The 71,819-nt window shown below is 42.7% G+C and overlaps 3 protein-coding genes and 1 long non-coding RNA gene across 8 annotated transcripts in view; 3 read left to right on the forward strand and 1 right to left on the reverse strand.

Moving 5' to 3' along the window:
• Positions 1–15,101: 15,101 nt before the first annotated feature.
• Positions 15,102–31,859, reverse strand: LOC118391123 (zinc finger protein 346-like). Of its 3 annotated transcripts, XM_035782167.2 has the most exons (8): positions 31,718–31,859; positions 21,345–21,476; positions 19,314–19,417; positions 19,109–19,204; positions 18,832–18,979; positions 18,382–18,618; positions 17,469–17,568; positions 15,102–17,241 (listed from the first exon to the last, which is right to left on the reverse strand). In XM_035782167.2, exons 2-8 carry the CDS (start codon positions 21,409–21,411, stop codon positions 17,091–17,093), a joined length of 903 nt encoding a protein of 300 aa, XP_035638060.2. In that variant the 5' UTR covers positions 21,412–21,476; positions 31,718–31,859; the 3' UTR covers positions 15,102–17,090. The 3 variants fall into 3 exon arrangements, with proteins under 3 accessions (XP_035638060.2, XP_035638058.1, XP_035638059.1); XM_035782165.2 differs by lacking the exons at positions 21,345–21,476; positions 31,718–31,859 and adding an exon at positions 20,284–20,436; XM_035782166.2 differs by lacking the exons at positions 21,345–21,476; positions 31,718–31,859 and adding an exon at positions 20,016–20,270.
• On the forward strand, positions 31,726–43,147 carry LOC118391124 (BRCA1-A complex subunit RAP80-like). 3 transcript variants are annotated; one of them, XM_035782169.2, is made up of 17 exons: positions 31,726–31,869; positions 32,151–32,220; positions 33,041–33,165; positions 33,318–33,644; positions 34,083–34,863; positions 35,030–35,157; positions 35,269–35,703; positions 37,542–37,904; positions 38,010–38,068; positions 38,191–38,360; positions 40,660–40,715; positions 40,906–41,245; positions 41,422–41,503; positions 41,664–41,787; positions 41,972–42,020; positions 42,142–42,190; positions 42,795–43,147. In XM_035782169.2, the coding sequence occupies exons 1-17, from the start codon at positions 31,759–31,761 to the stop codon at positions 43,021–43,023; spliced, it is 3,498 nt and encodes a 1,165-aa protein (XP_035638062.1). In that variant the 5' UTR covers positions 31,726–31,758; the 3' UTR covers positions 43,024–43,147. The 3 variants fall into 3 exon arrangements, with proteins under 3 accessions (XP_035638062.1, XP_035638063.1, XP_035638064.1); XM_035782170.2 differs by having other exon boundaries at positions 38,191–38,345; XM_035782171.2 differs by lacking the exons at positions 41,972–42,020; positions 42,142–42,190; positions 42,795–43,147 and having other exon boundaries at positions 41,422–41,511.
• A 5,284-nt stretch (positions 43,148–48,431) lies between these two features.
• LOC118391126 (uncharacterized) lies at positions 48,432–49,144 on the forward strand. Its single transcript, XR_008060818.1, has 2 exons — positions 48,432–48,550; positions 48,849–49,144. It is a non-coding gene; the product is annotated as an uncharacterized LOC118391126 (long non-coding RNA).
• Positions 49,145–63,595: 14,451 nt separating this feature from the next.
• Positions 63,596–71,819, forward strand: part of LOC118391125 (hexokinase-2-like) — a 12,678-nt gene continuing 4,454 nt past the window's right edge. Inside the window, exons 1-9 of the mRNA XM_035782172.2 lie at positions 63,596–63,738; positions 64,003–64,113; positions 66,165–66,327; positions 66,623–66,771; positions 69,618–69,737; positions 70,022–70,117; positions 70,423–70,522; positions 71,202–71,385; positions 71,541–71,696. Of these exons, the coding sequence (XP_035638065.1) occupies positions 64,003–64,113; positions 66,165–66,327; positions 66,623–66,771; positions 69,618–69,737; positions 70,022–70,117; positions 70,423–70,522; positions 71,202–71,385; positions 71,541–71,696 (1,079 nt within the window). The 5' untranslated portion in view covers positions 63,596–63,738. The remainder of the gene's footprint in view (positions 63,739–64,002; positions 64,114–66,164; positions 66,328–66,622; positions 66,772–69,617; positions 69,738–70,021; positions 70,118–70,422; positions 70,523–71,201; positions 71,386–71,540; positions 71,697–71,819) is intronic.

The raw sequence follows: 71,819 nt of genomic DNA on the forward strand, positions 1-71,819 counted from the left end.
TGGACACGTAACACACTCACAGTTAAACAACGACAGCCATCTGGAAGCGGGCCACATAGACTTTGGGTGGAAAACTTTAGATTTGGGGAAAACCTTTTGAAAATCATGTTGTAGCTTGAATACAGATCTGTGTTTTGCGGTCTTGATTGTGTTTGAGTTAACTCTACAGGATTGGATTGTTTTATTTCATTGTGTACCACCTCCTCTCTCATTGCAGAGACCTCTGTAGCCTACATAGTGCAGCCAAAATGAGGTGAGATACAATGTAAGTTACAATATAAAGCTCTTTAAGCACTTGCAAAAGTGCCACATGAATCCAACTCATTATGTTTACCCAATACATTTTCCCCCTGTAACCTTTCTAAACCATTTCCTCCTCTGAGAATAGACCTCCTATTCTAACTCAACACCCTCAGCAATCTGTCCGAAAGGCAGGGAGGAAACAGAAAGCGGAAACATTTGGATGAGCCAGTTTTCTCTCTCCAGTCTTAAGCCAGATAGGGTGGCGATACCATGTACATCATGTGACAGGGGGTCCTAACAGGTGGCTGTCCAAGCTGCCTGTTCACAGGTTGTACCACTTATTCACAGCCTGCCCAAGGTAGATTAAGTGTGCCCATCTGTCAGAAGAATTAGGGGTAATCCGCAGGAATTTGCAGATTGTGAAGGGATGGCAAGGGTGGAAGAGGGGAGGGAGGAACGGGAAGGGGGGTTGTCAGAGGGATAGGAGAGCTGGAGAGGAACTTTCACTGGGGTGTGTAACCTGAGCTCCCTAGACAGTTGCACTGGTCTGAGAGCCCAGGAAATGGAGTCCATTGGTCCATTCCCTCAGCAACGCTCTGAGCTAGGAGGAGAGTGACATGCAGAATATGTGCAGCTAGCCCCCATTATGCGACGAGTGTCAAGGGAAAGTTTGACAGGGATTAGTGTGGAATCAAATGGAGCGTCTAATCACAAGCGACTTGCTCAACCCTCTGCTCACTTGTTCACCTGTGGATCAATCAATCCCTTGGCTTATAACACAACAGTGGACCTAACTAGCCTCATAGCATACCACAAGGTTGACCAAACACTCTGGGGCAAATCAAATCCAAATATACTACATACATGTGTACATGGGAAATATTCACAACAGAAAATACATGTAACGCATCCAAATTTCACACAGCCTAGACCACACAATACTGACAAAAGACACAGGTGTTGGACTGGCAGGCTGACCAGTATTGCCCCTAGCTGAGTGACTGACTGACTGGGCACGAGATAGGAGACAGGGGTGGCAGAGGAAAGAGGTGATGACAACTTGTCCCACCCTCCCTCTGTGATCCCTCTGATTGGCTGAAAGCTCAGAGGACCGGTAACAATGTGCCAACGCAGCAGTGGAATGCCAAGCTGTACACCAGGGTAGTGGGTTCGATTCCCGGGACCACCCATACGTAGAATGTATGCACACATGACTGTAAGTCGCTTTGGATAAAAGCGTCTGCTAAATGGCATATATTATTATTATTATTATTAACATTAGTCTCAGTCAGGATGTAAACACGATCCCAACAACTCTATCACTCCACAACAGCCTCTCCACCATCCCTACCTCCGCCTGCCCATGCTACCTTGTCCAAACAACAGTGGTGTTGAAAATCATTCACAAGTGTGCTCTTGTTATTTTCTCCTCCCTTCTCATCAGTCATTCAGCGTTCTCAGGCCACAGACATTTCACGGTAAGGTAAGGTAAGCATTTCCCGGTAAAGTCTACACCTGTTGTATTCGGTGCATGTGACAAATAAAATGTTATTTGATTACCATTCAGCATTGTCACGTTCTGACCTTTATTTCCTTTGTTTTGTCATTATTTAGTATGGTCAGGGCGTGAGTTGGGTGGGCAGTCTGTTTGTTTTTCTAGGTTTTGGGTATTTCTATGTTTCGGCCTAGTATGGTTCTCAATCAGAGGCAGGTGTCATTAGTTGTCTCTGATTGAGAATCATACTTAGGTAGCCTGGGTTTCACAGTGTGTTTGTGGGTGATTGTTCCTGTCTCTGTGTTTGCACCAGATAGGACTGTTTAGGTTTTTCACATTTCTTGTTTTTGTAGTCAGTTGTTCATGTGTACGTTTACGTATTAAAAGAACCATGGACACTTACCACGCCGCATATTGGTCCTCTGATCCTTTTCGCCTCTCCTCTTCGGAGGAAGAGGAGGAAATCCCTTACAAGCATTCCCAGTCCCATTCTCAGTGTTCAATCACAGGAAAGAGAGAGAGAAGGTAAATGGTCATTCAAGTTACAGTGAGCAGAGGATTCCTAAATTAAGTTGTACTAAATTGACATTTTATATCATTAACCATAGCCCAAACAATACCTTCAGCTTCTTGGGCAAAACCTGTAGTGTTCTTAGCAGTGCACCCAAAGGAATATTACCCCAGATTGCATATTAGTGACACACACTAAAGCCCATAGTAATGTTCAATTTTTTGTTTAGACAACACTGTCGAAAGAAAAACAACAGTGTTTTCAAAGAATATGCTGAGGAAATCCAAAATGTTTCTCATATTTTGTTTTCATTGGAAGACAAGACAAAACAGACCGAAATTGCAAAATCCCACAAGCTCTGGTTGCAAGACCCAAATCCGACTCACGTGGGGTGAAAAACATACGGACAACAAAACAACTCACTTTCCCTTATCCTCCTAACCATGGTTTCATTACCTAGTCTAAACTCTCCCTCAGTCAAGTCCTTCTGTGAGCTCCAAGTTCAGCCCTCAATGCCAAACAAGGGGAGCTCATCCGTGAAATACAACCAAATTGTGTTGCACCCCCCAAGCCCAGAGCTAATTTCCATAGAGATTGCCTCCCTGACACCTGTATCTCCCACTCTAACAGCCAACTCCTGGGAGGAGAAAGACCCTTGGTTTTGTTCCTTGCTCAAACACTGCAAATAAAATAAAATAAAATTGTGTAGAAGCTGTTAAGGAGCCTTTTGTTGCCAGACTTGGCGCTCTGGTACTGTTTGCCATGCGGTAGTAGAGAAAACAGTCTATGATTTGGGTGGCTGGATTCTTTGACCCTTTTTAGGGCCTTCCTCTGACTCCACCTGGTATAGAGGTCCTGGATGGCAGGAAGCTTGGCCCCAGTAATGTACTGGACTGTACACACTACCCTCTGTAGCGCCTTGCGGTTGGATGCCGAGCAGTTGCCACACCAAGCGGTGACGCAACCATTCAGGATGCTCTCGATGGTGCAGCTGTAGAACTTTTCGAGGATTTGAGGACCCATGCCAAATCATTTCAGTCTCCTGACGGGGAATCTGTGTTGTCGTGCCCTCTTCACAACACAATGCACAGGGCCTCCGGATGTCTCCATTTTCAGAAAACAACCCCCCACAGACAAAACAGTGTGAATGAGGTCCTCACCAACACCCTCCCTCAGCCAGCCTCAACAAACACATACATGCACGCATGAGAGCATGCACATACACAAGCAAACTTTCTCACTCAGGTCATGTGCATTCAAGGGAGGTTTGAGGTTAAATAAGATTTAAAAGCTCCCCCAACCCATATCCTGGACATGGACACTGCACGCACACCAACTTCTGACAGCAGTACTGGAGTGGTTCTGAGTGATTTGACCTCCTCTTTCCTGTTTTTATTTACTGTCCTGTATGCTGTATACTGAATTCCAATAGACCAGGGGGTGCCAGTTGTTGATTGAAATGTATCCAGTTCATTTTAAGTCCCTAAGCAGAGCCTAACTGAAAATAATTGACCCATTATTGGCTAATGAGTGTCATTTGAACCACAGGTCTATAAGGGTAAAATCGGATTTAATGTTATAATAGTTGAGCAACATGTGGTTTAAGTTCTACAATGAAATGACAAGAGCGTTCTTGATAGTATTCATGTTAAAATAGTAAAGGGAGCAAATTGAAAGTAAATCTGTCACAATTACCTTCATTGGGTATCAAATATACAGACATTCACAAACTAACTCTTGTTTAGGCTAAGTAGGCCAAGGAATTTTGTCACACCCTGATCTGCTTCACCTATCTTTGTGCGTGTCTCCACCCCCCTCCAAGTGTCGCTCATCTTCCCCATTATCCTGTGTGTATTTATACTTGTGTTCTCTGTTTGTCTGTTGCCAGTTCGTCTTGTCTTGTCAGGTCTTACCAGCGTTCTTTCCTGCCTTCCTGTTTCACTAGTTCTGTTTCCTAGTTTTTCCCAGTTCTGACCATTCTGTCTGCCTTGACTCTGAGCTTGCCTGCCACCTGTACCTGCCTGACTGACCTGATTACGAACCTCTGCCTGCCCTGTGTTTATAATAAATCATCTAAGAACTGTACTATCCTCCTCCCGTGTCTGCATCTGGGTCATATCCTGAGTCGTGATAGTACGAACTGGCCATGACTGACCCAGCAGACTCGGACCAGTTACACAATGTCGTCTCCTCCCAGGGAGCCACCATTGGAAGACACAAGGAGTTACTTCAAGGTCTTATGGAAGGATTCAAAACCTTGGCTAAACGCCAGGACCATGCCTTCAACACATTGCTGGAGCAATTCCGCAGACGCCCAGCAGGTTCCGGGACCTCCAGCGTAGCACTCCGGAGAGGGTAAGTGGGGTTCTTGGGAAGCTGGGGTGGATTGGGGAGAAATGCTGCTGGTAGCTGGGTAATTGACAGTCTGGGAGGGTTACTGTAGTGGAGGGCTGCCTCCCAGACTGGCAATTACCCCGCTACCAGCAGCATTTCTCCCCAATCCACCCCAGCTTCCCAAGAACCCGGGCCAGAATTCACCCAACTTATTCTGGGAATTTTGTGGAAGGCTACTCAAAACGTTTGACCCAAATAAACAATTTAAAGGCAATGCTACCAAATACTAATTGAGTGTATGTAAACTTCTGAACCACTGGGAATGTGATGAAATAAATTAAAGCTGAAATAAATCATTCTCTCTACTATTATTCTGACATTTCACATTCTTAAAATAAAGTGGTGATCCTCACTGACCTAAGACAGGGAATTTTTACTAGGATTAAATATCAGGAATTGTGAAGAACTGAGTTTAAATGTATTTGGCTGAGGTGTATGTAAACTTCTGACTTCAACTGTATCTCTGAAATCATAGCAGAGTCAAAAGCTAATGAGAGAAAAGGCTAATGGTGGTTATGTTTAGGGTAGTAGCTACCTATTCTGTAACTCGTCACACCCCACCACCATCAGCCCCAGGCCATGACATCCCAGACGGCCTGGCTCCCAGTCCACAGTTCAAGAGACCCAGCCCAGGTAATGGCCTGGTTTCACAAGGTCACCTGCCTGGAAGTTGTCTGAGGTTTTAGTAGCCTAATTGCACGATTTCATCAGAGCTTGTGTATATCTGATCTGTAATTATATGGTCTCCACGCAATGAGGGTAATACAGGCTGAGAGTATGTAGGCATATGTGTCCTCTCCTCCCCCACACCCCAATCCCGACCCCCAAACAGGTGTACTGGGCCGAGTAAGGCAATCCTCTCCTTACTCAATAAACCTGGACATTTTGGGTCTCTTTTTCATTTACAAACCTTATTATCTCACTAATCTTATTATGGAGAACATTTTAAAGATCTCAAGTTGCTTCTATTAGGATTTTGAGGTTCATCCTGTTATTTTGAGTGTTATTGCTGCATGAGTGATTGCAAGCCATGTTAAGCAGAAACTCTCCCAATGGCCAAAAGGACTAGATTTCAAATCAGAGTCCAGATATCCTTTCTTGCACAACAAAAGCTGGATCAGAAACCAGCAAATCTCTAAATGTTCTCTCTTGAATTATTAAAATGTGATAAGACTAACTTTATTCATCCTAGTGTTATGTTCACTATATAGCCTACCCTGTGAGTTTGTGTGTTCCTTTTGACTCACCGTATATCCTGAAGGGACACTGTACTTTCGCTAAACAGAGCTAGCTCACGAACATGACGACGTAAGAGTTGTAGTTAATAAACCTGCACAGTTTTAAAGAACAAAGTTTGTATTTTCTACACAACATTGGTGACTATGATGGCTGATCCTGCAACTGTCATCCCCACCATCTTTCTGCTTCCTCCAGACCATTTTTCTGCCTCACCCTCAGAATGATCCAGATTCTATAATCGTCTTTTTTGCAATCAAGGATCAGATCAGATTTATTTGGCTGGTTTTAACCCGTTTTTTCAAAAAATAAACAGATAGGATCCTTTTGATCCAGATACCACACTATCAAGATCACAGAATCCAGATTTTCTGAGTTTTTGGGAACAGGCCTCAGGAAAATAGAGAAGAGTAAACTACATTAATAAAAGTACCTAGATTAAAAAATTATAGATATATATTATAGAGCCTGCACATCACTTTCGAAATCCATCCTGAATCCACCCTCCCAGTGGGATTACGATAATGCTGATTTTCAGCATCAAAACTATTCTTATCACCTTTGAAAAAAAACACTAAAACAACATTTGACTCTGATTAAAGGTCAGATTGGATTACCAGATCCGAATCCCTATCTGGAGGATCAGAATATTTTTGTTTTGAAAAACCCAATTCTAACATTTAATCCTATCCAATTGCCAAAATCCAATCAGATAACTTTAGAAAAAGTGGGCCCTGGGAGCAATGGAAAGGCTCGTTTGAAATGTACTGGATACTGTTATTGGCTCCAGGAAATGTGCTATCCTCCTACACTGCCTCGGAGAGGAGGGACGCCGCATTTTGTTCAACAGAGACAGATAGCTGCTGTTCAAACAACGATGCCAGTGAGCTGGTGAGTCAGCTAACAAGTTTGTAGCTGATTTGAAAGCTCTAGCATAGTCACGTAATTTTGGAGCAATACAAGGCAAACTAATAAGAGAACAGCTGATTGGAAAAACATCTAACCCCCGGGTACAAGAAAGACTTACTTGAAGATGCAAATTTAACCCTGGCTAATTCAACCACACTTGCTTTACAAATTGAGTAAGCCACTGAATGTGCAGCTAAAATAGCCAAAACACAAGCTTACCCCCAAACAGCGAAGCTATGACATGTGTGACACTGACTCAACAAATGCAATACAGCTAGCACGGCTCCATCAAGGGTGCCAGCAGAGGCACTGTGAACATTGTGGATCTACCCATCTCGCTACAAGGGCTCCAGATTGCCCTGCTAAGGGCCAGACATTCAGACACTGTAAAAAGTTTAACCATTTTGTAAAGTGGTGCCGCTCCACATCCGCTGACACATCAGCCCAACCAGGTGGCTATGACAGCCGCAACACACAGGCAGTGATCCATACAGTAGGGCCCCACTCAGTGAACTTTACTATGTACCCTCTCTACTTGGAAGAGAGCTGCGTCTCCACTCTCCTTGGTGTCTTTTCTAAATGCAGCAACATGCAACCAGTTCTTCCAGAACTTACCGCTGCAACCTCTTTCCACCACGCTCTGTGGCCACGGCCAAAGCAAGATAGGAGTCGTTGGCCTCCCCCGCCTCCCAATACGTTATGGTTCCAAGGCCTTGCACCTGGACCTTTTTGTCAGTTATGGATTGTCTCTACAGGACAAATGTAGGGCCAAGATACTTCATATGTCCTCCAGTAGGCACCAACAGTATCCAGAGATGTTCAGTGTATTGGGATGCCTGACTGCATTCACACACAAACAGCTCTTGGATCCCAAAGTTCCTCCTGTAATTCAACTGCTGCATTGGATCCTCCTTGCCCTTCGCAAGGACGTCGAGGAGGATCTCAAACGCCTTGTGACCGAGGATCCAATCGAACCTGTTGATCGTTCAGCAGAAATCAGGGGTATCAGAGCCTGCATTGACATGCGATCAGCCAATAAAGCAGTGGTTCCTGGCACGTAGCTCATCTTGTAGCCGGACACACTGAAAAATGTACTGTCATGTTGGGGCATTGTCTGCATTGCACTGTGCCGTGATCCCTTCGACCCTCAGGGTTCGTGTGAGGGTGAAGGCGCATGAAGGTCACCTCGGCATTGTCAAATTGAAACGATGAGTGTCGTGACATGGTGTGATGACCTTGAAGAGCTTGTCAAGTCCTGCACGCCATGCCTCATCAGTGGGAAGACTGGCCAACCTGCCCCTCCCTGTCTACGGCCCCTGGACTGGCCATTTGGGCCTTGGTAGTACCACAGCTCGACACCTGTGGGGAGCTACACAACGTCACAAATCATCAAAGGTTCTTCGTTGTTCTTTATGATCTTCACTCTCAATGGCCCGAAGTTACTCCAATGAGCATAGTCATAGTGGAGGCCATAGTCAACTTTTTGGGCCAGATCTTTGCCCGTGACTACAAACAACGGACCCCAGTTCCTGTCGAACCACTTCACCTCTTACCTCATAGCTAAAGATGTCACACACATCCATCTCGCTGTCTATCACCAGCAGGTGAATCAGTCTCTCAAAATGTTGCTCTCTGGTGACTGCACTATCAAAGACCCTTCTCCTCTACCGCGCAGCTTGTCACTCCACTACAGGAGTCTCCCCCGCCTTACTTATGTTGGAACGTGAGCTTGTGCTGCCCTCAGCCAGACTCCATACACCAAGGGCAATTCCACCTCTCCCACCAGTGGGACCTTTGCACAGAAACACCAACGTGAAATGAAGCAGAGGTTCGACAAAAAGCACAAAGCTCAGACGCCAATCATCAAGGTGTGTGACTGGGTCAGAGCCCGTCGACCCCATTGGGCCAACTAACTCAGCACGTTCTGGTCCTCTCCAAATCAGTTCAGTCATTAACTGGACCGTGATATTTTAGCTGGATCTCGTTGGCACGCCAGTTGTCAACACAGGATTCCTGCTCCCGTGAACACACCGAATGTGGCCACTGTTCCAGTGGTCAGGCAGGACATTCCTGTTGCCATTCCATTTGCTTAGCCTCATCAAATCAAATTTTATTGGTCACATACACATGCTTAGCAGATGTTAATGTGAGTGTAGCGAAATGCTTGTGCTTCTAGTTCTGACAGTTCACGAATATCTAACGAGTAATCTAACAGTTCCAAAAACTACCTAATACACACAAATCTAAAGGGGTGAATGAGAATATTTACATATACATTTGTGGATGAGTGACGGCCGAGTGCCATAGTCAAGGTGCAATAGATGGTATAAATATAGTATATACATATGATATGAGTAATGTAAGATATGTAAACATTATCAAAGTGCCATTGTTTAAAGTGACTAGTGATCAATTTATTAAAGTGGCCAGTGACTGGGTCTCAATGTAGGCAGCAGCCTCTCCGAGTTAATAATTGCTGTTTGCAGTCTGATGGCCTTGAGATAGAAGCTGTTTTTCAGTCTCTTGGCCCAAGCTTTGAGGCACCTGTACTGACCTCACCTTCTGGATGGTAGTAGTGTGAACAGGCAGTGGCTCGGGTGGTTGTTGTCCTTGATGATCTTTTTGGCCTTCCTGTGACATCGGGTGCTGTAGGTGTCATGGAGGACAGGTAGTTTGCCCCCCGGTGATGTGTTGTGCAGACCGCACCCCCCTCTGGAAAGCCTTGCGGTTCAGGGCGGTGCAGTTGCCGTACCAGGCTGTGATACAGCCCGACAGAATGCTCTCGATTGTGCATCTGTAAAAGTTTGTCAGGGTTTTGGGTGACAAGCCAAATTTCTTCAGCCTCCTGAGGTTGAAGAGGCGCTGTTGTGCCTTCTTCACCACACTGTCTGTGTGGGTGGACCGTTTCAGTTGTCTGTGATGTGTACGCCGAGGAACTTAAAAAACTTTCCACCTTCTCAACTGCTGTCCCTTCCATGTGGATAGGGGGGTGTTCCCTCTGCTGTTTCCTGAAGTCCACGATCATCTCCTTTGGTTTGTTGATGTTGAGTAAGAGGTTGCTTTCCTGACACCACAATCCGAGTGCCCTCCCCTCCTCCCTGTAGGCTGTCTCGTCGTTGTTGGTAATCAAGCACAGTACTGTTGTGTCGTCTGCAAACTTGATGATTGAGTTGGAGGCGTGCATGGCCACGCAGTCGTGGGTGAACAGGGAGTACAGAAGGGGGCTGAGCAAGCACCCTTGTGGGTCCCCATTGTTGATGGTCAGCTAAGTGGAGATGTTGTTTCCTACCTTCACCACCTGGGGCGGCCCATCAGAAAGTCTATTATGTCGTCTGTGGACCTGTTGGGGCAGTATGCAAACTGAAGTGGGTCTAGGGTGGCCGGTAAGGTGGAACTTTAGGTGGAATTTACGTTTAAATGTTTTAATCACGTCGGCCACGGAGAATGAGAGGGAGGGGGCGCAGTCCTTGTTAGCGGGCAGCAACGGTGGCACTGTATTATCCTCAAAGTGGGCAAAGAAGGTGTTTAATTTGTCTGGAAGCGTGACGTCGGCATCCGTGACGGGGATGGTTTTCTTTTTGGCGTCCGTGATTTCCTGTAGACCCTACTATATACGTCTCGTGTCTGAGCCGTTGAATTGCGACTCCACTTTGTCCCTGTAACAGCATTTCGCTTGTTGATTGCCTTGCGGAGGGAATAACTACACTGTTTATATTCAGCCATATTCCCAGAACTTTCCATGGTTAAATGCGGTGGTTTGCGCTTTCAGCTTTGCGCGAATGCCGCCATCCATCCACAGTTTCTGGTTAGGGTAGGTTATAATAGTCACAGATGGTACAACATCTCCAATGCACTTCTTTATAAACTCACTCACCGAGTCAGCAAATAGATTAATGTTGTTCTCTGAGGCTGACCGGAACCTGTCCCAGTCCACGTGATCAAAACCATCTTCACCCAATGGTTCTAGTCACTGGTACATCCTGTTTTAGTGTCTGCCTATAAGACGGTAGGAGCAAGATAGTTGGATTTGCCGAAGGGAGGGCTTTGTATGCATCGAAGAAGTTAGAGTAGCAGTGATCAAGTGTATTACCCCTGCTCGTAGTGCAATCAATATGCTGATAGAATTTAGGTAGTGTCACGTTCGTTGAAATGAGCGGACCAAGGCACAGCATGCATAGAGTTCCACATGTTTATTAAAATGAAACTCACCAACAAAAACAATAAACAGCAAACGAGACGTAATGACTGGAGTGCTCACAGGCGCTACACAAAAACAAGATCCCATAAACTAAAGGTGGAAAAAAGGCTGCCTAAGTATGATCCCCAATCAGAGACAACGATAGACAGCTGCCTCTGATTGGGAACCATACCTGGCCAACAAAGAAATAGAAAAACTAGAATGCCCACCCAAATCACACTCTGACCTAACCAAATAGAGGAATAAAAAGGCTCTCTAAGGTCAGGGCGTGACAGGTAGCCTTGTTCTCAAATTTGCTTTGTTAAAATTATAGCCTTAGGATATATGGTTTCCAGTTTACATAGAGTAAAGTTCCTTGAGGGCCGTCTTGGTGTCTGCTTGAGGGGAAATGTACACAGCTGTGACGATAACTGACGAGAATTCTCTTGGGAGGTAATGTGGACGGAATTTTATTGTATTGAATTCTTGGTCGGGTGAGCAGAAGGACATGAGTTCCTGTATGTTGTTATGATTACACCATAAGTCATTAATCATGAAGCATACACCCCTGCCCTTCCTTTTCCCAGAGAGGTGTTTATCTCTGTCGGCACGATGCATGGAGAAGCCCGGTGGCTGAACTGATTCCGACAACATAGCCCGAGAGTCACGTTTCCGTGAAACAGAGAATGTTACAGTCTCTGATGTCACTCTGGAAGGCAACCCTTGCACGAATTTCCTCTACCTTGTTGTCAAGAGACTGGACATTGGCGAGTAGTATACTTGGGAGTAGTGGGTGATGTGCACGTCTACGGAGCCTGACCGGGTAGCAGCTCAGTCTGTCCCTTCTGCGGCGAGTTGTTTTGGGTCGGCTTCTGGGATTAGATCCATTGTCCTGGGTGGTCATCCAAACAGAGGATCCGCTTCGGGAAAGTTGTATTCCTGTTCATTTTCAGGACACTATCTTTCATGCATAGACTTTGGGAGGATGGGGGTAAATGTTATGTCCGCTGTATAGCCTACCCTGTGAGTTTGTTGTGTGTTCCTTTTGACTCACTGTATTGTTATCCTGAAGGGCCTCCATACTTTGGCTAAACCTTGTTATGCTAGCTCACGAATGTGAAGATGTTAGAGTTGTGGCTAATAAACCCAAAAAGTTTATAAAGAACAACGTATTTTTCTTTCAACACAACGCCTAGATCAGTAGTCCTACTCTTATGAATATGGGCCTAGAACGATATAAGGATAGCGGCACAGTTGCTCAGACTACAATATATAGTATGTGACACTGAAAAATACATTTTGGCAACCTCCAAACTTCACAATTCAGTACCTCTAAAGTATATGACAAGGTACCATGGTTTATTTGGATTATTGTTCATTTCAACGGTATATTTTGGGATGCTATCGTGTTAGTGCTGGCTTGAATCTCTCGTTCCAAACAAAGAGCAGCCCATTCATCCTAACCAAGATGAATCCTCCTGTCTGGTTGTGTTATGGCCATTTCCCCTCCTGACAACATCAGGCAGCCTGCACAGTTACACACAATGACAGCACGAGGGTAAACACACTAGGTAGCCTGTGAATGTTTATGGAAAAAGTTTCACGATACAGCATTGCTATCCTATCTTCTGCTCCACAACAGGGGGCTGTGTGCTTGGCCTGCTCCAGACGTGAGCTGGCCTACGTGTGGCTGCAGTGTTTATAAACCTTGGCGCCTCCAACGGATGCCTAGTAGGGCCTGGCTCTATGAATGGAGGACCCAGACACCTCCCCATTCGAGTAAATAGATGCTATCAATGAAAAGACTGAACCCTCTACCTCCTACGCTCTCACACACACACACACACACACTTTATGAATGGAACTTGTACCTTTGCCAAATCAAGCTCATTGACCTCTATGGTGCAGTGGTGCAGGAGCAATGTCCTGAATAGACACAGGGAGAGAAACGTGTTAAAAGCAGCCTTTGTGTGTCAGCTAATAACTTTCCTCCCCGTTTGATCAATGTGTACTTCCCTCAAATAAAATGACCCATTTTAGAATAAGCTCTACACACACACCTCAAAACATTCAATCATAAGAAAACAGATGTTCTCAAATTAAAATGTGAACTAAAAAACGAAAACATCATCCAAATACAGACGTTTGTGGTTCAATCTTAGTTGAGAACCACATAAAATGAACAAACAGATGTGTATAATTATAGTGATTACAAATAAAATACTGATAACAATACAGAACATGTTGAAAAGCTTAACTGTTCTTGAGAAATAATTTGAGTCTGTGTTCGATGGATGTTTGCTTGTCTGTATGGTGCACAACCCTGGCAAGAGGCTTCCGAGGCCGAGCAAGCCTCGGCCCACCATTGTACCTGTATCCAAGTAAGCGAAGGTAACAGAACTAAATGACTATCGCCCTGTAGCACTCACTTCATGAAGTACAACAACGATGAGACAGCCTACAGGGAGGTGAGCTCTGGCGAAGTGGTGACAGGAAAATAACCTCACCATCAACGTCAACTAAAAACGAAGGAGCTGATCGTGGACTATAGGAGAGAGCACGCCCCCATCCACATCGAAGGAGCTGATCGTGGACTATAGGAGAGAGCACGCCCCCATCCACATCGAAGGAGCTGATCGTGGACTATAGGAGAGAGCACGCCCCCATCCACATCGAAGGAGCTGATCGTGGACTATAGGAGAGAGCACGCCCCCATCCACATCGAAGGAGCTGATCGTGGACTATAGGAGAGAGCACGCCCCCATCCACATCGAAGGAGCTGATCGTGGACTATAGGAGAGAGCACGCCCCCATCCACATCGAAGGAGCTGATCGTGGACTATAGGAGAGAGGAGCTGACGCCCCCATCCACATCGAAGGAGCTGATCGTGGACTATAGGAGAGAGAGAGCACGCCCCCATCCACATCGAAGGAGTTGATGGTGGACTATAGGAGAGAGCACGCCCCCATCCATATCGAAGGAGCTGATGGTGGACTATAGGAGAGAGCACGCCCCCATCCACATCGAAGGAGCTGATCGTGGACTATAGGAGAGCACGGCCCCATCCACATCGAAGGAGCTGATCGTGGACTATAGGAGAGAGCACGCCCCCATCCACATCGAAGGAGTTGATGGTGGACTATAGGAGAGAGCACGCCCCCATCCACATCGAAGGAGCTGATGGTGGACTATAGGAGAGAGCACGCCCCCATCCACATCGACGGGGCTGAAGTGGAGTGGGTCTAAAGCTTCAAGTCCCTCTGCGTACATATCATTGACAACCTGAAAGGGTCCCTTCACACAGACAGCGTGGTGAAAGCGCAACAGCACCTCGTCAACCTCAGGAGGCTGAAGAAATGTGTCTTGGCCCACAAGACCCTTACAAACTTATACAGATGCCCCATTGTGAGCATCCTTTCGGGCTGCATCATCGTCTGGTATGGCAATTACACTGTCTACAACCACACGACTCTCCAGAGGGTGGTGCGGTCAGCCCAACGCATCACCGGGGGCACACTGCCTGCTCTCCAGGACATCTACAGCACCCATTGTCACAGGAAGGCCAAGATCATCAACGGACCTCAGCCACCCCGCTACCATCTAGAAGGTGGAGACAGTACAGGTGCATCAAAGCTGGGACCGAGAGACAGCTTCTATCTCCAGGCCATCAGACTGTTAGTCACCACTAGGCGACCTCTGCCCAGAACCCTGCCCTGAACATTAATCACTGTTCTAGCCGGCTACCACCCTGTACTCTACCCTGGACCTTAGAGACTGTTGGCCTATGTACAGCCATTGAAAACGGGTCACTTTAATGTTTACATACTGTTTCACTTTGTGAGTATATACTGTATTCTAGTCATGACTAGAAGGGGGGATGTATTTACTATTCCTAGGTATTACTGTGCTTTTTGAGCTAGAAACAAGCATTTCGAGGCACCTGGGAAAACCTCTGAAAATGTGTGTATGCTACCAATAAACTTTTATTTTGAGCCAGAGTATCTATTGCTCAGGCTAGAAAGGAGTAAGTGCGCCATCCAGTGACAATGTACAGTAATGGGCTTGAAGAGCGGACAAAATGTTTGGGTGTCAGGAATACATTTAGTAAAATGAATAAAAATACAGGAAATCTGACTTTAGTTAAAACATTGTTTTACTACATACACATTTCCCTAGCACTTCTTTAGGCATACATAGTTTGTATTGAAAATAAATCTGATACATTTACAACACAATAAGAATGTCTGAAATAAAAGGCCATATTTTTGCTTGCTTTACAATGTATTTAGAAGCACTCTTCTAATGAATTACATCCAAAATGAATGTAACGTTTCTTCAGCCAAAAGGCAGGGCGACACATTCAGTAATAGATAGTCAACTTGTCATGTCTGATGAAAAAAAAAAAAAACTTTCACAACTTGTCACAAAATGAAATAATGGGAATGGGATCTTAAGATCAATCAAAATCTATTTATGCTTTTAAAGATCAACATAGTATTTCACTTGAAACAATAAAAGTACAAATCTAGGATCCTTTACTGTCGGTCAGTAACGCACCCGGGACTGCTACGACGATTCTGCACATCCAATCCCTTACTAATACAACCGATATCCAAGTAGATATTTTTTTGTCCATTCAATAAATGCAGCAAAAACATAAAAAGTTTTAGCACTTACTACACCAAACATTGAGCTTTTAAAATAGCTTATTTTAGTCTCACCATCACCACTGAAACACTCTCAGATTATCTTTACATTCACAGTCAAATACCATTCCAAAAACCACTCCCTCAGACAGAATGTTGACCAATATTCAGACAATCTTTCATGACCCTACCAGCACAGATGGACAACTATGGAGTAAAACAGTATGATTTCTACAACTATGACATACCACAGCAGATGTCTAGTAAAGGCATATTTCACATTGTAAGTTGCTTCATATCATTTTTCATGTGACTAAAAACAGAAATAAACTGGAATAAAAACAAAATGACATTGCTTTTTAAGCCCTGGTACTGACAGCGCATTCCTAATACAGAGTAAGGTTAGAGTATGACATTGCTTATCTGCTGCAACGTATGGTTAGTTTGTGACAGCCCCGTTTTAAATTGATACGAACGCATGTACATATAATAAAACGATTATAGGACGTACTTATCATCTGGCAGTCTTTTACTTACAATAGACATCAAACTAGAAGGTTCTCACAAACACTGAAGTTGGAGGGTGCAGAAAATTACATGTATATAATATTTGTTTTAGAAAGTCCAAGTTACTCTCCATGTTGCTATCCGCAAGCTGAAAAAACTAGAACGAGTAAAAGTTCAAGAAAAATAACTTTCCGTACAGGATATGTTCTTGAGAGTTTTTCCTCTCAGCCAGTCACAGAGAAACATTATGTAAAGAGATGGATCAAAAGATTTACAGTGGGGCAAACCATCATTTGCAAATAAATTCATTAAAAATCCTACAATGTGATTTTCTGGATTTTTTTCTCCATTTTCTCTGTCATAGATGAAGTGTACCTATGATAAATTACAGGCCTCTCATATTTTTAAGTGGGAGAACTTGCACAATTGGTGGCTGACTAAATACTTTTTTGCCCCACTGTAGGTGTTGGACAAAACTCTAGAAGGGAGGGGGGGTTCTATAAAAATAGAACACTACTGCAAGTCCATCACACCAACGTCATATCATTGTACTGTATTATGTCGGAATTTGAAATTTGACATTTTGAACAGGAATAATAGACAACATATCCAAGTGTCTCTATACCTCTCTGGTCTGACCGACTGAGAACACAACCAACACATGTACTGGGAGACTGACCGTCTCTGAGTACAGATAGAATGAAGTAGAACTGGAGTAGATAGATAGGATTCACCTATGAGGCAGATACGACACCACAGAGAGAAGAAGGGAGGACACACTCTCTTTCCAGGGATTTTACATGACCATGTGACATGAACAGGGAAAACTCTGGGGCGTAGTTGTAGCCTATAACAAAGAATTTTTCCTGGTCAGGTGATGTGGTCAGGAAATCCTCCTGGCCCTAACTGAGGGACACCAGTAGCTGGTGAACTGTGGTAGTTGGAGAGAGGTGGGGGTACTGGGAGTCTCTTCACTCGTAGTCCTGGTTGAAAGCGCCCCAGTCCTCCTGGACAGGTTCGGCTTCAGGCATATAACGGTACTCAGACTGCTGGTTTTCTGCTGTGTACTGGTTTTCAGAGGGGCTGACAAATGTTGGGTTGCTCCCTTTCTTCCCTCTGACACTGGAAATATATAAGATGTGTTACAACAAAGCCATGTTATAAACTAAAATATGAAGGGAAAATAACAGGTATTTTCTGAATACGATAACTTCTGTTTGGAGTCCAAACAGAAGTTATCTGGGCATGCGGTGTGGTATACTCCAGTTGGTGTGTGTGCATGCAGTGGTTGTTGTTTCTACTGGCTCACGGGGCATGGGAGAGTGGGAATGAGCAAGAGGGACACATACTGGTTCTTATGTTTGGAGCCGCTGATGTGAGCTTGATACTGTTCCACAGAGTTGAGTTCAATGTTGCACACAGTGCATGGATAGCCCTTTACTGTAGAAGCTGGAGACACATATATGAGGGACTAGTTAGCAAGGAATGCCATTTTAGACATGACACTAACATGCAATGACCTAATGCTGCATTGGTACACAAGGTCCTGTACTGTCTTGCAGCTACTGTATATGACCCTCCAGAGACAATTATTTACACTTGATAAAATCTTTTTAAAAATGTACATATGCCCATATTCACAAAGTTCTAAATCAAGTGCTTTTCTTTCCACATGGGTGTCAGTGGCTGTTGGGTGTCAGTGGCTGTCTGGTCTTAGTTTTGCGGGGCCTCCTTCCAAATCTCGTCTTGTCTATTATAAGTCTGGAGAACTTCAGTATTGGATTTATTTTGCTTTTCAATGAGAGTGCTGGCTGATAATGCTCACATTTGATTGGCTCTTATAAATTAGGTTTCCTTTAGGGTAGCATTTCCCAAACTCGGTCCTCGGGCCCCCTACGGGTGCATGTTTTGTTTTTGCCCAAACATTACACAGCGGATTCAAATGATCAAAGCATGTTGATTATTTGGATCAACAGTGTGGTACTAGGGCAACAAACCAAACGTGTACAGAGTTTGGGAAACCCTGCCCAAGGGAGTGTGTTTCCTTGTTTTATGTGTGCCTATTATCTTACTGTGTCGGACAAAGTTTTAGTAGCTTGTTGCAAGTCAGAAATATTTTCTCAAATACCACCTCTATTTGGAGCTCTATACCCATGTGAAATATATACAAATATTTCCATCTAGACTCCAACCCGTCTTCCTGAGGAGAACTTCCCATGGCTTTTGAACAGAACGTGAGAAGTTTTAAAGGCCAGGTCCTACCTGGTGCTGTGGACGGCCCATAGGTCTCCATCAGCTTCTGCTGGGTCAGCTGTTTTTTATGCTTCTTGCCTTCGTAGTGCTGCTTGGCCATGAGGGGATTGTTGAATGAGGCGTGGCAGATGGAACAGAAGTGGTCCTGGTCGTCCTCGGCCGGGCCTGACGATGCCACGCTGCTCGCCTCTTCTAACTGAGTCTTCTTCTTCTTCACTACTGGGGCCAAGGCCTGAGGTAGTGCTACTGGAGAGGTAGAAGGCAGATATAGAAGGCAGGATATGACACATTAATCAGACAGGAAGGAGTTTACGTAATATTTTTGCACATTTGGAAAATACAGGCATGTGAGATGAAGGAATAACACAGTAGGAGAAAAAGAACGTGTGCAGATGGGGTGGAAAATTCAAAACAGGCTTATGCCATATGTCTACACAATCCATGTAGGCAACCTCTTACCTGGGGGCTGGTGGCCAAAAGTCTTCAGTCTCAGGTTCTTGGTATGCACCTTGCCCTGGTAGTGGGACTCAGCCACCACCGGAGAGGAAAATGTCATATTACATATAAGACAGGCTTTGGAGCGGTCCGTCTCTTCATTACTGTTGGCCTGAATATGGGGGGGGTGGCAAGCAACCGTGAAGAAGACAAAAGGTTAAGGGAGCTCTATCCACGAACACTGTCTCTAGTGGGAAGAGAAGTGCTGGATGAAACATTTTCTAGCTGAGAAGTAACTTACGCTGTCTCCCGAAGGCAACTTGAACCTTTTGATGGTGGGCTCCTCTTCTTTGTGGATGCTCATGTAGCGCCTGACTTTGTTGGCATGCTTTTTGCTCTGAAAAGAATGCGAAAACAGAACGAAATAATGAAAACATCAGCTGCTGCTCTGTATACTGGTTGAGAAAACAACCATACAAGAGTCAAAATCAAGTGGGATCACTGACCTGATAATGTGCAAGTTTCTGTGAGTCAGAATTCAGGACAGCACTGCAGACTTTGCACAGGGCATCAGAAAACAGGTCACCATTCTCCTTTATCATCCTGTTTACTGAAAAATAATGGATGTTAGTGTTAATTTAACAGAAAACACAGAATCACCAAATACTCATATAGATCTATCCATCTATGGTATATCATTATCTATGATGCTCTATGGACTATTATGAGCTCACATCTAAGGTATAGTATTGCTTTATGCATAGGTGTAGCTAGCTAGTACACTTAGCTTTTAACACTTATGCCCGAGATTCTTTTAACTTGTAAATTCGGATAGCTTGCATCAATCAACCTGATGTTGGTGCGAGCAAACAGACTTAGGAAGTGGAAGGTATCAACAGCCAATCCAATGGGGTCTGGAAACTATAGTGAGCTTCGATTGGTCAATAACGCGACGTCGCGGAGTATTTGCATTAAGTTCAGCTTTCCCCAACTTTGGTCCGCCCTGTTCACGTTCCTTGCCCATGCTCACATCGCCCAAAGGCCCTCCCGCCCACTTCACTGAAAATGAATGGACTTCATATGTTTCATCGCTCCCAACGTGCTATGTGGATCTCGTGTCTGCTAGCTGCACGAGAACAACTCGGCTACTAGCTAGCTACTGATTTAGCAAATGTACTTAAAAGACACAGAAGACGAAAGGTACACACATATAAAAGGCAGTCTTCAGAAGGCCAAGGTGGCTTTGAAAATAGCAAGCCATCTACTAACAAACATTACTCCTTCACTAATGCCTTGCATCGACCTTGGAGCTTGAATCTCAAATGGCTAAATAGCTACCGTTAGCAAGCATAGTGGTATTGTATTACTTGAAAGCTAGCTTTGATTGTTTATGCTCTGCTCACAGCAATAATAAATAAACCATACTAGACCAAAGTGGATGTCAATGATATTGAGCATAGGATAACGCGAGTTTACCCTCCACCGCCCCTGAAGGTAAATATGGAAAATCTCCATTAGGTTCCTCGAGCGCCATGTTTTCTTTCGGCAGCAGCGAGTACATGAGTAATTGTTCTTCTTCTTTGGTGAAGTTTAACGGCAGTTGGCATCCAATATGTTGCATTACCGCCCCCAACTGAACTATGGTATAAATCCATTTCGCTTTGTGATACAAAAGGGGAAACGTAAAAAATGCAAACAGTGTCGATTTTTGCATTTTAAATATTTGTGGGGCAAAGAAACAAAAATATTTGGGATGCATGCCAGCAAAGCCACTACACAACACTAAACAATACATTAATTGCACTATAACAGTGACAAACGGTGCCCACAATCTGTTAGGGCCTACATAAAGCTGTCCCAATACCAGTCCCAACACCTTACCACTGCTACATCTGTCCCAGTACCAGTCCCAACACCTTACCACTGCTACATCTTTCTATCAGAGGAGTCTTGTCTGGCAGCGAAACAGTTAATTCCGCCTCATTTACTGCCTTAAAAAAAACATAGCTGATATGGCTGACTTGCTTAAACAAATGTAGTTTCTACTGACAATTGATATGTACAAACTATGGCATAAGGGGACGACAAGCGGATAAAAGGCAATCCGTAATTTCGATTAAGACATTAATCAGCGAGCTTGGACAAACGTAGTCAATATAACAATTTGTTCAGCACTTTTGAAATGTACAGCGACAGAATTCCAAACATGGGCTGTTCTTACAGTGCTCGCCCTGTTACACCAAGTCAGAACCGTATGATAAATAAAGGGGGCAAATAAGCAGACAATGAAAGCTCTTACAATATTCAATGATTACATTTCTCTAAAACAGGTTATAGGCTACATGTGCACCACCAAATCAGAACAGTAGGCACAATTAAGAAGGGAAAATAGACCAACTTATTAGGGTGGAGCACATGGGCTACAAACAGCTTACTACACAACATACACCTAGTACACTTTATTAGCTACAGTATCCATATCCCCCTGACATATTACATAATTTATGCAGCAGCATACAATACATTTTTGGACTCACCTTCTTGTGCTGTGCTCACTTGAACAGGAAGGTGGCGTGACGGTCCTTCGTAGGCAAATTTTGTCATCAAACTTTGTCAACAAAGTCTGGCATTCTCTGTATTTATGGTGCTTTCAAGACAACTGGGAAACCCTGAAAAAAACAAAGTCGAATCATGATGACGTCAGTGATCTTCAGGTTGTAGCTCTAGAAAGAGGCCGGAGTTCCTGACCTACAATTTTGAGTTGGATCACCATTCAAAATTTATTTTCCCAGTCGGAGCTCGTTTTTTCCCCCCCGAGTTCCTAGTTCAAATCAAATCAAATTGTATTGGTCACATATTGGAACGATGAATGGAACGAATTGCAAAAAAATCACTGAAGCTGGAGACTCATATCTCCCTCACTAACTTTAAGCATCAGCTATCAGAGCAGCTTACTGATCATTGCACCTGTACATAGCCCATCTGTAAATAGCCCATCCAACTACCTCCTCCCCATATTGTTTATTTTATTTCAATTTTTTTGCTACTTTGCACCCCAGTATCTTTACTTGCACATTCATCTTCTGCACATCTATCACTCCAGTGTTTATTTGCTGAATTGTAATTATTTTGCCACTATGGCCTATTTATTGCCTTACCTCTCTAATCTTACTTCATTTGCACACACTGTATATATACTTTTCTATTGTGTTATTGACTGTACGTTTGTTTATTCCATGTGTAACTCTGTGTTGTTGTTTGTGTCGCACTGCTTTGCTTTATCTTGGCCAGGTCGCAGTTGTAAATGAGAACTTTTTATCAACTGGCTTACCTGGTTAAATAAAGGTGAAATATATTTGAAAAAATACACGTGATTAGCAGATGTTATTGTGGGTGTAGCGAAATGCTTGTCTAGAACTAACTGAAATCAGATTTCCAAGTTAACAGTTGTTTTGAGCGTGGAAGAAATCATGCTGGATTGACAGCATGGCCAATGTTGAATGTTTATCCTTTTAAGCTTGGAAAAGAGACCCTTACAACCAGACTTTGGACCACACAGCCACTCCACTGAATTGCAGGCAAGTGATTGCTTTGCAATGCTTGCAGTTGGCCACTGATTCCTTCCAAACCACTCATTGTTGAATTTACTGTTTCCAACTTGTTGTGTAATGTTTATGTCCAATGGCCAATGAGCACCGATACGTTTTATCTATAATTTCTCTTCATTATTTCTCTTCATATGACAAGGATTTAAAAGGATTTGCCAGTATATTGTTGACTTGATTCATGATGATGACTGCTTGCTAAGATTTTGAAAATATGATCAGTCCAATCAAAGCTACTGTTGATATAACGTGATTTGACGTAATTTTATCTGTGGCCAATGACCTTGAGTCTTATTGGATGGGCACTTCTAATGTCAATCTATAGCAGCACCCAAGTGGCTTGAATTTTCGAGCTCTACCCTTAGACTTGCTAGTGACATAGTGTCCCCATGAGTGACAGAACACTGAGCCAATCATTGTGCAACTAGAGAACATTCCCAACCCCATACACTCCTTATTTTCCACTGGCTGCCCCACCACAACCACCACAGAAAAAGAGACCATGTTTGTACGTGACTTTATTAACTCAATGATTTATTTTAGTTATTACATTGTTTGCAAACTGATATGTGACACGTATTAATGCCAAAATAACATGCAAAACAGGCATGTTATTTTTTCTTTGGTAAAAATGTGAGGCTCAAAACAGGTGGCTCTGCCCCACCTGCCCTGAATGACGGATCGCCACTGAAAACAAATATATATTTAATTACCCTACCAACTAACCTTACAATCATTAAAAACCCACTACCCCATTCCACTACTTTGACCCTATCTGCTCCTGCACCATGCCAACAGCCTGGGAGGAAAGGACACCACCACTCATTACACCCTGTAACTCTTCTGAAGTCAAATCTCGTACACACAAATACTTCCCTGCAACTACCACTACATCTATTTTCTGTGATTTAATTTCCATTTCTGCAGTACAGTTGATAACCATTGCTTAGAAGCCAGCTAACCTTACTGAAGCATATATCACTCATTGGCCTATCCCTCTGTGCTGGCACAGATCTACTACTCACAGGGATCCTCTCACCCTTGACCTTTCCTCCTTTACTTTCTTCACTGCTTTAGCATATGACAGCTTCTGCAATACTCTGAGTCTACCCACCTCAAGCTTTCTCTCTAGCACTGGACACTTCTGAGCCCCAGCAACATGGGCACCACAGTTAACACATACAACTTTATCCACTGGAACTACACAATCCTCTATCCCATGCCTTCTTGCACATTTCCCACATCTTGTAATCTCCCTCCTACAAACTTCTGTGACTGGCACATGAAACAGCGCAGTAGATTTGGCACAAAAGCTCTAAAAGGATAACTGATATATCCTAGCATGGCTCGGGTTCCAAGCTCTTCACCACACCTTCCACCTCATTCCTCTTCTCTTGACTTTGCATGAGGCCCGGTGGCATCCCGACATAACTCCATCTCATAATCCTCCTGCTGACCTCAGAAACATGTCTTCTCCGGGCACCAACATCTTAACAGCATGAGCAGTGGCCACACACAGAAAAAACGTGTGCATATTCTATCTCAGCTTTCAGACCAGTGCCATGTGTAATTGTGACGACAGAGATACTTTTTAATTATGAGATTGACTTCAGAAAATTTCAATTGCATACTCCTTGAATCCCCTCTCCTAGCCACCTTCTCAAAACCAATTGGATGAGAAAGCCAGAGGTCCTTCTCCTCTGATGGGTTTTGAGGAGGTGAGACAACCCGAGGAGAATGCAAGATTCTCCCCTTGTCTCCGCCCTAACAATGGCAGTCAATTGCCGCGTTCAAGTGCTTGTCGGAACTAGGAAACACACTTGCTAACTGATTGAACGCGGCATGTGTATAACTACAACCTATTAGCAAGTCGGACAAGTTTACAGTCCCGACTAGCATGTGAACGCAGCAAATGGAAGAATCTCAATGGGATCATCTCAATTGCATACTCCTAGTGTCCTCTCTTCCTCAAAACCCATGAAGGAGGTCAGAGGGGAGGAACCTCTGACCTGTCATGCAATGGGTTTTGAGAAGGACGCAATATCTGGTGGGACAATTCTAGCCAATGAGAGGGCAGATACACATGTGAACAAGCACAACAGTTTACACTAATTACCACAGCCTATACTCCCCCCCCCCCCCTAAAACATAAATGTGCTTTTTGGTCTTAATTTAAGGTTAGGAATAGGGTTAGTAGTGTGGTTAAGATCACAGCTTGGTTTAAAATCTAATTTTAAAAAGAGAAATTGCTGAAATAGGCAGGGTTGCTTCCCAACCGAAACATTTGGTACATATATTATGCGGCAGACCAGGGGGGTTGGTCAAAACGTATACACAGAGAGCAGGACGAGCTCAGTTTCAAGGGTGTTTATTTGAATAACAAACCAAAAGAAAATAATAGGTCTCCCCCATGAAGCCCTCTCTGGGGATACCTTCTTCTGGGCTCCGGGTCTTGCTGTATCCTGTGGTGAACAAAAACGGCACTCCCTCCCTTTACCTCCAGAACCATCCCCAGCTATACATATACGTGTGCTGCCCTTCTGGCAGCTTTATGGGACCCGTCCAGCTGGTGAGCAATCAGCCCTTGATTACTCACTAACCACAATCAGCCCCAATTAGTCTTGGCCGGAGAGCCCGTCGAGACCTGGCAAGTCCAGTAGAGGGAGCCATCGCCTCATGATGTATACTCGGTCTGTCACCAGGGCTCGACCAGTCTCCCCCTGATGGCTGACCTGCTATACGCCACAATTATGACGACATTTTGTGAAGTTTTTGTTCGTTATGGTGTTTCTGCGAGGGTTTTGACGGCTGTTCGTGCACACTACATTTTGTTCTGGAGGCCAGCCGAAGTTCGGGAGCCGAAGTATATGCCCCTTCGTCCTTGATTGGTCAACTGTAAGGGTGACGTAGGTTTCTTCTTCTTCAGCCCGAAACTCATAGGTGGCGGCAACACACCCGGTGTAGTCTACCATACAACTTTAAAGAAGAAGAAGCCCTAAACTCAGTGTGTATTCAACATGGCGAACAACAACTTCAAGCATAAAAAACAACAACAACAACTTCAAGCATCGATTGACCGAGGAGGTACAGAAGTACCTTAACCACTACAATTATTGCCATACATTATATAAAGAACAGCATGTAAATGCCAATTAATGGAGGGTGATTGCGGAAACGCTGGGGTCCGATCCAACCACTTGTTTGAAAAAGTGGGGTATGGTTTGCAACAAGTTTGTCAAGGCAAAGAAAAGAAACAAGGGCCACAGTGGAAATGCTCCTACAGAAATGTTGCTGCTGGCTTGTTCAACACGGGAAGACTGAAAGCAACATGATGTCTTCACCAAAGGATGAGAGGTATGTTGTATTTTATATTGTAGTCACTGAAAAGAGTAGCCATGTTTAGCTAACAATAGCTAGCGCTGGCTAGTGGCTAGCTAGCCTAGGAGCATACTCGTGCAGAGAAAGCAAGCCAACTAAACTAAAGACCTTTACAATATTTGATCAAACATTATTTTGTCAAAGAACATCATACGCTTCCCAAATTGGTAAAACCAAAGTCAAAGTTGTGTAGCTAGGTCCAGCTACTCAAAATGTTGAAAACGTTTGAGCAGAATTGAGTAGCTGTCCAGTCTTCCTCAACTGCTCAAACCTTTGCAAAATGATAAGTCTATTGTAGTGTCGGTTAATGATATTTGATCTTCATCGAACGTTTTGGATATGTGTACTAAATAGCCCTTTTTTTTCTTTAAGGCACAAACACCAGTGAATGGAGACATCACCTGGTTTTGTTCTCTTCGCCCCAGAACTGCCTGTTCACCGGCCCCAAACACTACCTCTCCAGACACTCTTAATTCCCTCTCCGCAGGGCCCTGGCACCTACAGCAGACTTCATGGGATGAACTCTTGCCAAAACTCTGGGAGAAACTTGATCACCAGCTGCAAGACAAGAGGAGGACGTGGTCTGAACGACTGGGACTACAGTGAAATGAAGTTTGTTGTTGTTCAGACATCTCAGAAGTCAGACACATTTGTTTCCATAGACACTTGTTTACATGTCTGTTCTCAGCAGACACTTTTGTACTGTGGCTTACTTTCAGAGACCAGAAGCAATAATAAAGGTTTATTTATGTGTGCTGAAAAAGCTCTCTTGGCATTTCTTCATCTCAATACAAGGATGTCTTGCTCCCAGGCAGACTAAATAACTTTTTTGCCCGCTTTGAGGACAATACAGTGCCACTGACACGGCCTGCAACGAAAACATGCGGTCTCTCCTTCACTGCAGCCGAGGTGAGTAAGACATTTAAACGCGTTAACCCTCGCAAGGCTGCAGGCCCAGACGGCATCCCCAGCCGCGCCCTCAGAGCATGCGCAGACCAGCTGGCCGGTGTGTTTACGGACATATTCAATCAATCCCTATACCAGTCTGCTGTTCCCACATGCTTCAAGAGGGCCACCATTGTTCCTGTTCCCAAGAAAGCTAAGGTAACTGAGCTAAACGACTACCGCCCCGTAGCACTCACTTCCGTCATCATGAAGTGCTTTGAGAGACTAGTCAAGGACCATATCACCTCCACCCTACCTGACACCCTAGACCCACTCCAATTTGCTTACCGCCCAAATAGGTCTACAGACGATGCAATCTCAACCACACTGCACACTGCCCTAACCCACCTGGACAAGAGGATTACCTATGTGAGAATGCTGTTCATCGACTACAGCTCGGCATTCAACACCATAGTACCCTCCAAGCTCGTCATCAAGCTCGAGACCCTGGGTCTCGACCCCGCCCTGTGCAACTGGGTACTGGACTTCCTGACGGGCAGCCCCCAGGTGGTGAGGGTAGGCAACAACATCTCCCCGCTGATCCTCAATACGGGGGCCCCACAAGGGTGCGTTCTGAGCCCTCTCCTGTACTCCCTGTTCACCCACGACTGCGTGGCCACGCACGCCTCCAACTCAATCATCAAGTTTGCGGATGACACAACAGTGGTAGGCTTGATTACCAACAACGACGAGACGGCCTACAGGGAGGAGGTGAGGGCCCTCTGAGTGTGGTGTCAGGAAAATAACCTCACACTCAACGTCAACAAAACTAAGGAGATGATTGTGGACTTCAGGAAACAGCAGAGGGAACACCCCCCCCTATCCACATCGATGGAACAGTAGTGGAGTGGGTACCTAGTTTTAAGTTCCTCGGCATACACATCACAGACAAACTGAATTGGTCCACTCACACTGACAGCGTCGTGAAGAAGGCGCAGCAGCGCCTCTTCAACCTCAGGAGGCTGAAGAAATTCGGCTTGTCACCAAAAGCACTCACAAACTTCTACAGATGCACAATCGAGAGCATCCTGGCGGGCTGTATCACCGCCTGGTACGGCAACTGCTCCGCCCTCAACCGTAAGGCTCTCCAGAGGGTAGTGAGGACTGCACAACGCATCACCGGGGGCAAACTACCTGCCCTCCAGGACACCTACACCACCCGATGTTACAGGAAGGCCATAAAGATCATCAAGGACATCAACCACCCGAACCACTGCCTGTTCACCCCGCTATCATCCAGAAGGCGAGGTCAGTACAGGTGCATCAAAGCTGGGACCGAGAGACTGAAAAACAGCTTCTATCTCAAGGCCATCAGACTGTTAAACAGCCACCACTAACATTGAGTGGCTGCTGCCAACACACTGTCATTGACACTGACCCAACTCCAGCCACTTTAATAATGGGAATTGATGGGAAATGATGTAAATATATCACTAGCCACTTTAAACAATGCTACCTTATATAATGTTACTTACCCTACATTATTCATCTCGTATGCATATGTATATACTGTACTCTACATCATCGACTGCATCCTTATGTAATACATGTACCACTAGCCACTTTAACTATGCCACTTTGTTTACTTTGTCTACACACATCTCATATGTATATACTGTACTCGATACCATCTACTGTATGCTGCTCTGTACCATCACTCATTCATATATCCTTATGTACATATTCCTTATCCCCTTACACTGTGTATAAGACAGTAGTTTTGGAATTGTTAGTTAGATTACTTGTTGGTTATCACTGCATTGTCGGAACTAGAAGCACAAGCATTTCGCTACACTCGCATTAACATCTGCTAACCATGTGTATGTGACAAATAAAATTTGATTTGATTTGAAGGTGTTTCAGTGCATTCTTTGAACCTCAAGTGCTGACAACGTACAGAAGAGCTTTGTGCCACAGACTTTAAAGGCTTTATTCTATTTGTGGTGTACTTCCAACATTACTAAATTACTGAACAGTGACATCAGATTTCATTTTATTAACAAGATTAAAACTACATTTTAGTACAAAGTGCTTTGGTTCATAGTGCACACCGAGTCTGCGTCCATCTAGGGAGGTGTGAGCAGTCGAAACAAAGGACTATTTGGCATGATTGGCTGGCCTTGAGTTGTTGTCCTCTCCTAACCACGTCTTTCTGCAATGACACAATTCCAGGGGCTGCAAGGATGAGGAGCCATGTGTGGTGTCTAGTTTCCTCCAGACCAAGACTCTTCCTAAAGCTGGCCGCCAGGCCAAACTGAGCAATCAGGACAATGGCCTAGGTTAGGGAGGTGACCAAGAACCTGATGGTCACTGAAAGAGCTCTTCTCTGGAGATGGGAGAACCTTCCAGAAAGACAACCATCTCTGCAGCACTCCACCAATCAGTAATTTATGGTAGAGTGGCCAGACGGAAGCTACACTTCAGTAAAAGTTACATAACAGCCCGCTTGGAGTTTGCCAAAAGGCACCTAAAGGACTCTCAGACCATGAGAAACAAGATTCTCTGGTCTGATGAAACCAAGAGCTCTGTGAAGGGGGACCCTTGGGTTCTTGGTCACCTCCCTGACCAAGTCCCTTCTCCCCTTACTGCTCAGTTTGGCTGGGCGGCCAGCTCTAGAAAGACTCTTGTGGTTCCAAACTTCTTCCATGATGAATGATGGAGGCCATGGTGTTCTTGGAGACCTTCAATGCTGCAGAAATGTTTTGGTACATTTCCCCGGATCTATGCAGCGACACAATCCTGTCTCAGAGCTCAACGGACAATTCCTTCGACCTCATGACTTGGTTTTTGCTTTGACATACACTGTCAACTGTGGGACTTTATATAGACAGGTGTGCCTTTCCAAATCATGTCCAATCGATTGAATTTATCACAGATGGACTACAAGTTTGAGAAACATCAAGGATTATCAATAGAAACAGGATGCACCTGAGCTCAATTTCTTGTCTCATAGCAACGAGTCTGAATAATTATGTGCATAAGGTATCAGTTTTTTATTTTTAATACCTTTGCAAAAATCTCTAAAAAAACAGTTTTCACATTGTCATTATGGGGAATTGTGTGTAGATGTATTTAATCCATTTTAGAATAAGGCTGTAACGTAACAACGTGGAAAAAGTGAAGGGGTCTGAATACTTTCTGAATGCACTGTACGTGTGAACAACATACAACTCCGATTTAAAATATTTTTCTCAAAGTTGCTGACATGCAAGAACAAGATGTCAGGACAAGTGCAGTATTTTCAGGAGACAAACTTGGATTAGGGAGGAGAGACAGGAGGTTGAGGAAGAGGGTGTGCTTGAATTGTTTAAAAACTTAGGAAAATGGGAGATGGTTTGTTGAAAAATGGTAGAAAATGTAAACCGAGTGAGCTGAACAACGGATCGAAGACAGGAGGAGAAATGGAAGTATCGGAGGTATCGGTGGTCAAATCAAATTTTATTTGTCACATGTGCTGAATACAACAGGTGTACAGTGAAACGCTTACTTACAAGCCCTTAACCAACAATGCAGTTTAGAAAAATACCTAAAAAATAACATAATTCAAGTGCAGCAGTAAAATAACCATAGCGAAGCTATATACAGAGGGTACCAGTAGAGACAATGTATGGGGGCACCGGTTAATCAAGGTTATATGTAGAGTTATTAAAGTGGTAGGTGTGGTGAAGTTCTCGGAGCCCGAGGCTTGCACCGAGGGTCAGGATAAAGATGAATCTGACAGTAATGATGAGTTTGACATTGGGAAAAAGTGGACCCTTGATTTTGGCTGATCCATGGTTTCAGGCTAGTGGAAATGGAGTTAAGTGTTGTGGAATCGGTGACGGTAACCCGGAGTGGTCTTGTGAAAATGATTTGTTTCTGTTGGTCCTCAGGATGTGTGGTTTCCAGTGTAGTTACTTGAAAAGCTGTCGTGGCTTTGGCTTGAAGGGGAATATACACAGCTTTATACGGGATTTGACGGCAGAAGAGTTACAGGGGGTGTCCTGTCATTTCAGGCTGTTGGCTTGAGGTACGACTAGACAGATTTAATGGAGTAGGGTTGGATGGTAGTTTTTTTTTGAAGTCCCAAACAAAATACAAGGGATTATAATCCAGTCTAGTTGGTGGCAGTAATGCAACATTTATTGGATACCAACCTCCGTTAAACCTCATCGAAGAAGACAGATTGAAGGGAGCCTCTTACTTCAGGTGCTCACTTCACCTCTTGCGCTCAGACTACACCAAAAACAGTTGCAGCAAAGATGGTGTGGTTGTGGTAACGTTAGCAGGGCCCACCCTCTATGGCAGTAGGGTTTAATCCTGACTTTGTACATTTTTTCTACAGATTTCTACAGTTTGTTCAAAATAACAAATATTATGTGTGTGAGCTAGAATTGTTATCTGGGTCAATGAGTATAAGAGTGTTTTGATAATATTTGGATTGGTCGAGAAAGCCACAAAGGGGGGTGTTTTGAGAGTGCCATAAAGTACTTTGCTGGCCTCTGCTCACACGTTTGGACATTATTTTCACAGGGACGTTTAATACACCTTGCTGTAGTTTAATTTGTGAACAGGTTTTAACTGGTCCCGTTAAAAAAGCATGCTCTTCCTGTTTGAAATGTGCAATTGTAGTGCTGTATTGCACCGTACATTTCAGCCAGACAGAACAATGAAACGTTTTAGTTACAAAAATACTAGTTTCAGTCCCCTTCAAAGTTTGACCTCCCTTTTATTGAGTCACGTGATCGAAGAAAACATGGCTTCTTGAATCGAGATTTGTCAATGTTTTGGTAAAAGTAGGAATCCTACCAACTAACACTGGATGTGGTTAACAGTCTTTAACTTAATTATTTGTAACTTAAATTCCACGTATCGTTATATACATAGCTAGCTAAGTAACTGTTCTACTTTCGGTTTTTCGTAATTCTCAGGAAGATGAGTGTGCAGACATCCGCGACACAAGTCGTAAGGATAGCTAACGGTAGCTAGCTAAGCAAACTTACCGTCTATATTTGTTATCAAGCACCAAATTCAACCCAGCAACATGCCTCCTCGGAAAAAGCGAGAGAACAGATACGCTGATGATGGTCCCAGGAAACGAAGACGAACAGTTGATCATGAAGAGGACAGAGTGGTCATCTCAGACAGCGACGAGGTAACGTTACCCAGCTGAACTGATAAACTCGCTAGCTAGCTGGTTACACACTGGCTAGCTAGCTACACGGATACAGAACTACCTAACTACTGGTTATCTATATGTGTAAAGTGACCTATCATTAAATGTTAACTAGAAAATAATAACTCTATACTATACTTGATAATTGTCGGCCAAGTAGTATTTCTGCTTTAGACCACTTTTATGTCTCTTAAAGAAAGGCACCTGACCCAAGATATAACATAATCTGTAATTGACAACTCATCTCTCTTCTGACCCAGGATGAAGACTTCAGACCAACATCGTTAGAGGAGCATAAACGGGAGAAGGAGAGTAAAATACGATCTAACGGTATACTGTCCAATATACGTCTCCTTATTTGTAACGTAGCGAATTAGACGTATCATTCTCATGTAGCACATTAGCCCTATAATGGACTAAAGGAGCCTAGCGTTAATTGTTTATAGTCCAAGGACCTTACATGTTCTGTAAGCTAAAACGGCCAAATACTCAAACCTGAGTCAATTCTCAATTGCAGTATGGTTATAGAAACATAAATCTCTACTTTCATATCACATAAAAATAATTTCACAAATGCAAAATACACACTTATTCTACACTGTTTTAATTGGTGTTAACACAGTTGCAGTCAACAGTATTTTGTGACAACACGTTTGTCTTCCGTTTACACGCAGGTGTTAGATGCAGGTAGCTAATTAGCACAGGTCTACTGTCTGTTTTCCAATAAACATAGGCTGTAACATGGATATATGGCTGCGTGAAAACACTAACCCTATAAAGGTGTGTATCAATTGAGCCTTCTTTTTTTTATATATAATTATTTCTAGCTGATATGAAAGATAAGGTTGTTATGCGTTTACATTTTGGGGCACATCAACAGATTTTTCACCTAATCGGCTCAGGGATTTTAACCAGCAACCTTTCGGTTACTGGTCCAACGCTCTTAACCGCTAGGCTACCTGCCGCCCAAAACCGTTAGACAAGTGATGCGTGTTAATGTTCAGACTGAGCGCCGGGGCTCCTTACACAACTCCACTGTACATATTGTAATGGAACTGAGTCATGATCAATCACCAAAATGTAACCACTGAAGCACTGCTAGTTGGAGCTTTGTCATCTACTGTACTGAAGCTGTCCCCTCTCTTCTCAGAGATGACTGAGGAAGAGATGCTGGATCTGGCCATGAGGCTGAGTGAACAGGAGGCCAGCAACACTGCTCTCAGGCAACGACAGGAGGAGGAGACCATGAGGAAGGCCATCGCTGAAAGCCTCTACGTAAGTGTCGAGAATACTGACAGATATAAAAGGTTGCCTGGACATTTCCTCTAGGACAGTCGCAGTCCTCGCCATTATTTCAGATAAAACCACAAATGTTTCTCCCATTGTATCTATTCCTGTGATACATGAGTGTTGTTCTATCCCTCCAGGCGGACAGACACACTCATCCCCACTCAGAATCTCTGCTGGTGGACAGGAGCCCTACCCAGAAATGTCAACGTTCCCCTCCAGAGGCAGAAAGCAGCATACAGCCCCCCAGGCGGAAGCTCTCTTACCCCAACCATGGTGTGGCTGACAGGGAGGGAGCCCACGGTGTAGGTGTTAGTGTAGGGGTTTCTAACCCAGAAACCAGCAGGAGGGAGAAAAAAGAGTCTAGTCCATTACTAGATATGCCTGACCTGTCTCAGACCCAGAAGGTCTACTCCCAGTCTTCTCCCCTCAGCCAAGCTTCCACCTCCATGCCTCTCTCTTCACAGGTCAGTGGTGCCTCATTATTTGTCTGTCATGGCAATCATTTAGTTCTGTCTTTCTTCAGGGGATACTATGGGCCTAAATCTAACTCTCTATGAGTCTGATTGATACTTTAACCAGAAGACTTGTGTTAATAAGCATTAATGTAGGTCTAGAAGAACCAATTACTTACTTATATCTAAATGCCACATCTTTCAATCATCACCAGTCTAGATTGCATTCCAAATCAATTTAGTTCTAGTGACGTTACTGGGACGGCAGGTTGTAAGATCAAATCCCTGAGCTGACAAGGTACAAATCTGTTGTTCTGGCCCTGGCAGTTAACCCACTGTTCTTAGGCCGTCATTGAAAATAAGAATTTGTTCTTAACTGACTTGCCTAGTTAAATAATGGTAAAATAAAAAACAAAGTTATTTTAATGACATTTTCTATGCCATTTTAAGGAGGGGTCTTCTCTAAAGAACCCTTTCGGAAACCTCTCAGCCCACGTCGAATCTCAGGAATGCAAGTCCACAGAGAATGAGTCCCAACTCAGGAAGAAGTCCCCTGTATTCCCTCTCACCACTACAGTCCCCTCAGCCAGCAAACTCATCCTGTGCCTGCATAAGCTCAGCCAGGACCTCCTAGTAGACTGTCAGGCCTCTGGGTTCCTACTATGTTCTCAAGAGAGTCCTCCAAGCGTAACTCTTTCCACAAAGTCCCAGATGTCTCAGTCTTTTCAGCCAAAGAGCCCTACATTCTCCAAAAGCCCTGCGTTCTCCAGGACAGAGAGAACTGCAGGTGGGGAACCAGGCCAAGGGAGTCCCCCTATGTTCTCTGAGACTGATTCAGGAAAGGAAGAAAAAGAGGCAAGTCCAACTTTTCCTAAAAGTGCCATGTTCTCCAGTAGTGATACAGGAGAAGAAGAGAAAGCGGCAAGTCCCACCTTTCCTGGAAGCCCAGTCTTTCCCAGAACTGATCAGATAAGGGACCAGGGTCCACAGAACTGTATTGAAAGTGTCTCTACATCAGAAGACCATGAGGTCAGAGACAGAGAGGATGTGAAGAGCAGCGAATCCTCAAAGTGCCTTCCACCACGCCTCAGAACAACCCTGTCCCTGAACAAGAGACTCATGCCTATAAGGAAGACAGCTGGATTTGCAGACAAAATTGTTGACCAAGAGGAACGTCAGGGTGAATCCTCACAGAGCGCTGTAAACAGGATTAGTACGCCTGCAAAGTTTGGTATGTTTTCTATTGTTTTAACAACTATCATACATACAGAATAATGTTACAACAACACTGAGTTTTAATGAGAGCAAGTAAAAGCGGTAGGGCAGGTTCATATGGCCTCTTCCTGCCCTTTTATGTTCTGATCCTATGTATGTATTGGCATGATTGTTCTCTTTAGCTGCAGAAGAAGACCTTAATTCAGAGGAACTTACATTGGCTTTTGAGACTCAGCCAATGCAGGAGATAACCAGTAATATGGCGCTACGCTGGTCAGATGATGATGAAGAGGAAGACTGTCCTGCAAAGGTAATGCCAAGGAACTACAAGAGATTGTATATTAGCAGTACTGTTATTTAGCCTGTGACTTCACCTGAAACCTAATTTACAGTGTATTGTGGGAACTTCTCTCTCTTGCAGTCGGCTCAGTTGCCCAGCCCAGTCTTCCCACAAGAGAATGACCTCCCACAACCAAGCAACCAATGTCTCTCCACAAACACCAACCACCACTGTTCCCCTCCACACATACACAGCCCCTGCCTCGTCCCCAAGAAACGCACACACATCTCTGAAGACTCCTCGTGCGAGGACGGAGAGAGCCAGTCCAAGCGCATCCGGAAGAAGTTCACCTTCAAGGGCATGTATGGATCTCCGTCCCCCTTTCTCCCCAGACAGGCTGCAGGTAGAGGGAGCCAGGATGAGGCACAAGCCAGATACCCCTCTTCCCACCAGCCCCAGGCCTCTTCCAGCCACCTCTCTCCCCCCACAGGTGGCCAGAGGGATGGGGGAGTGGTGTGCTACTATTGGGGCGTGCCTTTCTGTCCGCGAGGGCAGGACCCAAATGCCTACACACAGGTTATCCTTTATCTTTCTTATGATGTAGTCTTAATTTATTATTCTCTCTCATAGACATTCTCTGGATTAGGAGTCAATGTGGGTATCTGACATCTGGGAACACAAAAAGGGGCATATAGTGCATTTGAAAACGATTCAGACCCCTTGACTTTTTCTGCGTTTTGTTATCTTACAGCCTTATTCTAAAATTGATTAAATTGTTTTTTCCCCCTCATCCATCTACACACAATACCCCATAATGACAAAACAAAAACAGTTTCAGACTCTTTACTCAGTACTTTGTTGAAGCACCTTTGGCAGCAATTACAGTCTTGAGTCTTCTTGGGTCTGAAGCTACAAGCTTGGCACACCTGTATTTAGGGAGTTTCTCCCGTTCTTCTCTGTAGATCCTCTCAAGCTCTGTCAGGTCAGATGGGGACATCGCTGTATAGCCATTTTTAGGTCTCTCCAGAGATGTTCAATCGGGTTAAAGTCCAGGCTCTAGCTGGGCCACTCAAGGACATTGAGACTTGTCTGAAACCCCTCCTGCGTTGTCTTGGCTGTGTGCTTAGGGTTGTTGTCCTTTTGGAACGTCTGAGGTCCTGAGTGCTCTGGGGCAGGTTTTCATCAAGGATCTCTGTTCTTTGCTCTGTTGGTCTTTCCTTCGATACTGACTAGTCTCCCAGTCCCTGCCGCTGAAAAACATCCCTACTGTATGATGCTGCCACCACCATGCTTCACCGTAGGGATGGTTCCAGGTTTCTTCCAGACGTGACGCTTGGCATTCAGGCCAAAGAGTTAAATTATTGGTTTCATCAGACCAGAGAATCTTGTTTCTCCTGGTCTGAGAGTCTTTTAGGTGCCTTTTGGCAAACTCCAAGCGGGCTGTCATGTACCTTTTACTGAGGAGTGGCTTCCGTCTGGCCACTATACCATATGGCCTGATTGGTGGAGTGTTGCAGAGATGGTTGTCTTTCTGGAAGGTTCTCCCATCTCCACAGAGGAGCTCTGTCAGTGACCATCAGGTTTCTTGGTCGCCTCCCTGACCAAGGCCATTGTCCCCCAATTGCTCAGTTTGGTTGGGCGGCCAGCTTTAGGAAGAGTCTTGGTGGTTCCAAACTTCTTCCATTTAAAAATGATGGAGGCCACTGTGTTCTTGGGGACTTTCAATGCTGAAGAAATGTTGTGGTACCCTTCCCCAGATCTGTTCCTCGAACACAATCCTGTCTCGGAGACAATTCCTTCAACTTCATTAAAAAAAAAATGTTTAAGTACCTTTTTGTTTAACCAGGCATGTCAGTTAAGAACAAATTCTTATTTTCAATGACGGCCTAGGAACAGCTTGCTTCATGGCTTGCTTTTTGCTCTTACATGCACTGTCAACTGTGGGACCTTTATATAAACAGGTATGCACCTTTCCAAATCATGTCCAATCAATTGAATGTACCACTGGTGGATGTAGAAACATTTCAAGGATGATCAATGGAACTAGGATGAACCTGAGCTCATTTTTGAGTCTCATGGCAAAGGATCTGAGTACTAATGTGTGTATTTTTTTTTAAATAAATGTGTTAACATTTTGTAAAAAAATGTTTTTTTTGCTTTGTCATTATGGGGTATTGCATGTATATTGTAGAAAATATTTTATTTAATTAATTTTAGAATCAGGCTGTAACGTAACAGTGTAGAAAAATTCAAGGGGTCTGAATACTTCCCGAATGCATTGTATACATTCTGTGTGCTACTGTATTGTAGACACTCCATCCATCATTTTGTAATATTTCATTGACCTGATGTCAGATGTCATGACTTCTAACTGAGTATGTAACTGATAGCAATTAACAGATTTTTCCTTACAGGTGATCATGTCCCAGCTGGAGGTGTATGAGAAGAGCCTGAAGGAAGCCCAGAGGGGTCTGCTGAGGAAGGCAGGCTGGGGGGAGCCTGTCCTTCCTGGGCCCCCAGAGAGACCTTTTTCCAGGAGTGGACGCCCCAAGAGACACAGGGCCCCAGAACTTCTGGAGGAAGAGGAGGAGGAAGAAGTCCAGGGAGTGAGAAACCAGCAGGAAGAGGTTGTGGAGGTGGTAGAGGATGATGAAGAGGAGGGTGAGGAAAGGGAGTGGCGGCGGTCACAGGGAGGGACGGAAGAGGGAGGGAGGAGAGGAAGACTGGAGTGGAAGGACTATCAGTCACTGTTTGTGTCCACTCCTGAACAAGACGAAGTGAGTATTGCTTAACTTTTGTCAATACTTATAAGGAGCAATACATTTATGTATTTCTAAAGGCTCTTCTCCAGAAAAGTATCTCTTTGTTTTGTCTTCCCATAGAAATCGCCCTCACCTGTATTTCATGTAGAATCCAATCAACAACAAATTCTACCTCGAAGGTAAGAAAGGGAGGCATAAACTGCTACATTATACAGTATGGACCTAGCTTGTCTATAATCTCAATGATACAAGTCCTTTAAATGTGCACAGGAATGAAAACATGTTGATTTCTAATTTCCAGGAGTCTTGGCCTTAGAAAAGAAGAGAGAAGACCATCGCCACTGCCTGTCCCGCTGGAGAAGGAAAAGGAAGAAGATGAAAAAGAGGGAGAGCAGAGGGAGGAGGAAGAAATAATGGGGGAGGAAGTAGTGGATGTCGGTGGCTTAGAAGTTCCAGGTATAAGAAATGATGGTAAGACTTTACTTGACACCCAGCGTCATAACATATTGTGACACTGTCATAACCATGTAATAACAGCAGACAATTTCTCATAACCTGTCATAATATGTTCATAACACTGTCATGACACATTTTTAGACCTGTTGTGACATATATTGTGTTATTTTATGGCTGGTTATGATACCAACAGTGCTTGCTCCACTAAAAGTTGTGTGATTATGCTTCAGGACTTAGAGGTAGTTTGTGGTTTAGCACGTCACCACTTCATTGCTCCAGACCAGCGCAAGGGGGAGTTGGAGCACTGATTATGATTTTGTGTCCTACTGTGTCTCTAACTGACATTGAATGGGTGACATAAACCTAAATACAAACTGATAATTGTGCACAACTTCAGTATTACTTACTAAAACTGTTGTTACACTAATTTGACACTAGTTCTATTTGATTTTATTAGGGTTATTTTGCTTGTACTGTAGGCCACTCCCAACCTGTCACGTTGTGCAGCGCCTGAGTGGTGCAACGGTCTAAAACACTGCATAGCTGTGCAAGCTGTGTTTCTTCAGATGCTGGTTCAATACCTGTGCCGGCCTCGACTGGGATACCCATGAGATTACTATTTTTATTTGGTTTCGCACCCTCTAAAACCAGAAATAAATCATTCTAAATAACAAACTGGCTTTATTTACAAATTAGTAACAATGTCTCACCCCATATTCAAGAATGGCCTTTTTCTCGCTCTATTTACGTTATTTGAAAACAAAATCATCTCCAAAATATATATTTTTAAACAAAGCAAATTATTATTATTATTAATCATTTAGAATTATATAAAAGCCCGTTGGATATTCTCATAGATATAATTAACCCTGTTATTAGCAGGACAATATACAGTGGGGAGAACATGTATTTGATACACTGCTGATTTAGCAGGTTTTCCTACTTACAAAGCATGTACATGTCTGTCATTTTTTTTATCATAGGTACACTTCAACTATGAGAGACGGAATCTAAAACAAAAATACAGAAAATCATGTATGATTTTTAAGTAATTAATTTGTATACTTATTTTCCACCATAATTTGCAAATAAATTACAAAATGATTTCTGGATTTTTTTTCTCATTTTGTCTGTCATAGTTGAAGTGTACCTATGATGAAAATTACAGGCCTCATATTTTTAAGTGGGAGAACTTGCACAATTGGTGGCTGACTAAATACTTTTTTGCCCCACTGTACATTAATCTCCATTCCAAAATTAAATCTAGAATTGGCTTCCTATTTCGCAACAAAGCATCCTTCACTCATGCTGCCAAACAAACATTCGTAAAACTGACCATCCTACCGATCCTCAACTTTGGCGATGTAATTTATAAACTAGCCTCCAACACTCTACTCAGACTGCATCCAATTTGTTATCTGTTTTGTCACCAAAGCCCCATATATTACCCACCACTGCGACCTGTACGCTCTCGTTGGCTGGCCATCGCTTCATACTTGTTGCCAAACCCACTGGCTCCAGGTCATCTACAAGTCTCTGCTAGGTAAAGCCCCACCTTCTCTCAGCTCACTGGTCACCATAGCTGCACCCACCCCGTAACAAGCTCTCCAGCAGGTATATCTCACTGGTCACCCCCAAAGCCAATTCCTGCTTTGGCCGCCTTTCCTTCCAGTTCTCTGCTGCCAATGACTGGAACGAACTGCAAAAATCACTGAAGCTGGAAACCCATATCTCCCTCACTAGCTTTAAGCACCAGCTGTCAGAGCAGCTCACAGATCACTGCACCTGTACATAGCCCATCTGTAAATAGCCCATCCAACTATCTCATCCCCATACTGTATTTATTTATCTTGCTCTGTTGCACCCCAGTATCTCTACTTGCACATTCATCTTCTGAACATCTACCATTTCAGTGTCTAATTGCTATATTGTAATTACTTCGCCACCATGGCCTATTTATTGCCTTACCTTACCTCATTTGCACTCACTATATATAGACTTAAAAAATATATATATACTGTATTATTGACTGTTTGTTTATTCCATGTGAAACTCTGTGTTGCTGTATGTGTCGAACTGCTGTGCTTTATCTTGGCCAGCTCGCAGTTGTAAATGAGAACTTGTTCTCAACTAGCCTACCTGGTTAAATAATGGTGAAAAAATATTAGGAAGGTGTGCCTAATGTCTATTGTTTGCTATACTTTGTGTATATGGTTACATTTAGAACTAAATACTAAATGTTATGAGCTTCACTTCATAATATGTAGCTTTTAATTGGCATGCCTCTATTTTTTCTTGTTGATTCTGATGGCAGAGACCCAACTCAGTGACGATGGCACCCAAGACCTGATGGTCACCAACCCTGCACGGGTCAGTAACTTCTGCACTACAAATGGCATACCTAAACTGAGCATTCTGATTACAGTTCTGACTGATTCTCCTTCTTTCATCCAACACCTAGAAATTTTGGCTGTGTTCGTCGAATTGTGAGGTTGTGTTGTAGATGTCTATCATAGTTGTGTGTTTTTTAATGTCTGTGGTTTGATTTGGTTACCCCTAGCCTAAACCAGAGAGGCAGTCCCTGCCTCAGATCCAGACTTTTCTCTCATTACCCCATCCTCTGGAGCAGCGTGTAGAGGGGATGGAGGTGAAAGAGGAGAGGAGGAGTGGCCCTGTTAGGAGTCCTGCTAGAGGAGAGGACGTCAGGGTGGAAATGGAGGAGACTGGGGAGGTACAGGGTGGGGTCTCAGAACCTGCACCCCCTCAGAGCCCCAGCATGGACTGTCCCATGTGCATGCGCCCCTTCCCCCTGACGGAGATTGAGCTGCACGCTGCCTACTGTGACGGTAGTACCGCTAACATGGAGGAAGAGGAGATGATGGCTCCGAGCCAATCGCAAGGTGAGAACACGCAGCAAGACACGCATACAATAGACACTTGTTTCTTCAGCTCAATCTAAAGTAATCTCTGTTGTTTATGCAAGGATGTTGACAAAGGAACAATGCAAGTCAAGGATGTGTAGTGAAATATTATGTTTGACCCCAGAGAGTAAAACAGTCCCTTGCTTAATATGTAGTTACAGTGAAGTCTCATAGGAAGAGGACCAGAAGGGGAGAAAGAATTGGAGAGGAGCAGCCCTGTTCTTCTGGCTCTGGCAAGTAAGTAGGTATGAGTGGATTGACCTTGGTCTAACAGCTAGTCTCCTATACATAGTTTACATTCACAAGGAACGTCACTTTAGGCTAAATTATTTTGACATACCTACTATAGAGTAACCTGTTCATACCTTTTAACCTGTCTGTGTTGTCTTCCGAGCAGGGCAGTGCAGGGAGAGAAGTGCTTCCTGTGTCAGCAGCTATTTCATCTCCGGGACTATGAGAAGCACGTAGAGGACTGCATCAGAAACCAAGAAGTGTCCAAGGCTGCATCCAGGGCCGGAAAGGTACTCCTAGTTAGCACTATTGCACAGCATTATACACTGTATATGTAGTTGTTATCAAAACCAAGCCAGCTGTTGTAGACCATTGGTAGTTAATTGCAGACAGTGTGGTTTCCCTAGCTGTCGTGAAGCACTCACCATTGGTCTTCTGCTCTTTCTTCCCTCTGTGTGATGGATGATCTTCCAGAGTGGAGACTTGCTGAGTGCTTTGGACCAGACAGAGCACAGAGATTTAGGTACACTCACTCTCTCAAACTGTGATGATGTTGTTTTACATGTTCAAAATTCCTCGTTCCACCTTGTTTGAATGGGTGAAAAAGAGAGCCAATGTTTTCCCTCTACTTTGTCTCCTTTTAGGGACTGCTGAGGCCGGACCATGTGATGCTGCTTTCAGGAGCCAACACAGGTCAGCAAAACAGGAAATGCACTAATGGATTGTTTTTGGAAACTCCATTTGACTAATGTTACTGTTGCACCCACCTCTGGTGACACAGGCTGTTCCATGTGTGTGATAGGTAGGGAAGTCTGATAAGCAGACCCTGGTTGGGTATGTCTGTCAAGGATACACCCTGATTAATAACTCTCTAAATCATCATAGCAACTCCATTATATGCTTATGCCTTCATATTTGTCCATGGTTGACTAAGACTGTTGTGTACCCCTATGTAAAGTAGTTATTCATTTGAAGTGGTGTATTTTCTTCTGGTTTAATAGTTTATGAATGCATATTAACATATTTTGTGAATATGAGATGGTAAGCAGACCGCGAAGTTTAGTGCTTGCCTGATTGTTTGTGTGACTATCGACAGTGTCACTGTAACAATATCAGTGTACTACCTCTAGCTCACACCTGGATCATGTTCAGTAGGCACAACATGGACTGAAAGAGGGAGGAACTACCTGGACATGTCCAATAAACACTTTTCCTTATTCATTGCATAAAGTTTTACTACGGTGTGCTCTAATGATCATGACCCTGCCATTTATAACCATGTGATTGTTGCTTTCAGTGGCCTTATTGAGGATCTGGGAGAGTCTGGGGGAAGTGGAGACATCGCCGTCTCAGGTTTCAGAGTGAGCACCTCGCCCATCCGATCCTTCACCTCCATCTCAGAAGCCACAGACTGCCTTATTGACTTCAAGCGCCAGTACTCTTCCTGTACTTCCTCCTCTTCCTCCTCTAGGCCCAGACAAAGAGGGAGGAAATTCAATCGGAAATTCAAATTTACTAAAAAATAGAAAATACTGTCAAATTTTTTTTTTTTAAATACCACTGCATATCTTTTCTTTGTATTGTTTGTTACACTGAATCAAGTGATACAAATGTGTGTTAATGTGTGATTAAATAATACATCTAAATGTTTATTTTGTGTACTTTCTTACAAATCTGTTAGATTTGATTCATCTTTACACACTAGAAAGAAATGCACACAGTGACCCAAACTATGGGCTCACATTTTATTCTTATTTAAATAAGTGACTCCAAAATGACATGATACATTGCAGATGTTGGATCTTTAATTTGAGCCAGTTTGCTACAGCAGGATAATAATAATGCAAGTTATCATTTTTGTATGAGTTAATTCTTTTTTTTTTAAGGTCAAATCAAGTTTGACATTTCTAAGTGGAAATTACAAACTTCAGAAGCATTTTTAAACCTCAAATACACAAGTAATACATTTCCTGCAGTACCTATTGGGCACAACATAATCTTAAACACAACCAAAACAAACTGCAAATGCATCCAAAAGTTAGTCACCAGCTTGATGTAGTCATTGTGTGCTAGGAATATGGGACTCAATAGTACATTTTTTACTAAATACACAAGTGAATTTGTCCAAATACTTATGACCCCTTCAAATGGGGTGACTAGATCCATAAAGTGCTTTCATTTCTAAACTGTAAAAACGATATTCATGAAAATACCCTTAAATAAAAGGTTTTATTCTCTACTGTGAAAATATTTGTCAAATCCCAAATTGTATCTTCACTGTCCAAGTATATACATAGTGTATGTATGAAAGGTAGCCTAAAATAAAAGGTGACATTCTGGACTGTGGACTGGAGTGTTGGAAGCCAATGTGAACGGCAGAGACTCAATGTTGTAATAGCGGAAATAAACTCAGTTGAGATTAATCTTGTTAAACTATTACGGTCAGTTTCTGCCTGACCTGTCCTCTTTTCTGGACCCCACGCCATCTTCTGAAATCTGAAGTGAAATGTGTGTGTGGCTTCCCCAAAGAACAGCTTTCAGAAAGTCTACTGACGACACAACAGTGGTAAGCCTGATCAGCGAAAACGATGAGGCAGCCCTTTAGGGAGGTCAGAGACAGAAACGTCTCCCTCAATTTGAGCAAGACAAAGGAGATGATCGTGGACTACAGGAAAAGAAGTGCTGAACAGGCCCCCATTGAAGAGACTAGTGGAGTGGAACGAGAGTTTCAAGTTCCTTGATGTCCACATCACCATCAAATTATCATGGTCCAAACACACCAAGACCGTTGTGAAGTGGAAACAACACCTTTTCCCCCCAGGAGACTGAAAAGATATGGCAATGGTCCCCAGATCCTCAAAAAGTTCTTCAGCTGCACCATCGAGAGCATCCTGACCGGTTGCATCACCCCCTGGTATGGCAACTGCTCGGCATTCGACCATAAGGTGCTACAGAGGGTAGTGTGTACGGCCCAATACATCACTGGGGGAAGCTTCCTACCTTCCAGGACCTATATACTAGGCGGTGTCAGAGGAAGGCCCAAAAAATTGTCAAAGACTCCAGTCACTCAAGTCATAGACTGTTACCTCAACTAACCTGTACCCCCGCTCATTGACTCAGTACTGGTACCCCTTGGGGGTAGTCCGGGTAGCCATTTGATGCCATATTAGAAAGGAAATATGCATAGCAATTTTACTAATCTCAACAATATTACAAGCATTAATTTAGGTCTGCTTCAATGGCTTTTATAGGTTGGCAAGCATTGTTAAATGAGGACTGATGTCAAATTTGTACAAGTTATGGTAGTGCAATGTCCTTCAGAATGGCTTTCTTGAAAAACTACATTTTTATTATTATTATATGCATTTTTATATAGGCAACCTGTAGTCTGAAAATTGATGAATTGTGGTTTAACCAATGTACAGTTGAAGTCGGAAGTCTACATACACTTAGGTTGGAGTCATTAAAACCCGTTTTTCAACCACTCCACAAATGTCTTGCTATCAAACTATAGTTTTGGCAAGTCAGTCAGGACATCTACTTTGTGCATGACACAAATATTTTTCCAACAATTGTTTACAGACAGATTATTTCACTTATAACTCATTGTATCACAATTCCAGTGGGTCAGAAGTTTAAATACACTAAGTTGACTGTGCCTTTAAACATCTTGGAAAATTCCCCAAAATTATGCCAAGGCTTTAGAAGCTTCTGATAGGCTAATTTACATAATCTGAGTCAATTGGAGGTGTACCTATGGATGTATTTCAAGGCCTACCTTCAAACTCAGTGCCCCTTTGCTTGACATTATGAGAAAATCAAAAGACCTCGGGAAAAAAATTGTAGACCTCCACAAGTCTGGTTCATCCTTGGGAGCAATTTCCAAACTCCTAAAGGTACCACGATCATCTATACAAACAATAGTACGCAAGTATAAACACCATGGGACCACGCAGTCATCACATCTGTCTCCTAGAGATGAATGTACTTTGGTGCGAAAAGTGCAAATCAATCCCAGAACAACAGCAAAGGACCTTGTGAAGATGCTGGAGGAAACAGGTACAAAAGTATCTATATCCACATTTAAAAAGAGTCCTATATCGACATAACCTGAAAGGCCGCTCAGCAAGGAAGAAGCCACTGCTCTAAAACCGCCATAAAAAAAGCCAGACTAGGGTTTGCAACTGCACATGGGGACAAAGATCGTACTTGTCCACTGGTCTGATGAAACAAAAATAAAACTGTTTGGTCATAATGACCATCGATATGTTTGGAAGCACAGGGGTGGCAGCATCATGTTGTGGGAGTGCTCTCCTGCAGGAGGGATTGGTGCACTTCACAAAATAGATGGTATCATGAGGTAGGAAAATTATGTGGATATATTGAAGCAACATCTCAAGACATCAGTCAGGAAGTTAAAGCTTGGTCGCAAATGGGTCTTCCAAATGGACAATGACCCCAAGCATACTTCCAAAGTTGTGGAAAAATGGCTTAAGGACAAAAAAGTAAATGTATTGGAGTGGCCATCACAAAGCCCTGACCTCAATCATATAGAACATTTGTAGGCAGAACTGAAAAAGCGTGTGCAAGCAACGAGGCCTACAAACATGACTCAGTTACACCGGCTCTGTCAGGAGGAATGGGCCAAAATTCACCCAACTTGTTCTGGGAAGCTTGTGGAAGGCTACCCCGAAACGTTGGACCCAAATAAACAATTTAAAGGTAATACTACCAAATACTAATTGAGTGTATGTAAACTTCTGACCCACTGAGAATGTGATGAAAGAAATGAAAGCGGAAATAAATGATTCTCTCTACTATTATTCTGAAATTTCACATTCTTAAAATAAAGTGGTGACCCTAACTATAATTTTTACTAGGTTTAAATGTCAGGAATTGTGAAAAGCTGAGTTTCAATGTATTTGGCTATGCTAATGTAAACTTCCGACTTCAACTGTATGTTGTCTAATGCAGTGGGTTGTCAACAATTAGATCATGTACTTTTTAACCAAAATAAGTATTTTAGTCCACAGTACTTTTTACTGACATATCAACCAACTGGTTGAGTACATTTTTTACAAAGTTCTTGCTTTTGACCTTTTTTACATTTTAACTATCTATTTTCATAACCTTCAAGGTCTCTATAACAGGAGTGGTAAAATATTCATCCCAAACCAACTGAATTCCTGCCTTTTATCCCATATCTTTGGTGACTGATTTGAAGTTTTCTGAGATTGATTTTTGGTTTTCTGACAGCCCTCTGAGTAGGCAAAGTTAGAGTGCCACAACCCTGAACTGCTGCAACCCAAAGTTGACCAATTATGTAAATTGATGCAGGAAAGCTGGGGGATTTGACCAATCAAGTTCAAGTGAAGTTTTTTTTTCCATATCCACTTCTCAATCCATTGTCAAAACATGCTCTTCTAGACGGTTGAGAATAGGGTTAAAGGGTTAACGTATCTGATATAGAAGTTGTATTAAGGGACTAAAAACGGCACTTACTTTATATAGACAGGTTGTCACGTCCTGACCTTAGAGAGCCTTGTTTATTCTCTATTTGGTTAGGTCAGGGTGTGACTTGGGTGGGCAAATCTATGTTTCTATTTCTTTGTTGGCCTAGTCTGGTTCCCAATCAGAGGCAGCTGTTTTAGTTTATTTATTTTATATAACCTTTATTTAACCAGGAAGGGCTCATTGAGATTTAAAATCTCTTTTTCAAGAGGGTCCAGGCCAAGAAAGGCAGCACCAAGTCATTACAAAAATTACAGACAAACAACATGAAAAGCTACAAGTAATCTAGTAAAAACCATAGAATTCACAAGAGTATAACAAAATTAAAAACAGCAAATTAAAAACATTGACAGGTCAGAGAATCAGTCTCAATATCATTCATCAGTGATTTAAAAATACCAATCGGGACAAGTTCTACCAGTTTAAAAGTATTTTTTAAGGTGTTCCAAGACGATGGCGCAGAGTACATAAAAGCCCTTTTACCAAATTCAGTTTGGACATTTGGAACAGTTAGCAGTCCAGCGAATGAAGAGAGTACCCACCACATTTCTGAACAATAAAAATGCCCAAATAAAAAGGTAGTAAACCCAAAATGGCTTTGTAAATAAAGGTATACCAGTGCCTGAGCCTACGAGTGACTAGAGAATGCCAGCCAACCCTGGTATACAAAGTGAAGTGGTGCGTAAGGGTTTTGCAATTTAAAATAAATCTCAAAGTGCCATGGTAAAGGGTGTCAATTGATCTCAAACACTGAGCGGAAGCATTCATATATAAAATAAAATATATAAAATGTTTATCGTTGTCTCTGATTGGGGATCATACTTAGGCAGCCCTTTTTCCACCTTAGTTTGTGGTATCTTGTTTTTGGTTAGTTGCTGTGTTAGCGCTACAAAACTTTAGGTGTCGTTTATTCTTTCTTGTTTTTGGTGTTCATTTAATAAATGTAGGATGTTCACCTACCACACTGCACCTTGGTCCAATCCGTCTTTCAACGAACGTAACACAGGTGTTATTTTTTTATATGATTCTCAATTCCAGTTTGTGTTTAAAAAATGGACCAAGCGGTTTGAGGCCGCTTGGTCGGCGGTGCCGAGGTGTGAACCAGAGACAACCTAGGAGGAGGTAGAGAGGTGGTCGGTCGACCCAGGGAGAGTGCCAGAGCCCGCCTGGGATTCAATAGAACAGTGCGAGGAGGGATACTGGAGAATGGAGTTGGCGAGGAGTATGCGGCAACGTAGGAATTTGGAGGAGCGTGTCACCAGTCCAGTGCAATCTGTGCCGGTCCCACGCATCAGGCCTCCAGTGCTCCTCCCCAGTCCGGTACGTCCTGTGTCTCCTCCTCGTACTCACCCTGAAGTACGTGTCCCCAGTCCAGTACATCCTTTGCCTCCTCCCTGCATTCGCCCTGAGGTGCATGTCACCAGCCAAGTTGTGCGCTGCTTGCCTGGTAACCATTGGCAACTGTATCCGTGGCAGCCGTGGACTGGACAAGCTATGTATCAATGTGGGGATGGATGGCTCTGTCTATACAGAACACCCCAAGTAAGGATAAATCAAACTTACCTAAACTCTATTTTGCATTTTGTATTCCCTTTTGTCAACCCAATTGACCAAAATTATCACTGTACTCCCGTACAAGTCTCGGAAACCCAGACCTAGGCAAATGTCTGGAGAGACAACTCCCATACCAAAGCTAACCCTGTCTCAACACCATGTCTACAAAACTGTTAATCATTTCTGCCTCTATTGCTTTTCATATCTAAACGCCATTCATGTGTCCCAATAATATACTACACCTTCTCTCGACTATCCTTGACTCTCTCCCTTCTGTCTCCTCCAGGTTTAGTGAGCGGCTGAAGGAGACTGTGGCCATCCTGGCCCCAAAATGTAAACTCACTTTCCATGTTTCTGAGGATGGCAGCAGGAGAGGGGCAGCCATATTGGCAGCCATGACTCAGGGGCGGGCCGATCAACCTAAGCAAGCCCTCATGTGATGGAGAGGAGGAGGATGAAGGGAACGCACAGGGGAAATTAATCTATGTATTGCAACATTTGATTGTTATAATGAAAATATGTTAACCATTTATAGGCACTTTATGTAACACTATAATAAAGCATATACTTTTTTTCACACGTCATATGCACTTTATATGCGTAGTACGGTGTATTATTATGTGGTCATAATGCATACAGTCTTGTCATAATTATGTATGAACTGCTTTTAATATAAAACGGGAAAATAATGAAGGAAAATATTTTTAAAATATATGTATTTATATATACATTACCAGTGAAAAGTTTGGACACACCTACTCATTCAAGCGTTTTTCTTTCTTTTGACTATTTTCTACATTGTAGAATAATAGTGAAGACATCAAAACTATGAAATAACACATGTAGTAACCAAAAAAGTATTAAACAAATCAAAATATATTTTATATTTGAGATTCTTCAAAGTAGCCATCCTTTGCACATGTTTGGCATTCTCTCAACCAGCTTCACCTGGAATGATTTTCCAACAGTCTTGAAGGAGTTTCCAGCACTTGTTGGCTGCTTTTCCTATGGAGGATTGGAAATGATTGGAAATGATGCGGACAATTACGTTGATGGAATCCACAATCTATCTGCAATATTAAAACTGATCTAAAAAAAAAACAGTCAAAACTATCAAGCATCCCAGAAAAGTGCTAAAAATAGCCCACATTAACATATGTATCCTAAGAAACAAGGTTCATGAAATCGATAACAGATAACATTCATATACTGACTATTTCTGAAACTCACTTAGATAATACCTTAGATGATAAAGTGGCACCAATACATTGTTCTAACATCTACAGAAAAAAACAAATGCCAACAAGGGTGGTGTTGTGGTCTATATTCAAAGCCACATTCCAGTAAATCTTAGGGGATTTCATGTCTAAACTGTTGAAGTAATATGACTACAGGTGAATCTGCCTCACCTAAAGCCCATTCTTGTAAGAAGTTGCTATAGACCACCAAGTGCTAACAAACAGTATCTGGATATTATGTGTGAAATCAAATCAAACTTTATTTGTCACATGTGGCGGATACAAAATGTGTAGACCTTACTGTGAAATGCTTACTTACAAGCCCTTAACAAACAATGCAGTTCAAGAAAAAGTTAAGAAAATATTTACCAAATAAAATCTAACAAAAAAATTATAAAAATTAACGCAATAAAATAACAATAACAAGGCTATATACAGGGAGTACCGGTACCGAGTCAATGTGCGGGGGTCATTTGTACATGACTAGAGTCTTTGACAATTTTGGGGGGCTTTTTGAGGATCTGGAGACCCATGCAAAATATTTTCAGTCTCCTGAGGGGAAATGTGTGGTCATGCCCTCTTCACGACTGTCTTGGTGTGTTTGAACCATAATAGTTTGTTGGAACTTTTTGGAACTTTAAAATCTCGACCCACCCCACTACAGCCACGTCGATGTTAATGGGAGCCTGTTCGGCCCACCTTTTCCTGTAGTCCACAATCAGCTCCTTTGTCTTGCTCACGTGGAGGGAGAGGTTGTTGTCCTGGCACCACACTTCCAGGTCTCTGACCTCCCTATAGGCTGTCTCATCGTTGTCGGTAATCAGGACCACCACAGTTGTGTTGTCAGCAAACTTAATGATGGTGTGGAGTCGTGTTTGGCCACGCAGTCGTGGGTGGACAGGGAGTACAGGAGGGGACTAAGCACGCACCCCTGAGGGGCCCCAGTGTTGAGGATCAGCGTGGCAGACGTGTTGTTGCCTACACTTACCATCTGGGGGTATCCCATCAGGAAGTCCAGGATCCAGTTGCATAGGGAGGTGTTGTCCCAGGGTCCTTAGCTTAGTGTGTAATATCAACAGAGAGGTATATTTTCTGGGTGACCTAAATATTGACTGACTTTCATCAAGCTGCCCACTCAAGAAAAAGCTTCGAACTGTAACCAGTGCTTGCAACCTGGTTCAGATTATCAATCAACCTACTGGGGTATTTACAAACAGCACAGGAATTAAATCATCCATATGTATTGCTCACATCTTTACTAACGCTGCAGAAATCTGCTGTAAAACAATATCCAAATCCATTGGCTGTAGTGATAACAATATGGTAGCCATATCTAGGAAAACCAAAGTTCCAAGGCTGGACCTAATATTTGTGTATAAGATGTCCTACAAGAGGATTTGTAGTGATTCTTATATTGATGACTTAAATAATATTAGCTGGTCTGTGGGGTGTAATGAGGAGCAACCAGACACATTTATAAAATTCCTTACTCCAGTTACTAATAAGCATGCACCCATTAGTGTGTACGGCCCAGTACATCACTGGAGCCAAGCTTCTTGCAATCCAGGACCTATATATTAGGCGGTGTCAGAAGAAAGCCCATACAATTGTCAGAGACAAGTCACCCAAGTCATAGACTGTTTTCTCTGCTACCGCGCGGCAAGCAGTACCAGAGAGCCAAGTCTGTGACCAAAAGGCTCCTCAACAGCTTCTACCCCCAAGCCATAAGACTGCTGAACAATTAATCAAATGGCCACCGGACTATTACATTGCCCCCCCCCCCCTTTTTTTTTATAAGCTGCTCCTACTCGTTTATTTTCTATGGACATTCACTTTACCCCTACCTACATGTACAAATTACCTCAACTAACTTATACCCCCGCACACTGACTTGGTACTGGTATCCCCTGTATATAGCCTCGTTATTGTTTTGTTATGGTGTTACTTTTTAGTATTTTTTATTTTTTACTTGAGTTTATTTGGAAATATTTTCTTAACTCTTCTTTAACTGCACTGTTGGGCTTGTAAGTAAGCATTTCACACTAATGTCTACACTTGTTGTATTCGGCGGATGTGACAAATAAAGTTTGATTTGATTTGACTGTAAAATGACTGTAAAAACTGTTGAATTTCTGTAGATTGATGAGGAAATGAAAAATTTTATGGTTGAGAGGTATGAGGCAAAAGGAATTGGAAGTCTGGTTGCATAACCAATTGGCAAACCTACAGCAAATTGAGAAATCATGTGACTAAACAGACAAAAAGAAGAACAAACTATAGTATGAAACAAAGATAAGTGCCAATTTTTTATTGCCAAGATTAGAAAAATTTGGCATGGAATGCCAGCAACAAATGCTGAACCTACACATCCAAGTATAACTGATCAAATTATGAAATACAAGCATTGTAATTTTGAATTCCGTAAAGTGAGTGTGGAAGAGGTGAGAAAATGGTTGTTGTCTATCAACAATGACAAGCCACCTGGGACTGCCAACTTGGATGGAACATTTCTGAGGATGACAGCGGATGATATTGCCACCCCCATTTGCCATCTTTTCAATCTAAACATACCAAAACGTGTGTGCCCTCAGGCTGTCACGGATCCCTCCAGAACTTTCATTACGCACACCTGGGCCCCTATTTCCACTGATTGTATTTGTATATACAGTGAAGCAAAAAAGTATTTAGTCAGCCACCAATGGATTTTTTATGAATTTATTTGCAAATCATGGTGGAAAATAAGTATTTGGTCACCTACAAACAGAAAGATTTCTGGCTCTCACAGAATTGTAACTTCATCTTTGAGAGGCTCCTCTGTCCTCCACTCGTTACCTGTATTAATGGCACCTGTTTGAACTTGTTATCAGTATAAAAGACACCTGTCCACAACCTCAAACAGTCACACTCCAAACTCCACTCTGGCCAAGACCAAAACGCTGTCAAAGGACACCATAAACAAAATTGTAGACCTGCACCAGGCTGGGAAGACTGAATCTGCAATAGATAAACAGCTTGGTTTGAAGAAATCAACTGTGGGAGCAATTATTAGGAAATGGAAGACATACAAGACCACTGACAATCTCCCTCGATCTGGGGCTCCACGCAAGATCTCACCCCATGGGGTCAAAATGATCACAAGAACGGTGAGCAAAAATCCCAGAACCACACGGTGGGACCTAGTGAATGACCTGCAGAGAGCCGGGGCCAAAATAACAAAGCCTACCATCAGTAACACACTACGCCGCCAGGGAATCAAATCCTGCAGTGCCAGACGTGTCCCCCTGCTTAAGCCAGTACATGTCCAGGCCCGTCTGAAGTTTGCTAGAGAGCATTTGGATTATCCAGAAGAAGATTGGGAGAATGTCATATGGTCAGATGAAACCAAAATATAACTTTTTGGTAAAAACTCAACTCATCGTGTTTGGAGGACAAAGAATGCTGAGTTGCATCCAAAGAACACCATACCTACTGTGAAGCATGGGGTGGAAACATCATGCTTTGGGGCTGTTTTTCTGCAAAGGGAACAGGACGACTGATCCGTGTAAAGGAAAGAATGAATGGGGCCATGTATTGTGAGATTTTGAGTTTTGAGCCATAGGAGGGCAGCAACCCAGCAGCAGGACCGCTACCTCAGCCTTTGTGCAAGAAGGAGCAGGAGGAGCACTGCCAGAGCCCTGCAAAATGACCGCCACAAATGTGCATGTGTCTGCTCAAAAGGTCAGAAACAGACTCCATGAGGGTGGTATGAGGGCCCGACGTCAACAGGTGGGGGTTGTTCTTACAGCCCAACACCGTGCAGGACGTTTGGCATTTGCCAGAGAATACCAAGATTGGCAAATTCGCCACTGGCGCCCTGTGCTCTTCACAGATGAAAGCAGGTTCACACTGAGCATGTGACACAGTCTGGAAACGTTCTGCTGCCTGCAACATCCTCCAGCATGACCGGTTTGGCGGTGGGTCAGTCATGGTGTGGGGTGGGGTGGCATTTCTTTGGGGGGCTGCACAGCCCTCCATGTGCTCGCCAGAGGTAGCCTGACTGCCATTAGGTACGGAGATGAGATCCTCAGACCCCTTGTGAGACCATATTGTGGTGTGGTTGGCCCTGGGTTCCTCCTAATTCAAGACAATGCTAGACCTCATGTGACTGGAGTGTGTCAGCAGTTCCTGCAGGAGGAAGGCATTGATACTATGGACTGGCCCGCCAGTTCCCCAGACCTGAATCCATTTGAGCACATCTAGGACATCATGTCTCGCTCCATCCACCAACGCGTTGCACCACAGACTGTCCAGGAGTTGGTGGATGCTTTAGTCCAGGTCTGGGAGGAGATCCCTCAGGAGAGCATCTGCCACCTCATCAGGAGCATGCCCAGGAATTGTAGGGAGGTCATACAGGCACATGGAGGCCACACACACTACTGAGCCTCATTTTGACTTGTTTTAAGGACATTACGTCAAAGTTGAATCAGCCTGTAGTGTGGTTTTCCACTTTAATTTTGAGTGTGACTCCAAATCCAGACCACCATGGGTTGATAAATTTGATTTCCATTGATAATTTTTGTGTGATTTTGTTGTCAGCACATTCAACTATGTAAAGAAAAAAGTATTTCATAAGAATATTTCATTCATTCAGATCTAGGATGTGTTATTTTAGTGTTCCCTTTTTTTGAGCAGTGTATATGTTATGGTTTTATACTCCCTGATACACTGCGGATTGAGAGTTATTTAATAAGGGTGTTCTTTAATGGCATCCTCGAACATAATCCAGGTAGAATCAGGCATTCCCCATGGCAGCTGTCTAGGCCCCTTACTTTTTCAATGACCTGCCACTGGCTCTGAGTAAAGCCAGTGTGTCTATGTATGTGGATGAGTCAACACTATACACATCAGCTACTTCACTAAACCCAAAACCTCAACTAAATCTTGTAATGAATAATGTGGAAATTGAGCAAGTCGGAATAACCATGGATTGTAAACTGTTATGTTTAAAACATAATGATGCAACAGTAGCTAAGATTGGGAGGCGTCTGTCCATAATAAAGCGCTACTCTGTCTTAACAACAATATCAACAAGGCAGGTCCTACAGGCCCTAGTTTTGTCGCAGAGGACTAATGTCCAGTCATTTGATCAGGTACAACAAAGAGGGACTTGGGAAAATTACAACTGACCCAGAAGATGGCAGCACAGACGGCCCTTAAATTTACACATAGAGCTAACATTAATAATATGTATGTTAATCTCTGTTGGGGAATAATCCGTTTGTTGGTTTGTTGGTAACATAGGTAAGATGTTTTATATTCAACATATGTTTGCAAGTTACTTCTCATCAGAATGTTTTTGTATAATACTGTGGCGAGGTTGCAGTTATCTGGTCTCTGTCAAGACTAAGTTATTTGGGCCGGAGAGAGGGGAGAGGTCAAGCGTGTATCTCTTGGCTCCACAATGTCTGTGTGCCAGTAAATGTGTCTCTTAGATCTTGTCAAGATAGGATGGATTTGATATATGGCTGTTGATATGGAGGATTTGTTTATGGTTCTGAGTTTGAGAAAAGGACATAGTTTAGGACACAAAGCTGAACGATAAATTATGCCTATTGCTGTCTGGCTATGTGTGTCTTTGCTATAAAGGATCTCAGTTGCAATGTGTAAGGGACTCTCAGAGAATTCATTTATAGTCACTGAATTGATCTGAGAGTCACAGGGTTGTGATAGAGCTCATATAATTAAAGATGGACTTTGTGATAACTAACTGTCTTGTGTGGGTTTGCTCTCATGATTTGGTAAATACAGAAAATGTCCATGACATCTCTCATGGCTCAAAATAGAGGAGAGATTGACTTCATCACTACTTGTTTTTGTAAGAAGTATTGACATGTTGAATGCATGGAGCTGTCTGTTTAAACTACTAGCACACAGCTCGGACACCCATGCATACCCCTCTGTCAAGGCTCAGGAGAAGACCCAGATGCAGACAGTTTTGAAGTAACAAACGTTTATTACAAAAACAGGGGTGCAGGCAGAGGTCAGTAATCCAGGGTGATATAACAAGGTACAGAATGGCAGGCAGGCTCAGGGTCAAGGCAGGCAGAATGGTCAAAAACCTGGAAAGATAGAAAACAGGAATTAGAGACAGACAGGAGAACGGGAAAAAACGCTGGTTGGCTTGACAAAACAAAACTAACTGACAACAGACAAACAGAGAACACAGGTATAAGTACACTGGGGATTATGGGGAAGATGGGTGACACCTGGAGGGGGGTGGAGACAAGCACAAAGACATGTGAAACAGATTAGGGTGTGACACCCACAAGACATACCACCTGAAGTCTTTTCACAGTCCCTAAGTCCAGAACAGACTATGGGAGGTGCACAGTACTACATAGAGCCATGGATGCATGGAATTCTTTTCCACATCAAGTAACTCACGCAAGCAGTAAAATGATATAAAAAAACAGATAAAAATACACCTTATGGAACAGAGAGGACTGTGAAGAGTCATAAACACAGGTACAAACACATAGAAGCACACATAACATACACACGTACACCTGGATTGTGTGTTGTAGTAGAGTAGTGGCGGGAGGGAACACATTTAATGTATTGTGAACATTTTTGTCAAATGTATTTTAATGTTAAAAAAATGTATTATAATGTATATTACTGCCTTCATCTTACTCATATATTTAATACATACTTACAGATTATAGGTTGACTTGTAAGTCTATATCATTCATTAATTAATCCATTTTTTTTATAACAAATAAGCACATGTTTGACTTTCAGTGTAAGGTGTGAGGAACTAATATGATATCTGGATTGTAGTGTATATTATACCACCAGATGTTGCTCATTATGAAGAGACAATGCTGTTCAATATGTATTTTTTGTCAAAAACGTGTACATTGTGGAGAGCACACAATTAATATTTTTTAGTACAAACTGATTATAAATAAAAAAGACTTTCAGCAAAATTACAGCTAGTTATTTGTGTAAGTTTAGGTTTCTCTAAAGCAGGTATTTCCAAACTGGGAATACCAGAGGTACGCACAATGCTGTCAGGGGTACACCAAATAAAGATATGATTCACATATAAAATACTTAAAAAAATATTTATATATATTTTTTTATGCAAAAAAAAATGTCTTCACATTTTCAAACAGTCCATTTATATTTTCCAACGGGGCTATACATTTGGGGTTCACTTATATTGGGAGTAGTGCCTTTCTGTCACACCGTGACCTGGTTCACCTGTCCTTGTGATTGTCTCCACCCCCTCCAGGTGTCGCTTATTGTCCACGGCGTATATATCCCTATGTTTCCTGTCTCTCTGTGCCAGTTCTTCTTGTTTGCCAAGTCAACCAGCGTTTTTCCTTGCTCCTATTTTTCCCAGTCTCTGCCTGTTTCTAGTCCTCCTGGTTTTGACCCTTACCTGTCTTGACTCCAAACCCGCCTGCCTGACCACTCTGCCTGTTCTGACTACCAGTCTGCCTATCCCCTTGTTCTGATTTTGGACTCAGATCTGGTTTCTGACCGCTGCCTGGCTTGACCTCGAGACTGCCTATCGTCTGGTACTGTTTGGACTCTGACCTGCCTTTGCCTACTCCCTTTGTTATAATAAATATAGGAGCACTACCATCTGCCTCCTGTGTCTGCATTTGGGTCTCGCCTTGTGCCCTCATACATTTCCTCAGCCACATTGTGTTATATGTGCAAAAGTACTATCTCACAACTTGATGAAACCGTCACAGGAGTTTTTTGAGCGAGAATTAAGATGACTTTCGAGTAGTAAGACATGTATAAAAGCAAAATATACCATTAATAAAAATGACGTTGTCTTAAATGGTGAGCTACCGAGTGGCTAGGACAGGCAAGCCCCATACTATTGTTGAGGACTTCATTCATCCTGCTACCGCGGATATGGCTGGGACAATGCTGGGGGAAAAGACCAAAAAAACTATACAGACAATATCTCCATCAAACAACACTGTTTCACGATGCATCAGTGGCATGCCAGGAGATGTTTTGAAACAATTACTGCTTCGCATACAAGCCAGTGAATTCTATGCATTACAGCTGGATGAGTCAACAGACGTGGTGGGCCTGGCACAGCTCCTGGTATACTGTATGTCCGTTACATTTATGGGGGCAAATTAAGGAAGACATCCTCTTCTGCAAACCACTGGAAACCCGGACAACAGGAGAGGATATTTTTAAAGTACTGGACAGCTTTGTGACATCAAATGGACTTTGGTGGTCAAGATGTGTTGGTATCTGTACTGATGACACAAAAGCCATGACGGGGAGACATAGTGTAGGGGTAACGCATGTGCAAGCAGTTGCTCCAGACACCACTTGGCTACACATCCAACGAGAGGCTCTTGTTTCCAAGGGAATGCCTGACAGCTTGAAAGACGTTTTGGACACTACAGTGAAAATGGTTAACTTTGTTAATGCAAGGCCCCTGAACTCTCATGTATGTTCTGCATTATGCAATGATATGGGTAGAGACCATGTAACCCTTTTACAACATACAGGAGTGCGCTGGTTATCAAGGGGCAAAGTATTGACACATTTTTTTTTTTAAATTGAGAGACGTGCTTACATTTTCTTTACTGACATTAATTTTCACTTGTCTGACCGCTTGCATGATGAGTTTCTCACACGACTGGCCTATCTGGATGATGTTTTTTCTCACCTGAATGATCTGAATCTAGGATTACATGGACTATCTGCAACTATATTCAATCTGCGGGACAAAATTGAGGCTATGATTAAGAAGAAGCTCTTCTCTGTCTGCATTAACAAGGACAACACACAGGTCTTTCCATCATTGTATGATTTTTTGGTGTGCAAATTAACTCAAGCTTACGGACAATGTCATATGTGTGCAATTACGCAGGTACTTTCCCAAAACGGATGACACAAAGAACTGCATTCGTTATCCCTTTCATGCCCTGCCTCCAGTCCACTAATCAATATCTGAACAAGAGAGCCTCATCGAAATTTGAATTTAATCAGAAGCCATTGTCAGATTTCTGGATTGGGCTGCGTTCAGAGTATCCTGCCTTGGCAAATCGCGCTGTTAAGACACTAATGCCCTTTGCAACCACGTACCTATGTGAGAGTGGATTCTCGCCCTCACTAGCATGAAAACTAAATACAGGCACAGACTGTGTGGAAAATGATTTGAAACTGAGACTCTCTCCATTACAACCCAACATTGCAGAGTTATGTGCACCCTTTCAAGCACACCCTTCTCATTAACCTGTGACTTATTCACAATTACTTTTGATGAACAAATAAGGTTTCATATGTAAGATGGCTAAATAAAGAGCCAAATGATTGATTATTATATTATTATTTGTACCCTGGTCCTATAAGAGCTCTTTGTCACTTCCCACAAGCCAGGTTGTGACAAAAACGCACACTCAGTCTTATGTTTAAATATAGTGTGTGTGTGTGTGTGTGTGTGTGTGTGTGTGTGTGTGTGTGTGGCAGGCTTACAATGATGGCAAAAAAACATTTGAGAGTGTGCTGACCCTGGTGCTAGAGGGGGTTCGCAGCTGGAGGTTAAATGTTTGAAGGGGTATGAGACTATAAAATGTTTGGGAACCACTGCTCTAAAGGAAACAGATCTGAGATAGGCTTACATAGGATTCTGCTGGTCAATTGGTTGTGTAGTAAAACAGTGTAGCAATCTCTCCAATAGCCGCTGAGGTGACCACAAGATTGGTACCCTTTTGAGGTTTCCTCTTCGTGTGATTTGAAGCAACTGGATGCAATGTGAACGGGATGCAATGCTTTTTTAAACTTTTGTGCATGTTGTTATTTTGTACGTTTCTGACCAAGACTGGTTCTGTTGAGTGAGGCATTGTTAGTGGATGTTAGATAAATACCTGGTAATGATCTCATATTCATAATGCATATTAGAAGGACAAGATAAATGTAGTACAATAAAGGTAATCTTATAGAGTGTTATAATGCTTTATGTATATTTATATACAGTATATTATACAGTGCCTTCAGAAAGTATTTGACCACTTTACTTTTTACACATTTTGTCATGTTACAGTCTGAATTTAAAATGGATTCAATTGAGATGTTTGTCACTGGCCTACAGACAATACCCCATAATGTCCAAGTGGAATTCTGTTTTTATACATTTTTACAAATGTATTAAAAATGAAAGCTGAAATGTCTTGAGTAAATAAGTACTCAACCCCTTTGTTATGGCCTAAATAAGTTCAGGAGTAAACATTGGAAATAACAAGTCACATAATAAGTTGCATGGACTCACTCTGTGTGATAGAGTTCAGCATGATTTTTGAATGACTACCTCATCTCTGTACCCCACATACAATTATTTGTAAGGTCCCTCAGTTGAGCAGAGAATTTCAAACACAGATTCAACCACAAAGACCGAGGAGGTAAAAAAAAGAAGATCCCTTTGAGCATAGTGTATTTATTAATTACACGTTGCATGGTGTGTTAATAAACCTAGTAACTACAAAGATACAGACGTCCTTTCTAACAGTTGCCGGAGAGGAAGGAAACCGCTCAGATATTTCACAAAACAAAAAGTCACAATGGTGACTTTAAAACAGTTACAGAGTTTAATGGCTGTGATAGGAGAAAACTGAGGATTGATCAACATTGTAGTTGCTCCACAATACTAACCTAATTGACAGAATGAAAAGAAGGAAGCCTGTACAGAATAAAAACATGCATCCTGTTTGCAACAAGGCACTAAAGTAATACTGCAAGAAATGTGGCAGAGCAATTACATTTTTGTCTTGAATACAAAGTGTCTGCGGTAAATCCAATACAACACATTACTGAGAACCACTCTCCATATTTTCAAGCATAGTGGTGGCTGCATCATGTTATGGGTATGCTTGTAATCATTGGGGAGTTTTTCAGGATAAAAAAGAAACTGAATGAAGCTAAGCACAGTTGAAATCCTAGAGAAAAATCTGAATCAGTCTGGTTTCCACCAGACACTGACAGATTAATTCACCTTTCAGCAAAATGTGGAATAATTATGAACAGGCTTCTTTCTGAAGGCAGTATATACAGTGCATTCGGAAAGTATTCAGACCCCTTGACTTTTTCCACATTTTATTACGTTACAGCCTTATTCTAAAATGTATTAAATTAATGTTTTTTATCATCAATCTACACACAATACTTCGTAATGGCAAAGTGAAAACAGGTTTTGCGAAATCTGAGCAAATGTATAAAAAAAGGAAAAACAAAAATACCTTATTTACATAAATATTCAGACCCTTTGCTATAAGACTCTAAATGTATCTCAGGTGCATCCTGTTTCATCCCTGAGAAACATCTACAACTTGATTGGAGTTCACCTCTGGTAAATTCAACTGATTGGACATGATTTGGATAGGTACATAGAGTTGAAGTCGCAAGTTTACATACACTTAGGTTGGAGTCATTAAAACTAGTTTTTCAACCACTCCACAAATGTCTTGTTAACTAACTATAGTTTTGGCAAGTCGGTTAGGACATCTACTTTGTGCATGACACAAATATTTTTCCAACAATTGTTTACAGACAGATTATTTCACTTATAATTCACTGTATCACAATTCCAGTGGGTCAGAAGTTTACATACACTAAGTTGACTGTGCCTTTAAACAGCTTGGAAAATTCCATAAAATTATGTCAAGGCTTTAGATGATTCTGATAGGCTAATTGACATCATTGGAGTCAATTGGAGGTGTACCTGTGGATGTATTTCAAGGCCTACCATCAAAAAAATGTGCCTCTTTGCTTGACATCATGAGAAAATCAAAAGAAATCAGCCAAGACCTCAGAAAAAAAACTGTAAACCTCCACAAGTCTGGTTCATCCTTGGGAGCAATTTCCAAATGCCTGAAGTTACCACGTTCATCTGTACAAACAATAATACGCAAGTATAAACACCATGGGACCATGCAGCCGTCATACCGCTCAGGAAGGAGACGCATTCTGTCTCCTAGAGATGAACGTACTTTGGTGCGAAAAGTGCAAATCAATCCCAGAACAACAGCAAAGGACCTTGTGAAGATGCTGGAGGAAACAGGTACAAAAGTATCTATATCCACAGTAAATCGAGTCCTATATCGACATAACCTGAAAGACCGCTCAGCAAGGAAGAAGCCACTGCTTCAAAATTGCCATAAAAAAAGCCAGACTAGGGTTTGCAACTGCACATGGGGACAAAGATCATACTTTTTGGAGAAATGTTCTCTGGTCTGATGTAACAAAAATGGAACTGTTTGGACATAATGACCATCATTATGTTTGGAGGAAAAGGGGGAGGTTTGCAATCCGAAGAAAACCATCCTAACCGTGAAGCACGGGGTTGGCAGCATCATGCTGTGTTTATGTTTTTCAGTGGCAGGGACCTGACAGAGCTTGAGAGGATCTGCAGAGAATGGGAGAAACTCCCCAAATACAGGTGTGCCAAGACTCAAGGCTGTAATCGCTGCCAAACGTGCTTCAACAAAATACTGAGTAAAGGGTCTGAATAAATAAAACAAGGCTGTAATGTAACAAAATATGGAAAACGTCACGAGGTCTGAATACATTCCGAATGCTGTATATGGAGCAAATATATATGCTTTATGTACAGTTGAAGTCGGAAGTTTACATACACCTTAGCCAAATACATTTAAACTCAGTTTTTCACAATTCCTGACATTTAATCCCAGTATAAATTCTCCGTCTTAGGTCAGTTAGGATCACCACTTTATTTTAAGAATGTGAAATGTCAGAATAATAGTAAAGAATGATTTTTTAATTTTTAATTTCTTTCATCACATTCCCAGTGGGTCAGAGGTTCTGGCCCCCCAATGGTGGAACAAACTCCCTCACGACGCCAGGACAGCGGAGTCAATCACCACCTTCCGGAGACACCTGAAACCCCACCTCTTTAAGGAATACCTAGGATAGGATAAGTAATCCTTCTCACCCCCCCCACCCCTAAAAGATTTAGATGCACTAGTGTAAAGTGGCTGTTCCACTGGATGTCATAAGGTGAATGCACCAATTTGTAAGTCGCTCTGGATAAGAGCGTCTGCTAAATGACTTAAATGTAATGTAATGTACATGCACCCAATTTGTATTTGGTTGCATTGCCTTTAAATTGTTTAACTTGGGTCAAACGTATCGTGTAGCCTTCCACAAGCTACCCACAATAAATTGGGTGAATTTTGGCCCATTCCTCTGACAGAGCTGGTGTGACAGTCAGGTTTGTAGGCCTCCTTGCTTGCACACACTTTTTCCTTTCTGTCCACAAATGTTCTATAGGTTTGAGGTCAGGGCTTTGTGACGGCCACTCCAATACCTTGACTTTGTTGTCCTTACTTTGGAAGAATGCTTGGGGTCAATGTCCATTTGGAATATTATATATTCACATAATTGTCTTGCCTCATGATGCCATCTATTTTGTGAAGTGCACCAGTCCCTCCTGCAGAAAAGAACCCCCACAACATGATGCTGGCTTATCTAGAGAGACATGCCATTTGCATCATTTTATGGATTGTATTCATTATGCTCTCTAGCCTTTATGTCATTTTTTGTGTTTATACTGTATGTGTAATACATGCACTAAGATTAATTTATGAATAAGTTTGGCTACATGAGGAAGTTAATGGAAATCATTACCAAAATAGCCTTTTGAATGAAATACAATGTGTGTAATGAATGCGCAAATCACAAAGTGCAACAACCCCACCTCAATGAATTGACTAATTGTAGCCTACAAGATTATATATAGTAATCACGTGAAGGCATTTTGTGTAATTTACATACCCGTTCTAGAGGTGGGTGTATCATCACCGTTCCAAGGCGAACTCATGTGCAACTGTTTTGCAGGAAGTTGATGCAAGTCTGAACATTGCTGTCAAGACAGGAATTTGTCGATTTAATCCACCAAAGGTTAGTCTAATTCTTTAAACTAATTGTCGTTATTATTGGTCTTTTGTACAATTTTCTGTCACATTTCCTAAAATAGTTGAAAAGGCTACAGAAGTTAGAAAGCTACAGAAGTGAAGACTGATTTGACACACAGAGCACATTATTGGGTCTTGAGATAGAAATGGAATAGTCAATATGGTACTGTACTGTAATTGCAAAAGTGACACATTGAAAATAGTTTTCTCTGTCAAGGGTTACTAACATGTCCCCTATGTGTGTGTCCAGATGAGTTCCACAGATACCAATGCCGAGAGCGACGACCCTGTCCCCAAAGGGGCCAGACTGAGCCAGACCGTCGCAAACCTGGACACCATCCCCCCAGACACCCTCAGTGAGGTACACCTGCTGCCTCCACGGGACGTCCCATAGAGACACACATAACCTCTGACCTTTCTCCTCTTATACTAGACCTGAGTTCAGATATATGTATTTGACTATTTGTTATTTAAATACTCATTTTCTGTGTATTTGAGTATTTTATAATAATGTGGCCCGAATCAACTACTTCTATTGGAATAGATTAGTTTCTTATAAATGAAGGTATTTTCAAATACCTGGGAGTGTATTTGAGTCAGTGTATTTGAATATTTTCAAATACTTTCCATTTGTATTTCCAGATACTTTCCAATATTAAACTATGTGTTTTTTCAAATACAAATATCTAAAATGCTTACTTTGAAATGTTTTTCTAAGTAATTGAAATACCCCAAACAGTATTTGAACCCAGGTCTTATACACAGTAGAGGGGACTTATTTGAGTGTACTCTGTCTAATGTCTCAAGGCACTTGTGTTGATGTCTCATAGTTTGAACATAATCACATTCCTCTTTGTCTCTCTGGTTCTAATAGCTAGTCCCCTCACGGCGTAATGTAATAATAATGCCTCATCGCTTTTGCCCACATTTTGAAAAGGTGTGTGGGACACTGGTTAAGTATTTATGTGATGTGTGTGTCTGTTCTGGTTTGGCATCTCTCTCCTGGCTTTGTTTATGTGTTTTATCCAGTCAATGGCATCTTTCTTGATGTTATGATTCCACTGTACAGTAGGTGTTTGTGAAAAATGCAATCATATTTCTTAAAGTGGTTGCAATTATAGTGCTATCAAGTCTAAACCCATCAAATAATCAAAATGAACCACATTGTCATAGTCATGGAGGAACTGAGGCTGCTGTTATCATGCTGAGACAGGAGACACTGATCTACCTGCATGATCTCTACCTCAGCCTTGCTGTCTCCTGCCAGGGCATATTTCACAACAGCCTTAAACTGAGCCTGAGTGAGAGAGAGGGGCGGGGGGAGAGAAAGAGAGGAAGGCCCCAAACATTTAAGGAAGAGGAAAAGAGAAGCATGTCGAGGTGCAATTGTGTCTAATATCTTCAGAGGTCTGTAATGTGTTGATGACAGACTACGTTCGACCAAACAATACCAGCTTTCTTCCTGTGGAATGGAACATTTCCTATTTTGCCCATTTTCTGGTTCAGGTTATACCCCTGTTGACTGATAAAGTCAGACATTAGTCAGTGCTGAAAGTTGTCAATGACATTACAATTATAATTTGTATTTTACCAGGTTAGTCTCATTGAGATTAAATCTCTTTTGCTCGGGGGCCCTGAATTAACATGGGTAAATAAAATGGCCCACCTGGATGAATTAAGATGTACATGTATTGTAAATATAGTGCACTTTTTTCCAGTAATTATGTTTTATTGTCACATACACTGGATAGGTAAAGTGAAATGTGTTGTTTTACATGGTCAGCCATAGTAGCACGGCATTCCTGGAGAAAATTGGGTTTAAGGGCCTTGATCACGGGCACATCGACAGATTTTTTGTTCACCTTGTCAGCTCCCAATGCTCTAACCGCTAGGCTACCTGCCGTACCCTGGTTTCTCCAGACAATATATCTGTGTCATCATAATCGGCTTTACAGCATTTATTTAAGATTACAGTACAACATTTCATGAAGGGAACATAAAAGGAGGATTAAATCATCTTGTGAATCATCCAGTAACATTAACATGATATATTTCTTCAACTGGAGATGTAATATTACAGACAGAGAATTGCTATGTTGTGGACAGCTGATGAACATTGCCACCTTGTGGGGAAACCTGTCTTTCTTTGTGCTGGCTATATTGGTCGCCTTGATTTACACGCCATAATATCGTTGGTTATGGGGAGTATCTTTCCCATAGATGACATTGACAATGCTATCCTTCCCCTGAAATTGAAATATCAATTTGGGTTGGGGTAAATTCCATTTCAATTTAGTCAATTCAGAAAGTAAACTGAAATTCGAATTTCTATTTCCGTTATTGAAAAGCAATTTTAGTTTAAACTTTCTGAATTGAAATGGAATTGACTCCTGATATCAATCCCTCTCATAGGTAGAAGAGTGTCTGCAGCCTTTCCGTCTCTCTTTGGGGAAGCTGCAGGACGTGTCATCTCGCCTGAGGAAGGACCTGATCAGAGGGCTGGGCAAACACACACACTGCCGGGCACCCGTCAAGATGCTGCCCACCTTTGTGAGGGCAACACCTGATGGGAGAGGTACAGTACTGTAATCTGTATTCCTTAAAGACTCTCCATAGTATCCACTGGTGAGGGTATGGCCCTTTGTTGAGACCTGTACTTTAGTAACCTAATTCATTAAACTGTAGGCATACCATTCACCAGACAGCCTCTCACCCAGACTGAGGTGCCCAGTCTGAAATGAATCTATAGACCCCAACACACTTCTTCATGTCCTCTTGCACTGTAGATATGATGGATTATTGATCATTGATTTTGGGCTGAGCAAATTGGCCAACAGAAACATTTTCCTTGAATTGATTGGTCCCCACAGAGAAGGGGGACTTCCTGGCTCTAGACCTGGGCGGGACTAACTTCCGGGTGCTGCATGTCCGTGTGGTGGAGGAGATGCAGAAGCTCCTGAAGATGGACAGTAAGATCTGTGCCATCCCCCAGGAGATCATGCTGGGGACGGGAGAACAGGTGTGTGTGTTTGGGATTTACATGTTTGTACAGCTGATCTCATCCCACCCCTCCCATGGGGCGGTCATTCTCTAACCCCAGGTGGGAACAGTGCCTGTAAATCCCTCTGATGTTACAAGTTCTTACTTTGTAAACATAGACTTTCAATGGATATTTAAATCTAACTTCAACTACAAATATTGAACATTAGCTGGGAAACCGGCTGTCTGTCAGCCACAAAACCCACTTAAACTGAGAATTTAACATGAACATACTCATGTGAGAATAAACTACTTTATATTTTACTGTACTTTATGATGATTTAAAGAGTAAGCTTGTTTGATAAAATGCAATAACAGAAACGAGAATTATTCTGGATTAGTGATGAACTGGAACGCTATTCAGTTAATAAGGGTTCCTGGTTGCAGGTTTGATTTCCAAATCTTGGAAGATATGTTTAGAGAAGTTGTATAATTGAGAAGTTTTTGTTTTGTGTTTCAATTGTTTTTTATATCACTAGGAATGCAAATGTACTGTTTATGTACGTATGTACAGTACCAGTCAAGAGTTTGGACACACCTACTCATTCAAGGGGTTTTCTTTATTTTTACTATTTTCGAAGTTGTAGAATAATAGTGGAGACATCTAAACTATGAAATAACACATAAGGAATCATGTAGTAAACAAAAAAGTGTTAAACAAATTAAAATATATTTTATATTTGAGATTCTTCAAAGTAGCCACTCTTTGCCTTGATGACAGCTTTGCACACTCTTGGAATTCTCTCAACATCACCTGGGTTGCTTTTCCAACAGTCTTGAAGGAGTTCCCACATATACTGAGCACTTGTTGGCTGCTTGTCCTTCATTCTGCAGTCCAACTCATCCCAAACCATCTCAATTGGGTTGAGGTCGGGTGATTGTGGAGGCCAGGTCATCTGATGTAGCACCCCATCACTCTCCTTCTTGGTCAAATAGCCCATACACAGCCTGGAGGTGTGTTGGGTCATTGCACTGTTGAAAAACAAATGATTGTCCCACTAAGCGCAAACCAGATGGGATGGCATATCACTGCAGAATGCGGTGGTAGCCATGCTGGTTAAGTGTGCCTTGAATTCTAAATAAATCACAGACAGTGTCACCAGCAAGGCACCATCACCTCCTCCTCCATGCTTCACGGTGGGAACCACATATTCAGAGATCATCCTTTAGCTACTCTGCGTCTCACAAAGACATGGCGGTTGCAACCACAAATCTCACATTTGTACTCATCAGACCAAAGGACAGATTTCCATCAGTCTAATGCCCATTGCTTGTGTTTCTTGGCCGAAGCAAGTCTCTTCTTATTATTGGTGTCCTTTAGTAGTGGATTCTTTGCAGAAATTTGACCATGAAATCCTGATTCACGCAGTCTCCTCTGAACAGTTGATGTTGTGTCTGCATTTATTTGGGCTGCAATTTCTGAGGCCAGTAACTCTAATGAACTTATCCTCTGCAGCAGAGCTAACTCTGGGTCTTCCTTTCCTATGGCGGTCCTCATGAGAGCCAATTTCATCATAACGCTTGATGGTTTTTGCGACTACACTTGAAGGCACTTTGAAAGTTCTTGAAATGTTCTGCATTGACTGACCTTAATGTCTTAAAGTATGATGGACTGTCGTTTCTCTTTGCTTATTTGAGCTGATCTTACCATAATATGGACCTGGTCTTTAACCAAATAGGCTATCTTCTGTATACCACCTCTACCTTGTCACAACACAACTGACTGACTGAAATGCATTAAGAAGGAAAGAAATGGGCCTCCCGAGTGGTGCAGTGGTTAAGGGTGCTGTACTGCAGCGTCAGCTGTGCCACCAGAGACTCTGGGTTCGCGCCCAGGCTCTGTCGTAACCGGCCGCAACCGGGAGGTCCATGGGGCGATGCACAATTGGCATAGCGTCATCCGGGTTAGGGAGGGTTTGGCCCGTAGGGATATCCTTGTCTCATCGCGCACCAGCGACTCCTGTGGCGGGCCGGGTGCAGTGCACGCTAACCAACATTGCCAGGTGCAAGGTGTTTCCTCCGACACATTGGTGCGGCTGGCTTCCGGGTTGGATGCGCGCTGTGTTAAGAAGCAGTGCGGCTTGGTTGGGTTGTGTATCGGAGGACGCATGACTTTCAACCTTTGTCTCTCCCGAGCCCGTACGGGAGTTGTAGCGATGAGACAAGATAATTGGATACCACGAAAAAGGGGGCAAAATTTTTATTATTATTTTTTTTTTATTAAAAAAGAAGGTGTGCAAAGCTGTGGCTACTTCGAAGAATCTCAAATATAAAAACTTTTTTGGTCACTACATGATTCCATATGTGTTATTTAATAGTTTTGATGTCTTCACTATTATTCTACAATGTAGAAAATAGCAAAGAAATAAAGAAAACCCTTAAATGTGTGTCCAAACTTTTGACTGGTATGTATTTACGTGTGTACAAACTGTATATATATAAAAACATTATCATGTATTTGGCTACAGCAAATACAGTGTCTTATAAACCAATCTGGGCTGGGTATCCTGAAGATACATGACACTATAATAAAATAAATCATATTCAAGGGAATACATATGGGTGACTCATAAGGGTTGTGACTTTGCCAGGTCTCCTCAGGTTTTGACGGATGAAAGCTATGCTCAGTTTCTAGAGAAAACCTTACGTCTGACAAGACGCCAACCTTGCTTAATTACTTAAAAGCGAACATCACTTTTTGACAGGATGAATCAGTATCCTTTACCAAGCACCCAAGATATTTGCCATCAATATTACGCTATTAAATAACACTAATGCCACTGTGAGATTTTGACTAATTTGGGATTTCTCACTTTCTATCTCCAGTTGTTTGACCACATCGCTGCATGCCTGGCTGAGTTCCTGGAGTCTCTGGAGCTGAAGGATCAGACTCTGCCTCTAGGCTTCACCTTCTCCTTCCCCTGCGAGCAGAAAGATATCGACAAGGTCAGTCACACTGCCCCAGAGACACACATACAACAATTATCCATACAAAAAGGAGACATCTGCACGCTTCAATACAGAAATTAAAACATAAACTAGGGGGAGGCATCTCATTCAGTCAGGACTGATATGAGTAGGACATTTTTCGTCCGGTCCCCAGTGGAAAGACAGTCGAGTAGCATCAAGAATGTAATTCAAGGATAGTTATGTTGTGGTGGTCAATTCCCATTTTAATTGTATAACACACTGTGTGAGAATACTGTAGCTAATGGGACCTGAACTTCCAGAGCCTCCTGATCCACTGGACCAAAGGCTTTAACTGTTCCGGAGTGGTAGGAGAGGACGTTGTGAGGTTACTGAGAGAAGCCATCCACAGGAGAGGGGTGAGTCTATAGGCCTCTTTGAACCATACAACTATCATCATTATTGCAAGATACAACTATCGCCACTTCTCCACAAAAAATGTTTTACCAAATGAAAAACATTTAATGTTATTACTACAGTATTATATAGTTAATATTGGCACAAAATGGTGTATTTTACAGATAGGTACTTGTAACTTTTGCTTGAAGTGGTACCCTCAAACTTCTCTTCTCTTCCCTTCTCTCTCTCTCTCTCTCTCTCTCTCTCTCTCTCTCTCTCTCTCTCTCTCTCTCTCTCTCTCTCTCTCTCTCTCTTACTCCCTTAGGATTATGACATTGGTTCCGTTGCCATGGTGAATGACACGGTGGGGACCATGATGAGCTGTGGATACAGGGACCAGAGCTGTGAAATTGGCATGATCATTGGTAGGTAGCGCCTAACTTTACTGCAGCCACACTACTGCAACCATTGAATTAGAGAAAATAACACAAATAAAAGCATAATATGAGATGTGTCCCATTTAGCCTAGCAAGTGAAGGAGAGAGTGACTGTCGTAACCATATAGAACAGCACCAATTTGTAAGTCGCTCTGGATAAGAGCGTCTGCTAAATGACTTAAATGTAATGTAAATGTAATAGTATCATGTTATTAAAAGAACACATGCATGTAGGTTAGGGATGTCAAGGATAACCATGGAGAGTCATATTTGGGCTCCCAAGTGGCACAGCAGTCTAAGGCACTGCATATCAGTGCTAGAGGCGTCATTACAGACCCTGTTTCGATTCCAGGCTGAATCACAACCGGCCGTGATTAGGAGGCCCATAGGGCGGCGCACAATTGGCCCAGCGTCATCCGGGTTAGGGTTTCTCAGGGGTAGGCCGTCATTGTAAATAAGAATTTGTTCTTAACTGACCTGCCTAGTTCAATAAAGGTTCAATAAAAAATATATATATATATCTTGAAACACATCATGTAGTTTCTAGCACTTTCACACTGCAATGTGGCTCCCTCTGCTGGAGATGAAGGCAACATGGTTTTGTGTGCGTGCATGTGCCTATGTGTTTGCATGTGTTTCTGTCTAACCATTGTCTTTGCCTCCCCAGGGACGGGGACGAATGCATGTTACATGGAGGAGATCAAAAACGTGAAGAGAGTAGAGGGGGAAGACGGCCGCATGTGCATCAACACAGAGTGGGGGGGATTTGGAGACGACGGATCCCTAAAGGACATCCAGACTGAGTTTGACCTGGTGGTGGATCAAGACTCACTCAACCCAGGCGTTCATGTGTATGTGTTTTTCATTCATGAGCAGTTGAAAGTACATAGCTAAAGTACATAAAATACAGCTATGACTGTAACTTCTATGCTTGGCTCTCTTGACTACATCCTGGCCCATTTATCGACTCTCTGTTGTATGCTTGTGTGTCTGTCTCTGTATCCAGCTTTGAGAAGATGATCAGTGGGATGTACCTGGGAGAGATAGCCAGGCTGGTGTTGGTGAAGCTGGCTCGGGACAAGCTACTGTTTGGAGGAGATCTATCAGTGGCCTTGCTCACACAGGACAGCTTTGAGACCAGATTCATCTCCGAGATAGAGGAGTGAGTGACAGACACGCCATGCTCTTATGTGTCATATATCTACTTACACAGATCCTAAATATAGCAGTTATTTTTAAATATGAATGTACTACATAATACAGAAGCTTCCATTGTGTAGCAATG

The sequence above is a fragment of the Oncorhynchus keta genome, chromosome 12 (assembly GCF_023373465.1).
Source record: "Oncorhynchus keta strain PuntledgeMale-10-30-2019 chromosome 12, Oket_V2, whole genome shotgun sequence".
Classification (NCBI taxonomy): domain Eukaryota; kingdom Metazoa; phylum Chordata; class Actinopteri; order Salmoniformes; family Salmonidae; genus Oncorhynchus; species Oncorhynchus keta.

Excerpts from the sequence above, each read along its gene's own strand:
- LOC118391123 (XM_035782165.2), bottom strand. The coding sequence starts at position 20,428 with ATGCAACATATTGGATGCCAACTGCCGTTAAACTTCACCAAAGAAGAA. Across the intron at positions 19,418-20,283 it reads ACCTTCAGGGGCGGTGGAGG|TAAACAGGATGATAAAGGAG; the intron begins GTAAACTCGCGT and ends ATTATTTTTCAG. Across the intron at positions 18,619-18,831 it reads TTTTGGCCACCAGCCCCCAG|TAGCACTACCTCAGGCCTTG; the intron begins GTAAGAGGTTGC and ends CTACCTCTCCAG.
- LOC118391124 (XM_035782169.2), top strand. The coding sequence starts at position 31,759 with ATGCCTCCTCGGAAAAAGCGAGAGAACAGATACGCTGATGATGGTCCC. Across the intron at positions 37,905-38,009 it reads CCACTCCTGAACAAGACGAA|AAATCGCCCTCACCTGTATT; the intron begins GTGAGTATTGCT and ends GTCTTCCCATAG. Across the intron at positions 38,069-38,190 it reads CAACAAATTCTACCTCGAAG|GAGTCTTGGCCTTAGAAAAG; the intron begins GTAAGAAAGGGA and ends TCTAATTTCCAG.